At 42.4% G+C, this 71,307-nt stretch overlaps 5 protein-coding genes across 5 annotated transcripts in view; 1 reads left to right on the forward strand and 4 right to left on the reverse strand.

The window, feature by feature from the left end:
* The first annotated feature begins 2,211 nt into the window (after window positions 1-2,211).
* LOC134482172 (small integral membrane protein 14-like) lies at window positions 2,212-2,520 on the forward strand. Its single transcript, XM_063274916.1, has one exon. It carries the CDS (start codon window positions 2,212-2,214, stop codon window positions 2,509-2,511), a length of 300 nt encoding a protein of 99 aa, XP_063130986.1. The 3' UTR covers window positions 2,512-2,520.
* A 12,561-nt stretch (window positions 2,521-15,081) lies between these two features.
* On the reverse strand, window positions 15,082-27,727 carry LOC134481929 (uncharacterized). The gene is made up of 5 exons (XM_063274745.1): window positions 27,383-27,727; window positions 18,166-18,584; window positions 17,256-17,415; window positions 15,751-15,882; window positions 15,082-15,307 (listed from the first exon to the last, which is right to left on the reverse strand). The coding sequence occupies exons 2-5, from the start codon at window positions 18,254-18,256 to the stop codon at window positions 15,088-15,090; spliced, it is 603 nt and encodes a 200-aa protein (XP_063130815.1). The 5' UTR covers window positions 18,257-18,584; window positions 27,383-27,727; the 3' UTR covers window positions 15,082-15,087.
* Window positions 27,728-31,146: 3,419 nt separating this feature from the next.
* LOC134481930 (uncharacterized) lies at window positions 31,147-38,370 on the reverse strand. The gene is made up of 5 exons (XM_063274746.1): window positions 38,172-38,370; window positions 37,269-37,431; window positions 35,980-36,111; window positions 35,346-35,522; window positions 31,147-31,708 (listed from the first exon to the last, which is right to left on the reverse strand). Exons 1-5 carry the CDS (start codon window positions 38,320-38,322, stop codon window positions 31,624-31,626), a joined length of 708 nt encoding a protein of 235 aa, XP_063130816.1. The 5' UTR covers window positions 38,323-38,370; the 3' UTR covers window positions 31,147-31,623.
* A 16,537-nt stretch (window positions 38,371-54,907) lies between these two features.
* Spetex2f (Spetex-2F protein) lies at window positions 54,908-58,056 on the reverse strand. Its single transcript, NM_001009968.1, has 4 exons — window positions 57,966-58,056; window positions 57,056-57,215; window positions 55,553-55,684; window positions 54,908-55,109 (listed from the first exon to the last, which is right to left on the reverse strand). Exons 1-4 carry the CDS (start codon window positions 58,054-58,056, stop codon window positions 54,908-54,910), a joined length of 585 nt encoding a protein of 194 aa, NP_001009968.1.
* A 12,947-nt stretch (window positions 58,057-71,003) lies between these two features.
* LOC134482173 (uncharacterized) overlaps window positions 71,004-71,307 on the reverse strand; it is a 7,200-nt gene continuing 6,896 nt past the window's right edge. Inside the window, exon 5 of the mRNA XM_063274917.1 lies at window positions 71,004-71,307. This exon is cut by the window's right edge and continues 255 nt beyond it. The gene's annotated coding sequence lies outside the window, so the exon portion shown is untranslated.

Consider the following 71,307-nt stretch of genomic DNA (forward strand, 5'->3'; position numbering starts at 1 on the left):
CAGCCACACCTGTGTTTAGGAAACGAGATGTCCGAAGGTGATTTGAGTATGGGTGCTGAGTGGGAGAGAAGAGGTCATGAATCTAGCTGGAAAAGCCCACCCCACTTTTAGATGTGTTTTCTTTCTTTTCTTTCTTTCTTTTTTTTTTTTTTTACTTTTCTTTTTTTCGGAGCTGGGGACCGAACCCAGGGCCTTGCGCTTCCTTGGCAAGCGCTCTACCACTGAGCCAAATCCCCAGCCCCTAGATGTGTTTTCAAAAGGCATGCAATAGAAATTGAACTGCAATAAAAGTGTGTCAGCAAATGTGCTCTAATGATAGGTGATTAGGTTTTGGGGGCCATATTGACACAGAAACTGGATTAGTGGTAATATCTTGGGAAGTAGCTTGTGTTACAAGGAGAACTTCAGTTATCCCTTGCCTAGGCCATCTACTGTCTTCTCTTCTCTTTTTCCTCTTTCACTCTTCTACCTGGGCTGATATAGCAAAAGGCACTTACCAGAGACAAGTCAAAGGAGAATTAAGGTGAAATCTTTAGCCTGTTTTCTTGGAGACACATTGGACTGGAAAGGCTGTGAGGGAACCAGGCGGGAGGAGACTGCAAAGGGCAGAACGAAGCAGTGACTGCACTGGTCGTGTTTCCCATTCTGTCACAGAAGCATTTTAAGAAAGGAGGGTTCCATTGGCTCAGAGTCGGGAAGCACAGACTCCATCCTAGAAGGGGTGAGTGTAGCCGTGAGAGGTGCAGTTGGTAGAAGTGGACTGGCTGGCAGGATGTGAATGAGACTCTTTCCATGTGGATGGAGCAGGGAGCAGAAATAGGGAAATTCTAGCTCTTAGCTTCCTCTCTGTGCCATTTAGTGCAGGCACCTGGCCTGAGAGTTATGGTGTTACCACCATTCAGAGTGAGCTTTATGTCGATTCTCTCCCCAAAACCCCTCAGAGCAACATTCAAAGGCCTGCTTCACTAACACACTAGGCAATTTTTACCTTCCTCAAATTGTCAATGACCAGCAGCAGAGCAAGGCAAGAAGGTTGCACGGCCATTTAGAGGGAGGAATCAAGGAGTGGTATCCGTGCAAGCCAGAAGAGACTTGCAGGAAAGCTGGACATCAAAGAGCCACACACATTCTCTTATGGATTCTCATGGTTTTCCCAGGGTGAGATTCAGATGCATGTGGTAGTTACAGGCATTTCTGACTGAAGCCGGTTTTCCTATGTGACATTAGGAAACAGTTGTAATAAAAGAAAGTTTCAAACACCAACCTGTTCTGACTCTGATGGCCCCAAGTCTGATACTAGGCTGGAATTCTCTTCATAACTTTCGATACTTTTGAAAATAAAGGATAGATAGTATAATGTACTCTAATCCTAAAATACTGTGAAATATGTATTTCATAAATATGCATTACATGATATTCAGTTGAAATTGCTGGGAATTGTACTTTCTTCTATCTATAACTGCTCTGCTCTGGACAGAATTACTAAAGAATATGATGACTTGGGCTGTGTGTGTCTGTGTGTGTCTTTGTGTGTTCTGTGCGTGTGTTTATGTGTGTCTCTGTGTTTCTTTAGGTAGGTATGTGTATTTATGTGTTTATATATTTATGTGAAAATGGAGGCTCTGTCAACTTATGGTATTTTTCACAGTAGCTATTGTCCACCGTGCTTTATGAGATGAAGTGTTCGTTATGGCAGATGGAGTCAGAGAGACTACAGAAAGATCAAAGTATGGGGCTGGGGATTTAGCTCAGTGGAAGAGCGGTTGCCTGGCAACCGCAAAGCCCTGGGTTCGGTCCCCAGCTCCGGGGGTGGGGGGGGGGGAGAAAAAGAAAGATCAAGGTATAGAGGAAGGGGCAGGGAAGATATCACAGCAGTTGAAATCACTTATTGTTCTTCCAGAGGATCTGGAATTGGTCCCTGGTAACCATACAAAGACTAACACCAACCTCGATAGGCAAAGCTGTCTCCCAGATTCTGCCCACACTTGACAACCTCGTGATGCATCCACCCATACAAAAGGCAAAACACAGATCTGGGTCTAGTGGCTAATAGTGACATGGTCTATCTAATCTGGAGGGGAGGAGGGTGGCAGCCAGCAGCAGCAGTGGCAGCGACAGGGGCATCCAGAACACTCCAGGCCACCACCGTCCCCACCACCACTTGTATGGGTGGCTTTAAAGAGTTGAGTAAAAACAAGCTGGTAACCAACCATGGTTGAAGGGGGATTTGATCCCTGTGAATGTATTTGCTCTCATGAACGCGCTATGAGAAAATTCATCAATCTGCTCCGGCAGTCCCAGTCCTATTGCACCAACACAGAATGCCTTCGGGAATTGCCAGGGCCCTCAGGCGACAGTGGCATCAGCATCACTGTGATCTTGATGGCCTGGATGGTGATCGCTGTGCTCCTCTTTCTACTGAGGCCTCCTAACCTGAGAGGCTTCAGCCTTCCTGGAAAGCCCTCCAGTCCTCACAGTGGACAGGTCCCGCCAGCCCCTCCTGTGGGCTAACATCCTGGTGTGGGAAAGAGCGATTGTTTGATGCCCTGCACGACCGAACGACTGAAGAGAACATGGCATTACCTGTCTCTCCTTTTCCGTCTGCAGTGTGGATGGTATTGTTTTCATGAGCTTCTAGAAGTTTCACTTGCCAACTGCCTTTGTTTCCTGTGTTGCCACAGTCCTTGTTTACAGTATACCCCAGTAAATGATTTCTTTGAAAAGTCGAGGGCTGTGTTGGTTGGCCTAAGCTTAAACTTTCCACTCGTTCTCCCTGGAACCCTGACCATAGCGTCTGTGGTGGTTTCTGGCCCAACTGAAGGAAAATTAAGGTTTCTGCATTTAAGTATTTTAAGTGGTTTGGATAGATTTTAATTCTTTTCATAAGGTATATTCTGGTTGTCTGGTATGAGTGACAGAGCCATGCTGTAGTCACTTTACTGTGGCAGTTTACCTATGGGTGGCAGTTTTCTGTAGTCCTTGACACTGATACTTTAGATCATTTTCCTTACAAAGTCCAGCTGGCTTATATGGCTAGAATAGGAAAATTGATTTGGTTGTTTACTGATTTTTTTTAATTACCATTACAAATTTCTGATGGTAATACTTTAAATAAACATGATTGATTAATATTTTTAAAAGAGGTAAAACACTCAGAGACCTAGAAAACCATGGATGGGTTCCTCTTTAGTCAACTGGAGCCACAAAAATGTCAGAATCACACAGCCAATCAGAATTCACCTGAAACCAGACACTACAGAAATGGTCTCATTTACATAGAAAGAAGTGGCTGATGGGAAAGGATAAGCAAAGTTGCTCAGCACGACCATGAAAGGACTCTTCACAACTGGGCATAGTGACTCCAAGTGCCAATTTCAGTGCTTGGGATAAAGAAGTAGGTAGATTCCTGTAGGATCAAGGCCACCCTGTTTCACCCAGCAAGTCCATGATGTTTAGTTCTGCCAGATTATACTGAGAGGTCCCGTTTTTTTCCTTTTTTTTTCATACTTTTTACTTGTGTGAGTATATTGTAGCTATCTTCAAACACACCAGAAGAGGGCGTCAGGTCCCATTGCAGATGGCTGTAGGTAGCCATGTGGTTGTTGAGATTTGAACTCAGGATCTCTGGGAGAGCAGTTGGTACTCTTAATCCCTGAACCATCTCTCCAACCCCTGACAGATCCTGTGACAACATACTGACTAAAACTCTTTATACATTCCTTCAAAGGGTTAATATTTCCAGGCTTGAGTGACAATGGTGCATTATAACTTAGATGAAGTATATCATAAGTGACACTGGTCTCAGATATTGAAGTGGTGAGTAAACGATCAGAAATAGAAAGACGCCGCAGGCCACTGGATATCTATGCAGGATAGCAATAGATGTAGTTGCACTTTTTACATAAAACACACAGAGCTTTCCAAACCTATTTACTTTTATTTTAGTTTGTTTAAGATTTATGACGTATACAGCATTCTGCCTGCATGCATGCTTACAGGCCAGAAGAGGGCGCCCGATCTCACTATAGATGGTTGTGAGCCACTGTGTGGTTACTGGGAATTGAACTCCAGACCTCTGGAACAGTAGCCAGTATTAACTGTGGAACCACCTCTCCGGCACCATTACGTCTATTCTAATCTGCCTGGTGTCTCCAGTAATTTTCTTATGAATGTTCTCTTGGCATGATAAAGTTTGGTCTTACCCTGTGCGCTCAGAAGGGACACACATCTGCAATGACATGTTTATTTGGGGTTTTGTATTTGTAATCCAAGATCTTTTTGTTTGTATTTAGCATGGAACTATCTATGTAAACAAGGATGTTCTACTCCCTGCCTCTGCCCTCCTGCTTGAACTCTTGAAGTAACAGTGGACCACCACCATGAAAGGCACTTTCTTCTTTGTGTCCTAAATCCACAAACAAGCAATTATGTTTGTTACTAGGGCATACTAGGGCATTATGAAATATGCTATCACCTTAGATGGTTCATGACATGGCGTATAGATTAACAACTTGTAGCTGGGTATTTCGAGGCATTGTTCCATTGGACTAGACAGAAGACTCTGGCATGAATTTTCTACACTTGATCTTAGCCAAAAGGCTGAGAAGCGATGAATTTTCTAATGGCGTTACGTGCCCTATCATTTTTCTGAAAGTCCTTTGGACTTATGCCAGAGTGAGGGATGTGCACGAATCTCACTGGAAATTAAGTGTCCGTTTCCTTTAAGGCTGAGGTTGGGTTTCTTTTGAGAGTGGAGTGCTTGTGACTGGGATGATTCAGGAATCCTCCAGCCAAGGCAACTGTGGGAGAAGACATCCCTCAGGTGCACTGAATTCTCACTTCCACAAGGTGGCAGCCCATACCTAGCAATCCATATCCACATTTCTTCAGGACAAACACATAAGGGCCATTTGGCTAGAAGGGGTCAGAACAACACCACTCTTCTGTTCCCCTTTTATTGAGCAGTAAGTGGTGATCGCCCTTAGAGACAGCAGACTGCTGTGGTCAGAATGGAGGAAGGTGATAATTTAAGGCCTGTCACTGTAGGAATGAAAAGTTGACATTTTTATCTGCAGATAGTATAATAACATTTATGAAACATTTATGAAAATCCAAGGATATAATCATTAAGGAAAAATTTCAAGCTGATTGCCCATTAATTATTATATATCAATTGTATAAAAAATCAAAGAAAAGCTATTGCTAAGGAGTACTGATCAAAAAGACTGCATATTTTTATTTTTTCATTTTAATTTGGTTTCAAACAGTGTGTGTGTGTTCCTACATTTTAAACTGATGTGAACAAAGAGCAACTGTCCAGAGGGATAAAAAGAAATGATAGAAGAGGTGAGGAAAGGAAGGACAATGGTATTGAGAGGCAGAGATAGGCACAATATATGGTATATACATATATGAAAATTAGACACACACACACACACACACACACACACGTGCAATAGCAGCAAGGTACTCAGCAGGTAAAGAACTTGCTGCACTAGTGTGATTATCTGAGTTCAATACCTGGGACCCATGGTAGAAACATGAACTGAAAATTGTAGCATGTATGTGCACAGACACACACACATATCCACTGACAAAGAAAGCTTTGAAAATTATAAGCATTTGACTTTAGAGGCAGAAGGATCAGGAGTTGGAAATGAGGTCACCCCAACATTCACTCACCTCAGAAAACCCAAGAACCGAGATTGAGCTAAGCTAATGAGTCCGATTAAAGTGAGGCAAATGTAAGAAAAAAGAATTTTAATGTGCAAGTATGCATGGCATAAACCACAACAAATATTAGGTTAGAAATATCAAATTGCGGGCTGGAGAGATGGCTTAGTGGTTAAGAGCACTGACTGCTCTTCCAGAGGTCCTGAGTTCAAATCCCAGCAACTACATGGTGGCTCACAACCACCTGTAATGAGTTCTGATGCCCTTTCTGGTGTGTCTGCAGACAGCTACAGTGCACTTATAATAAATAAATGTTAAAAAAAATGGCTGGAGAGATGGCTCAGAGGTTAAGAGCACTGTCTGCTCTTCCAGAGGTCCTGAGTTCAATTCCCAGCAACCACATGGTGGCTTTCAACCATCTATAATCAGGTCTGGTGCCCTCTTCTGGCCTGCAGGTGCATACATGCAGGCAGAAAGCTGTATGATATATACATAATAAATAAATAAATAAATAAATAAATAAATAAATAAATAAATGTTAAAAAATATCAAATTGCTCGTCCTTTATATTAGTTGAAAGAAAGAAAGTAACAAAGAAGCAAAAAAAAGAGAGAAAAAAGAAACTAAACGACAAACTTATGAAGGGAGGTAGAAGCCATCAAAATGAGGGCAGGGAGTGAAAGAAAATGGGCGGGGTGCCATGCTTGAAGGAGGAAAAGACTCTCTGGTCTGATGAAGCTGACAAAGGTGGTGCCTGCAGGTCCTTCACAGGCGCTTTGACCCTGCCGGCTCAGCTTAGGCACAGTTGTTTGTCCTCTTGGATCCTGTGCGGATTCCAGGTAAGGCGGGCAGTGGGAGAGCCAGGTCTCCAGCTAACTGGCTAAGCTGCTGTGCTTCAGAGCACAGGGTGCCTTGTTGCAGCTTGAGCAGGAGCTCCTGAGTCTGCACAGCCGCTGCACAATGTTTCCACCACACTCCTGCTTTCCTCCCCTGTGAAATCCCCTCTGGAGTCATGTTTGCTGCTTGCTGTGTACTGAACTGCTGCCAAAGAAAAACAAGCTCGTTCCTGAAGAACTATTGCTGAACAGGTCCTCTTCCCCCATATCCTAATAACTTTTCTCTTCCATTACCTATGATGTGGGCTACTTATTAAAAGTAGTTTGCAAAAAACTTTGCCTCCATCCTGCTGTAGTAGAAATAAGAAAAAAGCAAGCAGGTCCTTTTGTAGAAAATACTTTATCAGAGGTCTTAAGCTCCTCAGGCTTCCTCAAAGAAGCTCGGAAGGCAATTTTAGGAAGTATCTAATAATATTGCATGTGATAAAAGAAGAGAGGCACTTGGGTCAACTAAAATCCAACTTTATTAGTCTGGTCTCTTAGTCTTCAGTGCATCTATCCAGGCTCTTCTGGCTTTTAGAGTCTCTAGCAAGAAGTGATGTGTAATTCTCATGGGAGGACTGACTGTGTATGTTACCAGTACTTTTACCCTTGCAGCTTTTATTACACTTTATTTGTTCTCCATGTTTCCTGTCTTAGGTAATATATGCCCAGGGGAATTTCTTCGCGACTCCAGTCTGTTTCATACTGTGTGCTCCTTTTACTTTGATAAGACTCTTGCTTAAGTTAAGGACATTTTCTTCTATGATTTCGGTTGAGAATGGTTTTTTTTTCTTGTTTTTGGTTTTTATTTTTGTTTTTTTTTGTCTTATTTGCCTTTGACCCAAGTTTATTTTCATCCTTCCTTCAGACACACCAGAAGAGGGCATCAAATCTCTTTACAGATGGTTGTGAGCCACCATGTGGTTGCTGGGAATTGAACTCAGGACCTCCGGAAGAGTAGTCGGGTGCTCTTAACCGCTGAGCCATCTCTCCAGCCCATATTTTCATCCTTCCTATATACTTTATTGTCTTTATCATTTTATTATTATATTTGTTATTTAGCAGAAAAATCCTACTTCTTGCATGTTTTCTCCCAGGATTCTCTTCCTTCCTTCCTTCCTTCCTTCCTTCCTTCCTTCCTTCCTTCCTTCTTTCCTTCCTTCCTTCCTTCCTTTACTTTTCCTTTATTCCTTTCCCCCTCCACTCTTTTCTTCCCTTTGAATTTAATATTTTCCCTCTATCTACGTATCCATTCCTTCTATCATCTCTTCAATGCCTGAGGTTCTCTATTCCATCTGTTGGAGTCTGTTATTAAGGTCTGCCTCTGAGAGACTATTTGAGTTCCTACATTTTACTCATCCACATCTCTCCCTTTATGTTTCCTTCATTCATTTCCTTCCACAGTTAGTGTTTTCACAGATTTCTTTATTTTTCTCTTTAAAGACCTCTATGATATGTGCAAATGCTGTTTTACAATCTTTTTTTATTCTTGTTCTTCAGTCATGTTGACATATTCAGGGCCTTCTGTGATAGTGTTGATGGTTCTAATAAAGATTTTAATGTCATGGCTGTTACTGGTTGTGTTTCTATGCTGGTCTGTAGGTATCTGGGCTTGGGAAGATTGTAATTCTAGGTGCTAGATCTGGTTTTGTGTGGTAGAAAGTATTTGATCTCAACCATGGATTTCTGCCCATACTTTGTCCATTTAGTTTCTGGATAAAAGGTGCACACAAGCTTTATGTTTATGATAATCCTTAATCAGCACAAGAACTGAGCAGATAGCTATCCTCTGTACTATTATGCATATTTCTCCAAAAGTTCCATTGTGTAATTTGCCATGGTTTTGTCTGAGCTGCTTTTCACTCCAATTAGCCCACTCACAAGGTTAATTATTTACAGACTCTTACCTCCTGGTGGCTTCTCCTCTATTTACGTTCTTCTTTCTACCCCTGTCTGTCATGGTCTCCCCCCACCCCCAAGCTGGAATCACCAGGGAACACCTGTCTTAATTCTGCACAGCTTTTGACTATAGGCATTTTTATTTACAATTCAGAAATAACTTGTTGGCAAGGCCACATAAGAGTATGCATTGGTGTTTTCTTTCTTTCGTTTGTTGTTGTTGCTATTTTTAATTTGTCTTTGTCTGTTTGGTTGGTTGGTTGGTTTTTTTTTTTTAAGATTTATTTATTTATTTATTTATTTTTATTTAGAGAATACTTTATTAGTTTTTGTAATCAAACCCACGTATATAAGACCTTACATATTTAATACAGTGTGTTACCCCTGTACAAATGGAAAAAACTTAAGTTCAACATTTCTAGACCAATATGGCTGTTAATTTCTGTACAGTGCCAACTCAACACAGTAAACGGGGATACTTTTTTCGAAAGTTGACAGCACAGGTAAAGTTTCAAAAAATTCAAATTATATATCTGTATATATATATTTATATTTATATAAAAAGACCAATAATAGCAGTGTGTTATGCATCAACAGCAGCAACAGCTTTTCCAGGTTCTGCAGTCATCTGAACAAAACTGTAGAGACATCCAGCACACTCCATTAAAAAAAAAAAAAAGTAAAAAAACAAAACCCGAGAAAACAGCACAGTTCTGTTACTCTTGTGGTACCTGGCACCATTTTTTTTTTAAATTAGCTTCTCAATCATCATCTGGAAAGAAAACATTCTGAACAACATCATTAAAAACAGCTCTGATAAAGCACGGTCACTACTACGTATCATAAAGCAGGTACAAGCTATTTTACATCCACAGAGGTATGATACAGTACTGTCCTACATCTATAATACTAGAGGATACAATTTAAAAGGCATTATTTGAGACTTGATTCTACTTTTCCAGCAGAGGGCCCAAAGGATGGTGTGACACAGCTTTGTAAAGAAACATACTCTAGACAGGATTTCCTTTCACTAGTGGCACACTTCTAAGGATTCATTCTCTCCATGAATGTCAGCTAAAACCGTTATTAAAAAAATGAAATATCCCTAGAACAAAACCGTATAACCACCGGATTCACATGAAGATGACCTAGTGGAGACAAGCTGGACCTCACCTTACCAACAAGCTATCAAATCTGTTATGTTTAAACAGTGAGACCTCCAAGGAAGGAGATGCCAAGTAGTGCTTCAAAGCTTCGGACCACAATCAAACACAGCATCCTTTTCAACAGAAGCAGAAGCTCATCTGAATATGCTCATGGATGCTGACATCAACATTTAATCATCTCCTCACTCATCCAGGAAGAGGGGGAGATCAGTTACTACTGTACTTTAATGTGTTCAACCAAATCACCATATTACAAAAATAGCAAGCTGCCATAATAAAAAATAAGGCTCCTCTATCCAGCACCAGATAGCATCATTTTACTTTCAAGCCTAGAAATTGCACACTTGTATATAAACCAACCGAAGATGAGGATTGAGAGTTCATCTTGGTGGATTTTTCCTTTGATGAATATGAAGTGTCCTTCCTTATCTTTTTTGATGACTTTTAATTGAAAATTGATTTTATTTGATATTAGAATGGCTACTCCAGCTTGCTTCTTCTGACCATTTGCTTGGAAAGTTGTTTTCCAGCCTTTCACTCTGAGGTAGTGTCTGTCTTTGTCTCTGAGGTGTGTTTCCTGTAGGCAGCAGAATGCAGGGTCCTCATTGCGTATCCAGTTTGTTAATCTATGTCTTTTTATTGGGGAGTTGAGGCCATTGATATTGAGAGATATTAAGGAATAGTGATTATTGCTTCCTGTTATATTCATATTTGGATGTGAGGTTATGTTTGTGTGCTTTCATTCTCCTTGTTTTGTTGCCAAGACGATTAGTTTCTTGCTTCTTCTAGGGTATAGCTTGCCTCCTTATGTTGGGCTTTACCCTTTATTATCCTTTGTAGTGCTGGATTTGTAGAAAGATATTGTGTAAATTTGGTTTTGTCATGGAATATCTTGGTTTCTCCATCTATGTTAATTGAGAGTTTTGCAGGATACAGTAACCTGGGCTGGCATTTGTGTTCTCTTAGGGTCTGTATGACATCTGTCCAGGATCTTCTGGCCTTCATAGTTTCTGGCGAAAAGTCTGGTGTGATTCTGATAGGTCTGCCTTTATATGTTACTTGACCTTTTTCCCTTACTGCTTTTAATATTCTTTCTTTATTTTGTGCGTTTGGTGTTTTGACAATTATGTGACGGGAGGTGTTTCTTTTCTGGTCCAATCTATTTGGAGTTCTGTAGGCTTCTTGTATGCCTATGGGTATCTCTTTTTTTAGGTTAGGGAAGTTTTCTTCTATGATTTTGTTGAAGATATTTACTGGTCCTTTGAGCTGGGAGTCTTCACTCTCTTCTATACCTATTATCCTTAGGTTTGATCTTCTCATTGAGTCCTGGATTTCCTGTATGTTTTGGACCAGTAGCTTTTTCTGCTTTACATTATCTTTGACAGTTGAGTCAATGATTTCTATGGAATCTTCTGCTCCCGAGATTCTCTCTTCCATCTCTTGTATTCTGTTGGTGAAGCTTGTATCTACAGCTCCTTGTCTTTTCTTTTGATTTTCTATGTCCAGGGTTGTTTCCATGTGTTCTTTCTTGATTGCTTCTATTTCCATTTTTAATTCCTTCAACTGTTTGATTGTGTTTTCCTGGAATTCTTTCAGGGATTTTTGCGATTCCTCTCTGTAGGCTTCTACTTGTTCTCTAAGGGAGTTCTTTATGTCTTTCTTGAAGTCCTCCAGCATCATGATCAAATATGATTTTGAAACTAGATCTTGCTTTTCTGGTGTGTTTGGATATTCAGTGTTTGCTTTGGTGGGAGAATTGGGCTCCGATGATGCCATGTCGTCTTGGTTTCTGTTGCTTGGGTTCCTGCGCTTGCCTCTCGCCATCAGATTATCTCTAGTGTTACTTTGTTCTGCTATTTCTGACCGTGGCTAGACTGTCCTATAAGCCTGTGTGTCAGGAGTGCTGTAGACCTGTTTTCCTGTTTTCTTTCAGCCAGTTATGGGGACAGAGTGTTCTGCTTTCGGGCGTGTAGTTTTTCCTCTCTACAGGTCTTCAGCTGTTCCTGTGGGCCTGTGTCTTGAGTTCACCAGTCAGGTTTCTTGCAGGGGAAAAGTTGGTCCTACCTGTGGTTCCAAGGCTCAAGTTTGCTCGTGGGGTACTGCCTAAGTCCTCTCCGCGGCGGCAGCAACCGGGAAGATCTGCGCCGCTCTTTCTGGGAGCCTCCGTGCACCAGGGTTCCAGATGGCGTTTGGTGTTTTCCTCTGGCGTCTGGATGTGCACAGAGTGCAGTCTCTTCTGGTTTCCCAGGCGTGTCCGCCTCTCTGAAGGTTTAGCTCTCCCTCCCACGGGGTTTGGGTGCAGAGAACTGTTTATCCGGTCTGTTTCCTTCAGGTTCTGGCGGTGTCTCAGGCGCAGGGATCCTGCCGCTCCTGGGCCCTCCCCTACGGGAACCCAGAGGCCTTATACAGTTGCCTCTTGGGCCAGGGATGTGGGCAGGGGTGGGCAGTGTTGGTGGTCTCCTCCGCTCTGCAGCCTCAGGAGTGCCCACCTGATCAGGCGGTGAGGTCTCTCTCCCACGGGGTTTGGGAGCAGAGAGCTGCTGCGGGCCGGGATCCGCGGGTGTGGGACTTCCAGGTTGGTTGGTTTTTGAGACAGTGTTTCACTACTGTATTAGCATTTTCAAAAGCCAGTTGCTTGATTAAGATATCTGGGGTCAGAGAAAGGCCTGAATGTTAGTATTCTGCTAGCAGCCTTCTGATGAAGATGTAGAACTCACAACTCCCACTACACCACACCTGCTTAGAGGGTGACATGCCCCCACCTTAAAGATATTGGACTAAACATCTTAACCTGTAAGCCAGCTGCAATTAAATGTTGTCCTTTATAAGACTTTCACTGGTCATGCTATATGTTCACAGCAGTAAAACCCTAACTTCACCGACCTCTGAAGGATCATTTCCCCAATGTAGGGGACTGCCAGGGTGTTGAGACAGGCATGAAGATCTGAGTTCAAGGTCAATCTACACAGGAAGATCCAGGACAGGCAAGCTGAGGCAGGGAAGGAGTGGAAAACAGGAAGCTAGTGATAATGGAATAAAGTGAGGTGAGCAATTCCAGCACCTCCGAGCAGCAGAAGTCAGCAGCTTTGCCCACAAAGCCCTGATGTAGTGTACAGAATAGAAGGGACTACTGGACAATTGGTGCTGGTTCACTGGAACTAAGAAATTAGTGGTGATTAAAATGAGACCAGGATCAAAGTGGTAAAATCTTACGGGGAGTGCTTTTTGAGAGCACAAAGAAGCTGTGTTATAGAAAGAGCCAAGGCTGAAGCTGGTGCTACAGCTCTCCTTGGTAAAGTCTAACAGTCACTCAGTTGGTACTGGTTTTGAAGACATGAAATGGTCATGAAGAGGAGGTGAGGCTTGACACTGTGAGATGCCATGGAAGGCCATTAGTGAAGGTGATGACTCCATTTTTCTTGATGGCCCAGGACTTCAGAGGTCATGCAAAGAATCTGGGACTGGGCACCACGAAAAGAGCCTATGTAAGGCTCTGGTGAAGCTTAGTTGCAGTGAAAGACCCCAGTACATTGGGAATTCCAGTGCCACTGGATGATCACCAAGAACAGAAGCATCAGTGGTATGGATCAACCAGAGGTTAGAGTGCTACAGAGGGCAGAGCTGGAGACGTGACCCCAACTCTTCGGAGGAGCCCAGATCATGTGTGGGTCCCAGATATTGAGGGAAGAAGCTGGAACATTGAAGTCGCCTTGGAGACATACAGATGTTTGAGATGCCAGAGCCATGGACTCTCTACTGAGGAAAGCTGCTAACAGGGAGTGCAAACAGCACAGCAGGAAACTTTTCTTGCAACCAACAAAGATCAAAAGGGAGTTGGAGATCTGAAGACCACATTGACATCAGACATGGAGATGCAGAGTTTAAAGTTTACGCAGCTGGGTTCCTGTCTAGTGTGGGTGTTACAGCTAAGTGCTTGGATCAATCTCAGATGAGACGTTCAACTTTACACTGAACATTTTTAAAACTGCTATGAAGTATGGGAATTCTGGAAGTTGACCTAATGGATTTTGCATTGTGCTATGTTTAGATGTGGCCCCCATAGTCTCATAGGTTTGAAGAAGCCTCTGGAAGCCTCAGAGTGGAATGTGAAGGTTTGTATATGCTTGGCCCAGGGAGCGGTACTATTATACAGTATGGCTCCTTTGGAGTAGGTATTTCCTTGTTGGGTCAGGTGTTTCGCTGTGGTTCTGGGCTTTAAGACCCTCATCCTAGCTGCCTGAAACTGAGTATTCTGCTAGGAAACATCACATGAAGATGTAGAACTCTCAGCTCCTACGGCACCATATCTGCTTAGATGCTGCCAGGCTCCCACCTTGATGATAAAGAACTGAAGATCTGAACCTTTAAGCCAGCTCCAATTAAATGCTGTCCTTTATAACATTTGTCTTAGTCATGGTATCTGTTCTCGGCAGTGAAACCCTAACTTAAAAACTTCACATAGACGCCTGGAAGTCTAGATTATTAGCATGCAGACCCCATAAATGTGTCCCTACATATCTCAAGAAACACTTTGTTCAGGTATGATCCATTGCCACAAATAAGGAACACAATGAAGGACAAACGTCCACGGTAGGGGCTGGAGAGATGGCTCATCATTTGAGAATTTGTTTCTCAAAAGACCTGCAGGGCACCTAACAATCCTCTGTCACTTAAGTTCCAGGTGAAACCCAATGACCTCTTCTGGCCTTTGGGGAACAGCATGCAGAGACCTACAGAAGGCAAAACACTCATGACTATAAAATAAATCAACGACAACAACAAACAAAAACAAAAGCACCCAAAGGAGGAAAAACAAAGGAGAAAACTCATAGGGCACCTTTGCCTGGATATTTTGTCCAGCTTTTAAAGAAATCTAGAAACTGAATTGTAAACTATGTGATCTGCTTGAGTTGAAATCCCAAATGGAACATAGTACATTGTCAAGAACAAAAGTCATCATCCTAATCAAGAACAAGAAAACAACCAACCATAAAAACCCTATCCCCTGAAAGGTCTTGCAATTTATTATCTCTTCTGTGCAGTTACAATTGATATCATGTTTGAAGGAAACCAAAAGCAAGCAATTCTGTTTCATGACTGCTTCTATACTCCCTATAATATGGTTTTATTTCCTGGGAGATACTAGAGAAAGCCTGATGAATATTCCATTAATATGTTCAACACTCTCATCCACAAAAGAGTATATTTTAGCGGTCGCTAAATATTTGATAAGGATACAGCGTTGATAATTTTTTCATCATGAAGTTGGTATTCAGAGTTGGACACACAATCTACACTGAAAGTACAATTTTCTTTGTATCTCAGTCTGACTGGGAAGTCATTATGATGCCCAATCCCTGTGAGAATGCAGAGATCCATCTCTGCCTGAGAGCTGTGGGATTTCAGATGGTTACATCACACTTCAATAAAGAAGGTTCTTAAGAGTGACGAGTTCGAGATCACTGTTTGATTCACAAGGATACATTCGATTTACTCAAAAGTACAGGACACAAGGATTCAATATCTGTGGTGTAGATGGTCTTGCTGGCCTCCTCACAGAACCTCTTTCCCTCCTCACAGGATGCTTGCAGTTCAGTCTGCTCCACCAGCAGTTTTCTGTTCTCATTCATCAAAATCCTTACATTCTTCTTCAATTCATTGCATTCATTCAGGAGGTGGAAGTTTCTGATGCTGAATCAAAAACAAATAATGGTAAATCCCAGGCAGTTTCTATTTGCCTGCCACTCCTGCAAGTACAATCATCCCTTCAAGGGCCCCATCCCCAGGCATCTCCAGACTAGAGCCACAGTTTGCATGTTAGCACCAATTAGAGGCAGGTCAAATCCCGAGTCCGCATTCCACGGGATTCAAAGTACTTCAGAAAATCCTGACACTAGAGGGTATATATACCTCAAAGCAGAGGAAATGTTGCATACGGGTGCTTATGTGTTCATGGTATTCTAAAGTCATTGGCAGGTAGAGGGCCAATCCCCTCTGAGGGCTGATAGAAGACCCAGCAGCTATACAATCTTCCCACGTGTTTCTCATGGACCACAGATCTTTTTTTCAAAGTCATAGCTGGACAGAAATATTCCCCACCTAGTGCTGGGGTCTCCTTTCTGTCAGTGACTCACCGGTAGGAATTGTTCTCTTGTGTGAGCTCCTTGTACTTCTCCATGGCATCACTTATCCAGTTGGTCATCTTATGCATATCCATCGTTCTCATCTCATGTTGGGATTTAAGCATTGGCAATTCAATGTTCAGCCTGTGTTAGAACATGGCCCAAGGAACAAATAACTGTCTGAACTCATGATTTCACAATTAGATGAAGTGTAAATAAAAAATTTTCAATAAAAATTCAAATTCAAGGAATGGGGGCTAGGGAAGAAAGTGGAAAACTCAAAGACCACAGCAAAAACACAACAGTGAGACTCAAACCATCACTCTTCCATAGAAAATATTTCTCTGCAAGTCAGCACACATTTGTTTTGAAATAAGTAATCCTTAAAAGGCTGGTGAAGTATGGTCCTATAAAGACCCTCTGTATAGGAGGGGGGAAATTCTGAGAGCTGCATGTTTGGGAATAACAAGTGCCAAGAATTTATTCCCACAGTGACCTTTTCTAGGTCACAGTAAACCATCCTTGGATAATTAAAAAAAGAAAATAAAGTTCAAAGCAGGAAAATAAATAAATAAATAAATAAATAAATAAATAAATAAATAAATAAATGAAATCAGACTGTTCTCTGGCCTACCTAAGCCCAGTATATAACACAAACTTGCTCCTTCCTATTGGTGCTGGTTAAACTCATTATCCTGGGCATTGGACGGCAGAGCCAGGGGACCAAATGGAGGGAACAGACCTTCAAGATCTGGCCAGGTAAGCATGAAGGAATTGAACAGTTGTGTACGAAGTATAATATGTTTCCTCCAGTCTGTGCCATAGCCTTGGGTCCAACAGAAAGATGTGATGACATTTCTCTTGTTTTGAAAGCAGGGATTCTCAATCCTTGTTACATGACTCGCAGAGGCCGTAACTACTTTTTACAGGGAAGAGGATTCATAACACCTCCTCCCCTCAGGAGAGCCCTATGTGCCAGCACGGTAAACAGAAGGAGCAAAGTGCTCTGTTGATCAATGACGGCCTCCACGCACTCATCACTATCATGACCTGCAAACTGTTCATCAAACAAATCCTCAGACCCAATCAAAGGTCCCAGACTCCCTGATCCTGAGCAAAACACACACAAATACTTTCACATCCATACGTACATACCAACCCATATACAAACATAATTAGAATGCCAACTTTATCGTGGAGGTGCCATAGAATCAGTGTATAACGACCAAAATCAGAGTAAGAGTGAGGACATTCAGGCATTTCATTCACACACTTAGATGCAGCAAGTGTGACCAGGTCCTTCCAGCTGCTGAAAAAATCCAATCCAACTCCAAGGAGCTCAGGGTCAAGTACAAGAGAGGTTGACCCTAAACACACAGCACCTAGCTTCTCTCACAGGCCAGCACCTGCCAAGGCTCCTTAAAGTCCAGGATGAGAGGTGAAACACTTTCTGGATGTCTCTTGGCTTAGCAGAGAGAGCACAAGACAGTCAATAGGTTTCAGGGCATAATGACTACCTGTAGTTCAAACCATCATTGACATAAAGGTCCAGGATTCGAGAAAGTTCATCCCGCTCGAATTTACACTTCTGGATTTCAGATTTTAGTTCCTCCAAATTCTTTATACGCTTTTCATGGTTACTGATGAAATTTTCTGATGATGCCTTCCGAATAAACCCTGTAGATAGATAAACACAAATGAATGTACATATTGGATAGCCCATGGGTAGAAAAGACCATTCTGAGTCTCAAAATGGAGGTTGAGGAAGAGGAAAGGCTGGAGACTTGTTGAATCCCTGAAAGAGAAGAAAAGCTATCTCTAATGTGGACTCTTAAGCTATTTCCCTCTTCTCAACCTCCATTGCCATACATAAGCCTCACTCACTATTACATGATCCCTCATACTGAAAGATAGAATCTACCTCAGACATAAAGATTTGGGACATTGTCAGCAGATATCAGACGTGGAGCAGGTCAATCCTGGAGTTCACAGCACCATCAAACCCTAATCGTGTGTTCAAGCTTAAAGTGTCTGCGACCTCAATTCATGACTAGGGGGTGCATCCTTCCTTGTTCTTGTCATCACAGACTTAGTAACCTACAGGAATCTAGAGGATGAAGTGCTTCAGCACCCAACCATGAATGGGCACATTGTTATCCTCATAGGGCTTCCTCCTGGCATTCCTTGGCAGTAGAAATTAAAAAGCTCATAGAAAAGAAGCTGCAGGCCTGCCAATTCCTGGCTCTCTGTCAAATTACTCATCAGGACTCTTGACTCTTGGTCTGCAATTGACAAATTCCAAGGCTCCTGCTTGTAAGGCCGACTCCTGAAAGGCACAGCTCAAACCTACCTCCTGGAGGAAGTTCCCCGACTCTACCCAGTACTCACTGTGCCTTCCCCAGAATGATTTCATTCTTCTGTACTTACAAGACAGGAGGCCAGCTTTCTTCTGCCTCGGTCTGGTCTCTCCTTGATCTCCCCTCTCCTTCTGAACTAGCTTGAGCAGCTGGTGAAACATGCCTGTTTGTGAACCCAAAAGGCACCGAGGGAATCCCACAGGCAGTTTGTGTCACCACAACACTGGTGACGTCACAGAAGATTCTAGTGCTCTCTTAGATACAAGAGATTGTCCAAGGAAGACATTACTGATGATGTCACTGGGAAGTTCTATGGCCTACCTGCTACCCAGCTCTCCCAAAAGCAACCAATTTCTATGGGGCCCTTTTCTGCAGCCTCTCCTGTGACCCAGGGAATATCCTTTGGCAACTTCTCCTCCAGAGTTAGATATTTCTCTCTGCTTCATCAGATGTCATCAATGCTCTTGATGGGGAGAGTTGATTACAACCCTGAATTGGAGAAGAGATTTTTGTTGGTATCTAAATCTCTAGGGACCACAAATGAGGACGATTTCTATCAATAATAAATCTACACCTGAGACGATGCACATACATACAGTCCAATTCCCAAAGTTTTCCTGTTTCCTAGAGGCCAATATATTTCTCCTATAATTTTAATTTTATAAAACCTGGATAATATTAGCTTATTGTGCATTCCTTGATAGCCAGTACTATTTCCACATACACGTCCATGTATTTCACAAAGTCAATGTTAATAATCCTACTTTTTTCAATAAAAACTCCCTTCTCTTTGGAATATAGGGGATCAACTACAGGGTAAATATAAAATCATAAATTTCTATACCTTCTTTTACATATTAAGTAGGTCATCATCCCTTTCTCAAATATCGCCAGACAATTAAATTGGTCATCAGTGAGTAAAGGTCAACCTGGACTGCGTGTTCCTACATTGTAGCCCGACAGCCATCACTTCTCCAATATCTGTCTTCCTTAATTTCCAAGTCCAGGCATGAGGATATTGGGGGTTGCCCCTTGATACTTTACTCCTAGCAAACATAAGAATCAGCAGGATGGGCAGGGAGTCAAAGGGCCTGAGGTCAGGTTAAACCTCAATTTTAGTGGGTCCATAAGTTCAGGGGAAAGTCCATTTGGCATTGTCATCTGTGGCTTCTGTGTTCTTCTCCTAGGTTAGCTCAATCTGTGCTATGACGCCTCCTAACCTCACAGACGTAAGAGTCAAAAACACGTCTGTCTTCTCTGGGAAGGGCTTTGCCTCTGACTCCCACCTGGAGTTGGACAACATGGCTATACAAAGCTCAAAACAGAGGTGTGGAGATGATGGATGCTTCAGAAGTTTAGGGTCATTTCTTCCAAATAAGGCACATATTTTTCCAATGTAATTTTTCCTTTGTTCTTTCACTCTTGGTGGCTGGCTTCTTTCCTGGCCTGAAGTATACTGGAGTCCAATCTTTTGGATGACTGAAGCATCTTTTTTTGAGATGACAGGCCCACCAAGGGGCCTGCTGCATACAGGCTCCTATCACCAAGGAAGTTGTTGCTACAGAATCATAGCATGGTGGTAGCAGCACATGATCTCTCACAGTCTTCTCTGCTGCACTTGCTAAAAGAATAATCGGGTTTTTTTGTTTTTTAATATTTTATTGGAAATACCTACAATGCTGGTCAGAGTTGATACATGCCTTTAATCCCAGCACCCATAAAGTTTTTTTTCTTTTTTCTCTTCTTTCTTTTGCAATTGTTGTTAGAATTCCTGTTGTTTTCTTTGGTAATTCCCTCTATTTGCTCTGTACCTAGAATGTTAAGTCCACACTCTTCATGGCCCTATTCTTCATGGTAAAGATTTTGCTCATACCACCCACACCACACATGATCACATTATTTACTTTCAAAGAAGGAAAACAGGCATGAAGAAGAGAGTTAACGTGTATGGTCTCAGGTAATCAACACATCATGAGTGCAGGATGGCATCCTAGGGTTTTGGATTACCCAAGCTTCTGGTTTTGAGATTGACAGGCCTCTGCAGAAGTCTCCAGTTGAGTAGCAGAGAGTCTGGAAAGGCTGAAATAATGGCTTCCCACGCATGGAAAAGGCTGCCCTTCAGTGCCTCTGCAGCCTGAGCAGAGGTCTACCAAGAGCATAAGGGCACTTGACCAGAGCTGGTAAGGGACTGCCTTTTGGATGATCTGTGAGACCTGGATGAACAGAGGCCTCCAGAGTCCTGATAAAGGGAAGGAGAGTCACATAGATGTGCTGGAAACAATCGATCTTTGGGCTGCAAGTCGTGCATTTATCTTTGCTGTGTAAATAGTATTTGTAAGTGACAGAGGCATCCTACTTTATCATGTCTAGTCACTCTAGTTGTTAAAGTGTTAGCTAGTGTAAACATAGTAGAGTTACTACAACATTACACTGTGTCCCATTTTGTTAAAGAACTTTATTTTATTTTTTATTTATACATATTTTACTTATTCACATTGCAAGCTGCTCACTGCCCCCTGACACCCGGTTACTCTCTCCCACAATCCTTCCCCAACTCTCCTAGTATATTCTTCTCTGGGTGTATGAGGGCCAGCTATCACAGTAGATCCCTTCTTCCACCAAAGCCAATTTACCCTGTCCTGGGGCAGGTGCTGAGGATGCTGGTAATGGATGCCTTGGGCTTTCTTCATGCTCCAATTTGCTGGCTTTGGGAAGTTCATGCAGATCTGTCTGTGAACTTGGTACTTCATATAGACAGCACACAAGAAGCACTGATTTGGATAATGTTCTTGAGAGTATATTTCAATCAAACTTACTCCCACTAATATCCTAAGAATGACAAAGGTAATGGGACACTATACATCTATTCCAGGAGTTTCCATTTCTGAGAGCAGCAGAATAGAAGCCCACAAATTGGCAAAGTTAAGTGAGGTCACACAGGGGACCTAAGAGCACACTGCTGCTTTCCTAGAGTGTATCCTAGAGGCTTATGGTATCTATACACCCACAGATCCATATGCACTGAACACCAGGCTATTCATTGCTTTTGTCACTCAGTTTGCCACAAATATTAGAAATCCCAAAAGTCAGAGAATTTTGGAGGTATGAATAAGTCCCAGGGGCTGGAGTAAGCTCAAAAAGTCTGTGACAACAAAGAACTGAATGAGAATCAGAGAGACAAGATGCTCATCAAGACCATAGTCGTATCCCATTAAGAAAATATGAATAATAAGCCATCAGGTGAAAATATAAAGTAGGAGGTCAGAGCCCTAGGAGGTCTATCCTTTGCCCTCAGGGAAGCAGCCATTCTCTCAGCCATTCCAGGCCCTCGGCCACACAATCAGAGACTTCCCCAACAACTCACTGACCTTTCTCAAAGACCTATCTGGGCTTCTCCCTGAAGAATAGGACATGCAGAGTCCTTGAGGAGCCGCCAAGAGGCCTCCTCCACACAGGCTCTTTGTGGGCAAAGGAAAATGTTCCTGCGAATCTGCCATGGCAGCAGGAGTTTCAACCAGGCTGCTCTTAGTTCCAGCTCACTGGATGCAGGCCTGAGGCCATGGGGTGTCTTGGAAAGGAAGAAGCACACACTACCTCACAGCTCCCTCTGCTGGCGACTGCTAGAACTGTGATAGGACGTGTGTGTTTATTAGAAGCATCCACAAAGCTGATCAAAGTCAGCACACGCATTAATCCCAGGATTCAAAATTTATGTTAATCGTTGATGTTATTGTTTTTTGTTTGGTTTTTGTTTTTAATTCCCCCTCCACAGCTAATTGCTCTATACCTAGAATATTAAGCATATGCTCTGGAGGGACCTATTCATGTTAGGCGATGCTTTTATTCTTACTAACCACTCCACAGATGATCCCATTATTTACTTTCAAATAAGAATACATTCATAGAGAAGGAGTTAACCAGTATGCTCTCACAGAAGAAACACATCACGACTATGGAATGGCACCCCAATCTTTTGCATTTGTTATGCCTTTTAATTTTTTTCATTCTTTATTTGTTTTTAGTTACATTCAGATGTTATAGCCTTTCTCTGTTTCACACCCATATCCCCCTACCCCATCCCCCTCACCCTGTTTCTCTGAGGGTGTTCTCCCCCCCACCCAACACTTCCTGCCACCCTGCCCTGACATTCTCCTATACTGGGGCATAGAGCCTCGCAGGACCAAGGGCTTCTTCTCTCATTGATGCCCAACAAGCCAATCCTTTTCTACACATGCTGCTGGAGCCCTGGGTCTGTCCATGTGTACCATTTGAATGGTGGTTTAGTCTCTTGGAGCTGTAGTTGGTTGGTATTATTGTTGTTATGGGGTTGCAAACCCCTTCAGCTCCTTCAATCCTTTCTCTGCCTTCTCCATTGTTCTCAGTTCAATGGGTGACTTCAAACATCCGCCTCTGTATTTGTCATGCTCTGGCAGTGCCTTTCAGAAGACAGCTATATCAGGCTCCTGTCAGCTCGCACTTCTTGGCATCACCAATATTGTCTGAGGTTTGGTGGATGTATATAGACTGGATCCCCAGTTAGGGCAGTCCCTGGGTAGCCTTTCCTCCAGTCTCTGCTCCAGACTTCATCTCCACACTTCCTCCTGTGAGTATATTTGTTCCCCCTTCTGAGAAGGACTGAAGCTTCCACACTTTGGTCATCCTTCTTGAGCTTCATGTGGTCTGTGGATTGCATCTTGGGTAATCTGAGATTTGCGGCTAATGTCCACTTATCACTGAGTGCATACAATGTGGGTTTTCTTGTCATTAGGTTACCTCATTCAGGATCATATTTTCTGGTTCCTTCCATTGCTGTAAGATTTTCATGAAGTCATTGTTCCTAATAGCTGAGTACTACTCCACTGTGTAGATGTACCCCATTTTCTGTATCCATTCCTCTGTTGAAGGGCATCTGGGTTTTTCCCAGCTTCTGGCTGTTATGAATACGGCTGCTATGAACATAGTGGAGCATGTGTTTTTGCTGTATGTTGGAGCATCTTTTGGGTATTGCCCAGGAGAGGTATAGCTGGGTGCTCAGGCAGTGCAATGTTCAATTTTTGAAGAAACTCCAGACTGACTTCCAGAGAGGTTGTCCAGTTTGCAATCCTACCAACAGTGGAGGAGTGTTCCTCTTTCTCTGCATTCTCGCCAGCATCTGCTGACACCTGAGTTTTTGGTCTTAGCCTTTCTTACTGGTGTGAGGTAGATACTCAGGGTTGTTTTGATTTGCATTTCCCTGATGACTGAGGATTTTGAACATAACAGAAAGCATTTTAAGAAATGATGCTACCCTAACTGGTGGTCTGCATGTAGTTGAGTGCCAATTGATCCATTTCTATCTCTTTCTACACAGTTCAAGTCCAAGTGAATCAAGGAAATCCACATAAAACCAAACATGCAGAAGCTAATAGAAGGGAAAGTGTCACAAAGGGCCTAGAACACATTTGCACAGGATAAAGTTTTCAGAACACAATACCAAAGGGTCAGGCTCTAAGATCAACAGTAAATGTATGAAATCTCAACATTCTGAAAACTTTCTTTAAAGCAAAGGACACTGCCAATAGGTAAAACAGCAAGCTACAGATTCGGAGAAGAGTTTTACCAACCCTACATGTGAGAGTGTGCCAAAATTAAAAATAAACAAAATACTCAAAAAGGTAAACTCCCAGACAAACAAATAACCCGACTTTTAAACTGGGATAGAGAGCTAAACCAAGAATTCTCAACTGAGGTATCTCAATGCCTGAGAAACTCATCAAGAAATGTTCAACATCCTTAGTTATCAGAAAAAGGTAAATCAAACGAACCTGAGATTCTTCATTACACCAATCAGAATGGCTAAGATAGAAAACTGAGGCAGCAGCAGAGTGGGCTAGGATGTAGAGAAACTGGAACACTCCTCCATAGCTGGTGCGATTACTGGCTGTATATCAATATCAACTCTGGATATCAATGTGGAGGATCAGGAAACATTGCAAATAGCTTTACCTGAAGACCCAGCTTTACCACCCACTTCAGCGCATATACTCAAACATGATCCACAAATGACAAGGATGTGTGGATGAATATGTTCATAGCAGCCTTACTCATATTAGTCAAATGCTGGAAACAACCACGATAGACCTCAACTCAACTGAGGAATGAATATAGAAAGTGCGCTCTATTCAAACAGAGGAACAGTACTCGGGTATCAAAGATGAATACACCAGGAACTTTATAGGCAAAAGGATGGAACTGGAAAATAGTGAAGTAACAGAGATCGAAAAAGACATAACATGGGATGTATTTAGTGACAAATGGATGTTAGCCCAAAAGTACAGAAGACCCACTATACAATTCATTGATCACACGAAGGGTAACATGTCAGAAGGCCAAATTGTGGATGCTTGAACCCACTTAGAAGGGGAAGAACATAATCATGGGAGGCAGAAGGATGGAAGGACCTAGGTAGAGGCAGGGAAGGATGGACAAGGGGTGGGGGGAGTAGCAACAATGAAAAGAGACAAGAGAGAAACCCAGAGGAAAAGTGGGATAAATAACAATAAGCATCAGTGGTGGGTGGTGAACTTGGGTAACCCAAATGAAAAATGAAGAAGTCAAAATCTTTTCATTTGCAGATGACGTGATACTATTTTTAAAACTAAAAATGTATCACCATCTCTCTTTTTTTTTCCTTTTCTTTTTTTTCGGAGCTGGGGACCGAACCCAGGGCCTTGGGCTTGCTAGGCAAGCGCTCTACCGCGGAGCTAAATCCCCAACCCCAATATCACCATCTCTTAAGACTGATAAATACATTCATAAAAGCACAATACAATGGGAACACACAAAATTTCTTAGCCTTCCTTTATGCCAATCCAAATCATACCATGAGAAAATCTGGGAAAAATTCCCCTCATAATCATCTGAAAATATAAAATGAAATAATGTGGATTGAAATACTTAAAATGCAAAGACAAATATGAATTAGTTAGAGGTGATCCTAAATAGAGACAACTTGTCTCTAAAAAATTAAGTTTCTTAAAGCTGAAAATACATTCATTAAAGTAGTAGAATGCAAAATAACACACAAAACTCATTACCTTTCCTGTATACCAAAAACCAACTATGGGAAAGAAATCAGGGAAATATTCTACTCAAAATAGTCTTAAAATATATAACAAAACACCCTGGATAAGCACACTTATAAAGCATACTATTAGTAAGAAGACATATAAAGTGCCTTGTCCATATGAAGCCAGACAAGAATTTGTGGATCTAGAAGACAAGGTATGAAGGACTGCGTGTAAATCCCAGTGACTGAGAAAGCAGCCTGGAGCCAGTTGTGTTACTGAGACTTCAGACAGCTTGGCCTTTACACATGTGAGACAGCAGACTCCCATGAGCAAATCCTTAGCCTGGAAGATGTAGTTATGGTAGCCAAGAAAACACACAACTGTCCCCTCTGTCTGCCTCTTACTACTCTGATGTCCCACATCACAGGAGGGTGAATGGTCTTCCGCATACCCTGGGATGCAGCTCACAAGGGACAGCACCTGTCTTCAACAGAGCTTCATCTGAGCCTGCCCTTGGCCTGTGGTGGATGTGCAGGAAGTGAGCTGACAGGTGAAACGTAGCCTGGCTGGGTCTCAAAGTGCAGCTTGAGACTCACCCACTGTGATTGTCAACACTTCCATGTCTCCATTGGGAGGGCAGTGTCACAATGTCCTCCTACTGTCTTCTCACTCCATTCACATGCTTCGTGTGACACAAGCTCATTCACAGTTCACAGGAGGCAGCATAGCTTCAGAGCCCTCATGTCTGGCCACAGAAGCCAAGAGAGCAATGTCACAGTTCACAGTGACAATGTAGATAAGCCAGGGCATTTCCTCCAAGTTTTACTTTCAAGTGTATCCTTTTATTGCAGTTTATGCTACTCTTTCTAGAAGGCCATGTTTCGGGAGAGCATTTGGATTTTGCCCCATCCACAGTTTACAGATTACTTACATAGACTCCTAGAGGATTTCAGTGGCAAGGTTTCCCTAAAGTTGTATGCAAACTAACTGTATACACACACACACACACACACACACACACACACACACACACACGGTGCAAGGATAATAGAGACGCGCATGTTGAAGTAAAGTTAGGACAGTGGATCTAGAAGGTAAGATGTGAAGTGTTGTGCTAAAATCTAAGACCCTAGGACGGAGGATAGGAAACAATTGTGAGTGGTGCTTTCCCACAACTTGGCCACATGAACAATGAAGTATGAGACAACAGACCTGCATGGTCAAAGCCAAACCCCAGGAATGCACACAGTCTATTGAATGAGATTGCAGCTCATCTCTCTGATCTGTAAACACCTGTTCAGGTGTTTCCCACACACACTGCTATATAGCACCTGAGGGCAAGCACCTCTCCTGCATACTACTTCATTATAGTCCACCCCTAGCACCCTGAAGGGTATTTAAGAACGGACCTGATAGGTGATCTTTTGACCTAGCTGAATATGTAGCTGAAGCTGAGGATGTCAACATTCCCAGAGCTCTGTTGAGCAGTGGGTGCTGATTTACTCTGGCTCCCTTAGTAATACTTCAGAAAACCAAGGAGACAGCCTCCTCAGGCCTATTCACAGCTGCACAGGATGGAACTTGGCTTCAGAACACCCTAGTCTGAGGTATAGAAGCCAGGATGAAAACTCCATCAGCACTCAGTTGCTATGGAGATGCCCAGAATCATGGATAGATCTCTCTAGATCCCAGGACTGTAGATATAGATGCCTTGTATTGGTAGAACATGATCGTTTAGTACACCCACTTACTGCTCAGGACACCTAGAGAAGTCAGGAAGGAGCCAGTCCCGGTTCTGGTTCACTGACTAACAGTTCTTCACTGCACTAGAAAACTGCATGACACTCACACGTGTTGACTCAGAAATCTAAGGGGACCACTATCAGGGAATGGTAGTCAGAATAACTCTAGTGGAAAGCCTGAGATGATGAGGTCTCATCTAGAAGTTCTTCTCTCTCCCAGATATTAGTGTCAGACACAAACTGAACCAATCCAAAGGGGGAAGAGTCAGCTCTGAGCCGAGGATACCACACTAGTCTCTCCCTTCTTCCTAAGGACCTTTGTCTTCTAGATAAAAGGAGTAAAAGCCATGAGCTCTCAGGAAAACAGTGGTGCCCTTCCCAACTACTGGCTTCTGAAATAGAGAAATTAATGATGTAAAGGCTCTGAGTTCCAGGAACCATAACAAGCAGGAAGTCCAGCTGCTTCTTATAAGCTCCCGGCTCCAGATTTCCATACCTGGAAGCCTCAGCTCAAGGCTCTCTCCTCAAGGAACCTCCTCACCCATTGCCCAGAGCTCACTGAGCTTTCCCAAGGACCATTTATTTCTTCCTTTTTTACAACAAGACAGGAGGGCAGCTTCCTTCTCCCCAACTCTCATCTCTTCATGCTCTTTGTTCTTTCTCACAAACGGCTGCTTAGCCTGGACAACAGGTCAATTAGTGAACCATAGAGACACCGAAGGAACATCCCACAGGCAGTTGGTGCCACCACAACACTTGTGGCATCACAGAAGATGCTAGGGCTCTCCTGGATACAAGAGATTGTTCAGGGAAGGGTCTACTGACGACGTCACTGGGAACTGCCAGGGCCTCCTGCTAACCAGCTTTCCTTATGGTGACCAGATTCTGAGGTGCCATCTCCAGGAGGCTCTCCAGTGACACAATGGAACCCTTTCCATGTCTCCTCCCTCTAAAGCTAGAGATTTCTCTTTGCTCCATTAGTAGTTACATGCTCTGAAAGGGCAGATTGCGTCAGGGGCCTGGCATGGGGAGAAAGATCAAGGGACATGGGGTGGAAGATTCTTCTGGATAATAATTTTATTCCCAGATCCAGTTCTGTGACATACATTCCAATTTCCTAGGTTTTCCTGTTTCCCAAAAGTCAGTATTTCCCTCCAGACCTTTAATTTATTGGATATTGGATTTCATTTTCTTATTGTGCATTCCTTCCAAGGTGTCTTTCTTTTTATATATTCATGGATGTGTACTCACAAAGTCTCTGTTTTGCATCCCTCTGTTGCAATGATCTTGGTAACATAGTTAATCCAGTTACACAGTGAATATACACCTTTAAATGTTGTGCACCTACTTCAGATGATAAACTTCCGGATCCTTTCTCCAAAAAATAACCAGATATCAGTGAGCAAAGGACAACGTGGACGGAGATTGGTCCTCTGCAGTTCCATTAGACGTCACTTCTCTAGTGTCCACCTTCCTGAGTTCCCAGGGCCAGGCCTGAGGGTGTTAGAGTTTGGACCATGATCCTGTATTCATGCCAAACGTAAGATCCAGGAGGTTGGGCAGGGAGTGGAAGGGCTTGAGGTCAGGTGAAAGCTAAACTTTAATAGGTCCAGAAGTTCTGGAGGGAGTCTATTTGGCATTGTCATCTGTGGCTTCTACATTCTTGACCTAGTTGTGAGGAATCCATGTTAAAATTCCACCTAACCTCATAGCTGTAAGAGTGTAAAACATCGCCACGTAGGTCCTTTGCAAATTGCTTTGTCCTTTTCGATGCCCAGTTGGCTCATGCAGTTTCACTACCACTAGGTCCAAATTAGGGGATATTGTTGATGGATTTGGAGGTTCACTGGGTCTCTCTGATAGTCAAAGTCATAGACTTTATGGAGAACTGGAAGGACAGGATTTCAAGAATAAAATAGTTGAAGAATTCTGCCAAGTGCTGACCTCTAAGACTTAGAAGCAATGGGGGGGTGTATTCTAAACATATTATTATATGGCTCAATCCCTCCTTGTATGGAGTACAGCAGGCCCAAAATAAGAAAAGAGCCTTTCCACCCTTCCTGGACTCTAATGAGAGTTTTCATAGTCTTTCCTTTAATGTCTTGTTCATTATTTCCACCTGCCCAGAATTCTGCACAACAGAGACTCCAAACTGTGCATACATCTTTGATGGTTATTCAGAGGCTTTGGCTGTGAGAGCTGGGCTATTATATGGCAGCATTTCTAGTAAGTGGCAAAATTAGGGGGAAAGTTCCTAGCAGAGCTTTCTAGTTGCTCTATGATCAGTTTCAGTCCGATGTAGTGAGCTTCTACTCACCCAGAAAAGGTATCAATAAAAACAAGCAGGTACTTTTATCTTACTCTGAGGCCATGTGTCAGTTAATTCAGGTTCTCATAATTTATCATAGCGTTGGCTACCTGTATGCAATCCTTTCTGGGTAAATGATCTCTGTTTTTTATTTACATAGGTGTAAATGTGAAATCTGGCTTTGATATCTCCTTCTACACTGTCCAGTGTATGTGGGTATAACATACCTTTGTGTTGGCAACTCAGAGAGTTCTGTGGACCCAAGACAAGTAGTCTGGTAAAGCTGAGTTACCAGAACCTGCCAATTGTTTCTGGAAGAATGATCTTTCCCTCTGGTGTTCACCACCAACCTCTGGCGTCAAGCTATATATTTGATTCTTTTGCATCCTCGCCTCTTAGTTATACTCGAAATACACAAGATCTAAGGCACAGACCACATGAAAATCAGGAAGGATGAGCAAAAGGGGATGCTTCACTCCTTCTTTAAAGGGGGAACAAAAATATCCATAGGAGGGGATAGGGAGGCAAATTTTAGAGCAGAGAATGAAGGAACAGCCATTCAGAACCTGCCCCACATGTGGTCTACACACACACACATATATATATATAGATATAGATATATATAGATATAGAGATATAGAGAGAGATTGATATAGATATAGATAGATAGATATAGATAGATAGATAGGTATAGATATATAGATATACATAGATATATAGGTAGATATAGATATAGATATAGATATAGATATAGATATAGATATAGATATAGATATAGATATAGATATCCACCAAAACTAGATAAGAGGGATGAAGCTAAGAAATGCAGCCTGACATGAACCAGATATAGATCTCTCCTGAAAGACACAGCCAGAACATGTCAAATACAGAGTCAAATGCCAGAAGCGAACCACTGAACTGAGAACGGGACACCCATTGGAGGAATTAGGGAAAGGACTGAAGGAGCTGAAGGGGCTTGCAACCCCATAAAAACCAACCAGAGCTTCCAGGGACCAAACCACTGCCCAAAGACTACACATGGACTGACCCTGCGTAGGTAACAGTAAATAGCATTGTTGGGGCAACAGTGGAAGGGGAAGCCTTTGGTACTTTCAAGGTTGAACCCCCAGTGTTGGGAATGTTGAAGAGGACAGTAATGGGGGTTGGACGGGGAGGGGACACCCATTTAGAACGGGAAGGGGAAGGGTTAGGGGGCTGATGGACAGGAAACCGGGAAAAGGAATAACATTTGAAATGTAAATAAGAAATGCCCAATTTAATAAAAATGGGAGAAAAAGAATAACAACAAAAAAACCAACAAAAACAATAAAGAAAATGTTCCAGGGGCAGTGCAGGGGAATAGTGGTGAACAATAAGGGGGATGTATAGGGGATACACATATGGGGAAGGGAGAGGGAAGGGAATGGGGGCTTAAGGAAGGAAACAAGGAAGGGGAATAAAGTTTGAAATGTAAGTAAAGAAATATATCTAATAAAAATTTTAAAAATATCGTTCCTCCAAAATTGGTGGAATTCAATAAATCTGCAGTAATAACCGATGCTATATTACAAGGAATGCAGAGGCATACAGCTCCGTGTGTCCTGATCGCTTTTTATATTCCCCTACTGAATGGTTTTATTTCCTCTAATGTATTAGAGAAATACTTCTGTGTCTCCTTTGTTTGTCATTATAAAGGAAGCTAAATTTGTGAGCACAAGGATAAAGCAAGGATATTTTTCATCATGAAGGTGGGTTCCACAGAGCATGACAAACTGTCTACATCAAGAGCACAGTTTCCTGTGCAGCTCTGGCTGGCTGTGAACTGATGGTGAAGCCTAAGCCGCATGAGACTTGCAGAAAACCACTGTTGCCTTACACTTGTGCTGTTACAGGAGGAAGAACCACACACGACTCAGGACAGTCTTGTGAGTGAAGGGTTAAAGGTCACATTGTTATTTTTAGGCAAACATTAATTTATTCAAGAACATTTTAAAGTGGGGAGTCAATGAGCTCAATGTATATAGCATTAGGAATATAGCATATTAATTAAAAAACTAAAGTTAACAAATAAATAACAAAACTTCAAACGTAAACAAATAAAACCAAATGCATAAAACCAAACTTCAAACTAAAAACAAATATAACAAGTAAATTAGTCAGCATTCAATTCCTGCTGTTTCTTCAACATATAACTCCAGCCTGTTGCTGGCCTTGCAAACACAGCAGAACGGCAGGTAAGATGGTAAAAATCTCCTCAAGAGGAATGTAGACCTGCCTCACTCGGAGTGGTTGGTTGTTGATGGACAAGTCGTCAAAAGGTTAAACGTGAGGCATGTTCCAGGCCACATCTCAAGGTCTTTCAAATTTAGCCCAAGATTGGTATGGTTACAAGGACTGAGATGTGGGAGGTGGTGTCAATCTTTGCACCCTCAGTGCTCCTGGTGGACAGTTCTGTCTCTGAGAGTTGTAATCCTGCTCTGTGCCCTGGGAAAGCTTCTGCTGCAGTGTTCAGACCTAGGGGTGGAAAAGGCCTGGTGAGAACCTGCCATGTCACTTATCCCCTACACAGCAGCACAATTCAGCAGGATAATCCAGGATGATCTTTCATCTGAGGTCATTCTCTCATGCCCAAGAGAGAAGGGTAAGAGATCCCACAGGCCTGCATATTTTCCCAGCTTTTAAAACTGCTAAAAATTAAACAGTGAACAGCAGATAATTCCAATCATACATATACATTATATTTTAATATCATGTAGCAATGTCTCAATGTCAGATGAGGAGAGATATGAACAAACTAGAAAACAATAGGAAGGCCTTGGAAGTCTGGCCATCACTGAAATGAAGACTATTATTATTCCTCCAAGCAGGAATATGCCTGGGGTCCACATGACAACCTCAAAATCTGCAAAGACCCCGAGAAACAATATCTCAAGAAGTACATGCACACCGAAGTGATATTATACTTGGCAAGAATATGCTGCATGGAAATCTTGCCGAGGGTAGGCATTGAAGTCCAAAGGAGATACTCATGCAGAAAATAAACTATACCACTCCTTTGTTTATGTGTATCGTAAAACTATTTGTGGGGAGACCTAAAGGCACTGGGCTCAGATAATACAAGAGAGCTCAGACTGGAGGGATCAGTACACAATAGCCAGAATCTCTATGGATCACATACACTTCATGGACGGAATTTCTTTTAAAATGGACAAGAAAAATATTCTGAGCTGCTCCCAGGTGACAGGTGCTGAGAACTATGGAGAAAGTCACACACCCAATAAGACAGTTTATAAGTACAGGGAATCTACTTGGGTCCTCTCATCCTGTGCTTTCAAATCCTCTCAGTGACACCGAAATGATGCTGCATCTTCTCAGACAAGGCCCTTTGCTCAGTGACCAGTTTTTGCTGATTCAGGGGGTCCTGCAGACTTTCCTCCATTCTCTCCTCATCCTGGTCATTAGAAGATTATATTGTCCATGGAGACATACATGTATACAGACACAGACAGACAGACACCCAGACATACACACTTTTGAACTCACCCAAATATATTTGTTCACATATACAAGCAGAGTATTTTGCAGAATGTGGTTAGTTTCCCAGTTAATGGTAATAGAAGGGATCACCCAGTCTACTATTGTGGCATAAGAAAAAAAAAACCTGGAGTGGGGTAAGTACACAGTGAGCATAGCCTAAAGACAGCTCAGCCAATAAAGTGTATTCCCCTGAAAATCAGAAATTAGAAATGTGACATCTAGGCCTGTTAGCCAAGCCTGCTTAGCAAGGTCACAAGGCCGTGCACAGGAGGCTGATTTCAGGAAACAGAGCACTGGGGGGGTGGGGGGGGGAGCAGGTGAGCCTCTTCAGTCCTCTGCTCACTGTTTCCCAGTGCATGCAAAGTGAGCTGCATTTTTCAATATGAGGTCCCTTTACCATACAGTACCTGACAGGGGAAACAAACTACTAGAACAAACAGCTAGGAAATCTCCATAACCACAATCCAAGGTAAAACTTGTACTGGGATGCTATCAGATATAATTCGAGTAAGAGAAGGCTAATTCAAAGCCAAATGCTGGCAGGTATAATCAAACTCAGCCACAGTCCATGGAAGGGCTGGACAACATTGTACCTTTTCACTTTCTGACTGGTGGACATCTGGATAATTTTGCTTCATGGCTGTTCTGAGGTGAACCACTAAACACTAATGTGCCACAGTTTCTCTGCTCACACCTACTTCTTCTTCTGGAATCGCTGTGTCAAAAGGTTGAACTTTCACAAGAGTTGTACACAGCTTCTCACAGGGCTACCCATTTGACACCTCCAGCAATGTCTGAGGGTCATCACTGTTCTAAACCCTCCTTACAGATGATTTTCACTCAGATCAAATGATTTTGAATAACAATGGTTAAGAGTGCCACAACACAACACAGGGTGAGTGCTTTGGACGATTTTGAGCCTAAGTTTCTGTCTGAGGCAAAGATGTGATTCCACCTCAGCATAACTCCTCGACATCTTCTGCTTGCAGATTCAACTCTAAGCAAATTAATCTTTCAATTAACAAATTCCAGGCCAAACTCCAAAGCCAAGGTATATTCAACCAAGTTTAGGCCAATCTGGAAAGAAAGTGGTGGCAGGTAACGATTAACATAACCAGGATGCTGAGAAGACACAACAAGCCACATGACCTTCCAGTGTTACTATACACCGAGAGCAAAGAAGGCAGAAGAGCTCTGAGTCATCAGTTTCTATACTGAGGTATATAGATTTCACACAGCAGCCTCTCCTCACATCCCTGTACCCTATTCAAGTTTTCTCCAAGTAATATCAATGTTTATGAATAGTTTTCCCAGTGTAAATAGTTTGAATAGTGATCAAGACCCCATTAAGAACAGTTTAAAATGTAATTGGAAAGATTATGTTTTCTCTTCTTCTTTCTCTCTCAGAGTGTTTGTGGTGTGTGTGTGTGTGTGTGTGTGTGTGTGTGTGTGTGTGTATACTTTTACATGTTTCTAAATATGCACATATAGACTTATACAATATATATAAATATATATATATGTCTGTGTTCAGAAACTTGATGACTTCACACACACATGTGAAAAAGCACACATATACACACACTTATATATATAAGACCCCCATATCACAAACAATTAAAACAAACAACTTCCAAAGTACAATATGCACCATAGTCATAAACATGATCACACATATATGTGCCCACAGACACACAAAAAACACCCCCCCACACACACAGAGTCAGAGAGAGATGGAGAGAGGGAGAGAGGGAGAGAGGGGGAGAGGGGGAGAGAGAGAGAGAGAGAGAGAGAGAGAGAGAGAGAGAGAGAGAGAGAACAGATATCATAAGTGAGAAGCAGAAAAGAATGGGGAGGCCATCATGCTGGAAGAACAGTTGTTGAATAGAGATGAGGCAAAGGAAATGTGTCAAGTGAGAGCTTAGACACTGCTATCCATCCCTTATAGAGTAAACCTGTGTAGGGAATGCACTTCTTGGGCACACTAGGATGAGAGAGCTGGACAAAAGTATCCCTCTAATCCTCACATATCTCACACAAACCCTCACCCTGAGAGAAGTCTTTCCTACATCCCTGTTCATCCAGTCAGCTCCAGGACATAAGCCACAGGAAAGAACACTAAAACACTGACATAAAACAGGACGGACAAACTGCTTCTCAAGCTCTGTCACTGTAAACCACGATTTGGACAGGCAAAAGGGACCATTTTCAATGTACAGGGAAAAGGAGAGAAAGTCCACAAGCCCCATCATGATTGACAATGAGAACCATTCTTTTGGCAATTGAACTAAACTCTAATCAGTTCTGTGCACTACAAAGACGGCTACCACATGGCATCCCTCTAGCATAATGGCATGTAAGTGTGCAGTGTGTGATCAACAGATCCCCCTTAAGGAAATGCATTTTCTAGTTGAGCAGGAGGATTTGGTTGTCAATCCTCCAGTTTCTTGCATGAAGCTAACATCACAGAAAGTTTTGTAAATGGTCAAAGAGATGAACAACTGGATGAGACCTAGGAGAGCGTCTGGATAAGTGGGAGAAAGTTTAAACTGGCTTGACTTGGTTTATGGTTAGATATCAGGAAAACCTGCCCTTGATGCATAATTCATCCTACCTGAGGCTGCTTGTTACGTGGATTTTCATACTGGCTTCCCCACAGAACCTTGTTGTTTCCTTAATGGACTCTTCCAGTGCAATCTGTTCCCATAGAAGCTCCCTGTTCTCATGCCGTGCTCTCTGGGCATTGTTCTTCAGCTCAAACAACTCAGTTAGGAGGGGGCAGAAGCTGCGGCTGACACACAAAGAAAAAATGGTGACTCCCAGCCAGTCTCCAACTTCCTCCCACATCTCCATGTCCATTACTCCTTCTAGGGTCCTGATCCAAAGAGAGCCCAGATTATAGTCCAAGTCCACAGTAGCCATGGAGCATGACCTAGAGACAGGTCAAATGGAGAAAAGAGCCACATTCCAGAAGACTCAGGGCACTTCTCAAAAACCTGACACCATTGATTCAAGTTTTTCCCAGAAGAGGACATAATCCCTATGTGTGCTTATTTGTCCATTTTATTAGAATGTCGCTTGGAGGCCAATCTTTCTGTGTCCTGTGTGTCCTAGAGCCTTCCTTAGAGACAGGCTTCCTGGTCTGCTTCAAACACTATAAAGCCTGATCCTCACTTTACTTCAAACATAAGAATGGGCTGACACATGCTGTGCCCTGTGCTGGGGTCACAGCCTTGTAAGTTACTCACCAGTACCAGTCATTTTCCAGTGTGAGGTGTGTACATTTGACCAAAGCTCTATTGACCTGCTCGCTCATTTTCTTCATGTCAGTCATCACTTCCTCGTGCTGCATCGTGAGCATCTCGGACTCAAAGTTGTTCCTGTGGTAGGGCATGGTCCAAGGATGAAATAACATATGAATGAAGGATGCAAGAATTACATGAATTCAGACTGAATCCTGAAGTACCCCAGCCTAGGACATGCCACACCCTTGATCCTTGGTACTGGGTCCATTTGGTATTTACTAAGTTTATTATTATGGACACAGGGACAGCAGTGCCAGCAAACAAAAGGAGGGAGCTGATTTGCTTGAGCTCCCTGAGGGTGTTTGAAGGAATAGACTAGCTTGCCAAGAAATTTGGAGGACCCTGTGCCACGATCCAGGCTCCAACTGAAACCCATGAAGACTATTGTCCTGTTCTTAGGTAACAATTCTCAATCATAGAATCTATTGCTACATGAAAACCCAAAGGAACATGAACAGTATTTACAGGGAAAAGAATTTATAACACACACCAGGAGATTCCCATGTGCGTCCACCTGAGCAGATGTGAAATGTTCTACTGCTCACTGTGAGGCTCTCACCCTCATCATTATCATGCCATGAAAATTGACACAGGATAATTCTCAGGCCAAATCAGAACATAGAATACCCAGATCTTAAGTTATACACACAAACGCACTCATATACAGACACACACACAAACTTACACAAAACTCTCTCTCTCTCTCTCTCTCTCTCTCTCTCTCTCTCTCTCTCTCTCAAATACAATTAGAATGCCAATTAAATATAAGGATGTGGCATTATCTCCAAATACAATGAATAAAATCAGAGAAAACCAGTGATCGCCTGTTGTCAGTCCAGTCACACACTGTGAGGCAGCAAGTGGGATTGGGTCCCTCCAGCTCTTCACAGGACCTATTGAACCCAAAGCACCTCCACGTCAATACAACAATGATTGGTCATAATCAGAGCACCTAGAAATTCCCACAAGCCAACACCTGTCCAGTCTCCTTAAACCACACAATGAGAGCTCACACACTACTACCCTCACTCCCAGACTGTGATTCAATCAGGACACAGGCTATGATTTACGTTTGTAGGAATTAAAATAGCCTGTTCCACCATCCCATTCCCATCTGAACTTCACATTCTGATGCAATCAGGAAAGTGCTTTTGACCATGAGGACACCCTGGAGTTGTAGCCTACTGTGATGTGAGGAAATGTGGATTTAACAGAACTTGCATTGTGACTACCTGTCATTTAAATTCTTTCCCGGGTAATCGGCCAGGATACTCCTGAGTTCATCTCTCTCCTTCTGCATCTTCTGGAGAGCAATTTTGATGTTCTCCAAACGCTTCATTCTCTCCTCTTCAACAGGTGTCGTGGAGGGTTGGGACGATGCCTTCTGATCAAACTCTGTAGGTAGATAAATACCAGTAAACAGGCATATATGTGGACACAGTGTCAAGAAAAACTATGCTTACTCTAAACAGAAGTCTGAGGATGAACAGTTCTACAGATACAGTGAATCCCTGACAGAGCAAGAAAGCTATCTTTAAGCTGAACTCAGCTAGTTCCCTGTTCCCACCATCATAGCCATATGATGACATATGCCATCATAGATATAGACCACACCTCCTAAATCCATTCCTCTGTCACTGAAATTCTAAAGCTGGCCTAAACAAGAAGAATTGGAGGACCTTCTCAGCTAATGTCTGATGTGAGGCAGGTAAGTCCTTGAGTTCAAACTGCTTAACATCTTGAATCCCTAATCATGTGTGTTCAAGGACAAAGTAACTGAGACCTTGATATATGACCAGGAGAGTATCCCTCTTGGCATCAATTACCCAAGTAATCTACAGGACACTGCTGAGAATGAAGTGTTTCAACAGCCGATCCTGGAAGAGACACTTTTTTATTCTTATAAAGGCTCATCCTGGTATTCTTTGACACTGCCCAGGACACTAAAGAGATCCAAGGAAAGCCCCTTGACATATAACAGTTCTTGGTTTTCTGTCAAACTAATGATCAGAAATTATTGTGTCTGGGTCAGCCATTAGGAAGACTGAGGCTCTAAATCATACATCCTACTCCTGGAAGGACCAACACAAGCCAACCTCCTCTAGGGAGCTCCCCTTGCGCTGCCCAGTACTCACTTGACCTCCTTAAGGACCTTTCCATTCGTCTTCTTCTCCAACATGATAGAAGGCTGGCCTCCCTCTGCCTTGGTCTGGTGCCTGCATGGATATGATTGTCCCTCCGAAAGAGACTGAGGATCCTGGAGAACATGCCTCCTCGGGAACCCATTAGGAAATGAAGGGAAATCGCTCAGGCAGTTGGTGTCACCACAACACTGCTGACATCACAGAACATTCTAGTGTCTCCTGGATACAAGAGAATTTCCAGGGAAGACACTACCGGTGATGTCAGTGGGAAATGCCATAGCTTACTTGCTAACTACCTCCACCCAGACTGACCAGTTTCTGCAGTGGCTTTTCCAGAGACTCACTTTTGAGCCAGGAACACCCATTCGCTCACTCTCCTTCCAGAGCTTCAGAGTTCTCACTCCTTCATTACAACTCAGTTGCTGAGGAGAGGGAGAGTTGTATCAGACCTTGAAATGGATAGAACATCTTTGTTAACAGCCAAAGGTCTAAAGACCGTGGATGAGGGATATTCTTCTTCCTGAAATGTATAAACCCAGTGTCCATGCATGTGACATATAGTCCAATTTCTACAGTTGTTACTGTTCCCCAGAGGCGAATATTTTTTTCCTTCACCTTTAAATGTATGCAAGTTGGAGTATGTTGTTTCATGGAGTGTGCCTTGAGAGGGGTCATGGTTTCAATATATTCACCCATGTTTTTTCCTGAAATCTCTGTCTTACCATCCCATTTTGTGCAATGGAAACTCCCTTTTCCTGGCAAAAAAGCTTCTCAGGTATAGAGCAAACATCAAATTGTAAACTTTCTGTCCATTCTTAAAGTTAAAATCCCCAAAAGTGAGGGAGGAACTGAGACCCAAGCGAGAGCCATGGAGGGGCAGAATGCAGAGGTGCTGCTGGCCAAGGAAGAGCAGGAGGAAGCAGAGAAGCTGTAGCACATCATGGTGCACTGGGAGCTAGAATTGGAGTTCGACCTGGGCAACCTGCTGGCTTCACTCTGAGGACCTACAGGGTGCTTAACCATCATTTATAACTCAGTATCTGGTGTCTCTCTGGCCACCGTTGGAACTGCATTCAGAGGAACCACAGACAAAAGTCATCCAAAGAACAATTCACCAAAATAAATAAAAATTAGTACATTTTTCTTTCAAAAAGGCATACAAATGTATAATCAAGTTAAACAAAACCCAAGGAAACACAAGAAATGAAATATTTCACAACAACCCAAGAGTGCAAGAAACAGTATTAAAACAATCTCTTAGGGGTTGGGAATTTAGCTCAGTGGTAGAGCAAGGCCCCGGGTCGGTCCCCAGCACCAAAAAAAAAAAAAAAAAAAAAAAAAAAAAAAAAAAAAAAGAAAAGAAAAGAAAAAAAAGACCAATCTTTTAAATCTATAATAATTCTATATGTATTTCTTGAAATAGCAGTTGGAGGAAGCAGGCTGTCATGCTCTTATAAGTTCCATAGCCTCATCAACCCTTGTGACAATCTCCACCTGTTTGATTTTTTCTTAAGCACAGATATGTGTGAGTTAGAATCCCGAGGTCTGTCTGGGATCAGACTGTAAACTGTAGTCAATGTAACACTGGCAATCATTAACCACAATCTTTAAGTTTCCCTCCTAACCCCAGAGCACAGCCATATCTTTGGAAAGCAAAACTCACCCTCCACCAAACTATCCTCCAAAATCCAGTCTCTCCAAAACACCAAGTCCATTCCTCATGCTATAAAGTATGACGGCCAAGCCTTGCATATGAAGGATCGATATTGCAGGCTCTAATACCTCACCAAAGAGACATTGCCCTAAATTCTTTTACAAGTCCGGTTTCCATGATAAGAGTTATATTAAAATATTATCCCAATCTAGACCTGTTTCCCTGGGTTGGCACATGCCACGTGTTTTCTCGAATGACTCCTTTTTTAAGCCAACATTCTATTACAAATATTACAAATTTTCAACCATACCCAATAACTTAAAAGCCAGTCACCTATAGCCAAGACATGTAAAGCTTATTATACATTTAAAACCAAACAGAAAAAAATGAAGTGACTACACATATCTTTAGTACTTAGATCAAACACCATTTTTACTTCTTTAGCTGTCATTTTAAAAGAAGCACCTTGTTACCTGTTGATTCCAAATATCACAGTCAAAGATTTCTCTAAGAGAAACAGCTAACAGCTCCATTACCATAGAAGCTTTGAAGCTGCTGGCACCTTTAAGGCCAGCTAGTGTAGACATTGAGCCAGCCCCCTGGGGAGCTTCCCCAGTGGACAGACCTAGGCTCCTAGCTACATTCCTCCATTGAGGCAGGATTCAGTCAGAGACACACATGACAGTTAACACCAGAGATAACCAGTTATCTAGGATGCTGGGCTCCAAAGGTCAATTGAAACTGTTTTATTTATTTGTTCCTTTCTTGAAAGGACTTAAAACTAAATCAAGGGGGAATCAACCAGCATTTAAAGTTTTCACCATTTTTTCTTTTAAACATGAAACACAAAACATTCAAGCAACAAGAAGCACAACCCAGACATACATTGACATCCATGGACAGCTTGGTGCAACAAGGACAGACAATAGACATAGAGGGAAGGAGCTAGATGGTGTCCCACCAAAGGGACCCAGATATCCTACCTAAAGGACCCAGAACCAGAAATAAGCACTTCTCCAATAGGAGCCAGCAAGGAGGCAGGATGTCCCTAGGAGAGCTCTTAAAAAGCTTAATCTCACTTTCCTTCTTTTGCCAAAGCATCTGTGGAGAGTCTGGGAGGAATGTTTTTCTCAAACCATTTTCTCTCTTGTCTAGGGTGTAAACTGTCTCTAATCAGGGTCCAAAGACTAAAAGCATCTATGAGAATTAACTTTGCTTCTCTAGATTTTAGCATAACTCTAAAAGAACACGTACACAAAAACATTTGACCATTATTACCTTGTCCCTTTTTACAAGGTTTACTCACCACTAACCCAAATCTTTATTTTTCTTTGCACGTGCTTTCAATGCCCACGGTGCTTCTGTATCCTGCTTACTGGGACCTTTCCTGGCCCATTTTCCCCAATACATCCCTCCTTCACTGGCCGGCTTCCTGGGACCATCTCGTCAGGTTGTCCTCTCTTTTCCAATCTTGGTGGGACCTCCATTTGATGATGCCTGTGTCATCAGGACACTCAGAACCGGGCATAGGCCTATAAGAGTTAAGAAGAAACACACACTCGGGTCATTCGTGTTAAAAGAAGGCTGTCCACGCTTTACTGAGATCTCCTTATATACCAGAGGCAAAAGCCGTGGAAAAACAATAAAGCAGGTGAAAACCCCAACCAGGAAAATAGGAAAACAGGAAAAATCTGCATCGTGGCAAGTCCCGGCCCCAACACAGGGGCGTAAACAACTTCTTAACAATAATAAGCTGAAAGGCTCAGCAAGAGGAATGGGTGCCATGGAAGGTCCTGGCCCCAAATCAGGGGCAGAGAGAAGCTGCCAAGGGTGTAAACAACTTCTGGCCATAGTAGGCTGAAAGGCACAGCGAGGAGGAAGGGAAACACCCCAAGGTAGGGCCCAACAGGCTAATATAAATATATATTGGAAAAACTAAAACACTGTATATGAAGAAAAATAATTAAAAAGTGCTACATATCTAAGCATAACATTCATAATAAAAGAAACTCAAATGACAGAAATTCATAAGAAATATTCATCATCCTTCTACATCACGCAAATGCAAATCAAAATTACTCTGAGATCACTTTTCACACTTGTCAGTATGACTAAGGTTAATAACACATGTGACAACTCAAACTGACTGGGTTATGGAGCAAGGGGAACATTCATACTCTCCTGGTGGAAAGGCAAACTTCTACAGCAACTTCGGAGATCAGTATGATGGTTCTTCAGGAAGGTGAAAATTGTTGTACCTTAAGATACAACTCCAGGTCTCATGTCCAGATGTTGATTCATCGTAGAATACAGACCCTTGCTCAACCATGTTCAGTGAAGCTCATTTATAATGCTTAGAATTTGGAAATATTTAAGTTGTCCCTTAACGGATGAATGCATAAAGAAAACGTGGTGCATTTACACACTGCATTGCTGCTTAACAATTACAAAAGGCAAAAAGGAAGCATGCACTATGCAGGACAATGAATGGATCTAGTAAAAGTCATTCTGGATGAGGCAATCCAGACTGAAAGAGACAAATGGGATACATATTCACTGAAATGTGGGTGTGGGTGTTAGCTGTTGATTCTTCAATCTGTGTGACTGTATGATCAGTTTAGTGTGAGGGTCTAGGGACGTGGGCCAGACTGTCCTCATTTAGGGAAGTACAAGTTCACTCATGGATGGCTGAGGGACACTGTCAGGGATAGGAATGTGAAATGTGAAGAGACAGGGAGAGGGCAGCAATGGAGGGAACATAGAGAGGGAGAGTAAAATGAGGCGCTGTATCGAAGCCTAAGAGAGTAGAAACCCTAATTGCTTTTTAAATTGTTTTATAAAGGTAACTAATGATTTATTATGGGTGCAAGGAGAGAAGTTAAAATGTTGATTGTGTTCATCTATGTGAAATTTCAATAATAAGTAAGTCACAACAGTTATGGATTTTGACTTTCAATGAACCTGTTACAGATAATGAATATCTAGTCCTTATGGAGACATCTGTCACCATCTATTATACACTAGTCATTTTATTTGTTTACATTTCAAATGTCATCCCCATCATTGGTCTCTCCACTTTGAACCCCCATACCCTCCCAATCCTCTTTGTTTCTAAGAGGGCACTCCTCCATCTACCCACCCACTTCCACTTCACCCCTCTAGCATCCCCCTTCTCTGGGACATCAAGTTTCTACAGGGCCAGTTGCCACCCATCCCAGAGATGTCAGATGAGCCAGTTGTTGCTACACATGCTCTACACTATATGTATCAGGAGCCATAGCCCGGACCATATATCCTCTTTAGTTGGTAGTTTAGTCCCGAGGAACTCTGAAGGCTCCAGTTAATTGATATTGTTGTTCTTCATATTGGGTTCCAATCCCCTTCATCTCCTTCAGGCTTTTCCCTAACTCTTTCATTGTGGTCCCCAGGCTTAGTCCAATGGTTGGCTGTGAATATCTGCATCTATGTCTTGAACAGAGGCACATGCGAGGCTAGAAGGAAGCCTCAGACTCCAAAGTAAGGTAATAGGATGTAATTCTGTATTTGCCCAGAAGATGGCGCATAGGATCGTATTCACACACACTTGTTTCTCACTAACCTCTTAGTTCTGTCCAGCATGTCAGGAAAGTTCTGCAATGTGCTCTGTGACTGAAGAACCTTCTGCTTGCTGGAACTCGATCCGCTGCGTGGAATACTCTCGATCGGCGATGGGCGTCTGGGTCGGTGGACGCAATGACTCCAGGAACTGTGAATGAATGGACTGAGTTGAGCAGACATTGAATTCATCTGAGGGGTTGGCATCTCCAGAACCTGCAGCTTAGCATCCATGGATCCAGGAGAGCACAGTGTGCAGGGCTGAAATCAGATTCTGTAATGGAGAGGCGGAAGAAACTATGGTTTTGAAGTATTTGTTCTTTTTGAAAGCACAAAGTGGGAGATCAGTCAGTTATCCTCTTTTTGCAACATCTTACTCTGAGCTGCAGGACATATCCTGGGGTATATTGCTTTCCATATTCAATGGGCTTTTCAGAAATTCCAGTTTCCTGAAACGGCATGGCCCTACTTTGGTGGACTGACTGGTAGGAAGTGGAAAGGTTCTCTGAGGGGCAGATGAGGAAAGGCCAAAAGAAGAGGAAAGAGACAGCTATGAAAGGGCTGCTGGTGGGTACAAGGAAACAACAAGCACATTTCTCAAAGCCCTATTTTACTATAGCACTGTGGGAAGCATAACCACAAGCTGACAGAAACAAATAGTTAAAATAAACAATGCATTCGTTCCCATCCCCCAAACTACTCCGTTTTTAACCACCAAGGTCAATAGAAATTTAAACCTCAAGTACACCTTCTCTTAAGGTTCCATACCTCAGCAGGCTGAAAAATCTGCCAACAGGCCTTGACCTACCTTGACTATGCCTAGCAGGCAGACCTTCTCTCTCTTTCTTTTCCTCTGTTTGAGAGCAGGAGCAAATGACTTTATACTGTGGGAGGATTTCCATTTTCAACAAACATAAATTTTTCGAAGTCATTAAAGCTAGAAGGCCAATCATTGATGGGCAGGTGTGGTCAGGTCACTCTACCTAAACTATCCCATGGAGAAAAGTAAAAGTGACAGCCATACCTGTGTTTAGGAAACAAGATGTCACAGGTGATTTGAGTATGGGTGCTGTGTGGGAGAGAGGAGGTCATGAATCTAGCTGGAAAAGCCCACTCCACTTTTAGATGTGTTTTGAAAGACATATAATAGAAATTTAACTGCAACAAAATTTTGTCAGCAAATGTGCTCTAATGATAGGTGGTTAGGTTTTGGGGGTCATATTGACACAGAAACTGGATTAGTGGTAATATCTTGGGAAGTAGCTTGTGTTACAAGGAGAACTTCAGTTATCCCTTGCCTAGGCCATCTACTGTCTTCTCTTCTCTTTTTCCTCTTTCACTCTTCTATCTGGGCTGATGTAGCAAAAGGCTCTTCCCAGAGACAAGTCAAAGGAGAATTAAGGTGACATCTTTAGCCTGTTTTTTTATAGACACATTGGACTGCGAAGGCTGTGAGGGAACCAGGCGGGAGGAGACTGCAAAAGGCAGAAGGAAGCAGTGACTGCACTGTTCGTGTTTCCCATTCTGTCACAGAAGCATTTTAAGAAAGGAGGGTTCCATTGGCTCAGAGTCGGGAAGCACAGACTCCGTCCTAGAAGGGGTGAGTGTAGCCGTGAGAGGTGCAGTTGGTAGAAGTGGACTGGCTGGCAGTGAATGAGACTCTTACCATGTGGGTGGAGCAGGGAGCAGAAATAGGGAAATTCTAGCTCTTAGCTTCCTCTCTGTGCCATTCAGTGCAGGCACCTGGCCTGAGAGTTATGGTGTTACCACCATTCAGAGTGAGCTTTACGTCGATTCTCTCCCCAAAACCCCTCAGAGCGACATTCAAAGGCCTGCTTCACTAACACACTAGGCAATTTTTACCTTCCTCAAGTTGTCAGTGACCAGCAGCAGAGCATGGCAAGAAGGTTGCACGGCCATTTAGAGGGAGGAATCAAGGAGTGGTATCCGTGCAAGCCAGAAGAGACCTACAGGAAAGCTGGACATCAAAGAGCCACACACATTCTCTTATGGATTCTCATGGTTTTCCCAGGGTGAGATTCAGATGCATGTGGTAGCTAAAGGCATTTCTGGCTGAAGCCGGTTTTCCTATGTGACATTAGGAAACAGTTGTAATAAAAGAAAGTTTCAAACAGCAAACTGTTCTGATTCTGATGGACACAAGTCTGATACTAGGCTGGAATTCTCTTCATAACTTTCGATACTTTTGAAAATAAAGGATAGATAGTATAATGTACTCGAATCCTAAAATACTGTGAAGTATGCATTTCATAAATATGCATTACATGATATTCAGTTGAAATTGCTGGGAATTGTACTTTCTTCTATCCCTATAACCACTTGGCTCTGGACAGAATTACTAAAGAATATGATGACTTGGGCTGTGTGTGTCTCTGTGTGTCTTGTGTGTTCTGTGCGTGTGTTTATGTGTGTCTCTGTGTTTCTTTATATTTATGTGTTTATATATTTATGTGAAAATGGAGGCTCTGTCAATTTATGGTATTTTTCACAGTAGCTATTGTCCACAGTGTTTTATGAGATGAAGTCTTCATTATGGCAGATGTAGTCAGAGAGACTACAGAAAGATCAAAGTATGGGGTTGGGGATTTAGCTTAGTTGTAGACGCTTGCCTAGAAACCGCCAGGCCCTGGATTCGGGTCCCCAGCTCCGGAAAAGAAAAAAAAAAAAGAAAGATCAAAGTATAGAGAAAGGGGCAGGGAAGATATCACAGCAGTTGAAATCACTTACTGTTCTTCCAGAGGATCTGGAATTGGTTCCTGGTAACCATACAAAGACTAACACCAACCTCGATAGGCAAAGCTGTCTCCCAGATTCTGCCCACACTTGACAACCTCGTGATCCACCCACCCATACAAAAGGCAAAACACAGATCCGGGTCTAGTGGCTAAGAGTGACATGGTCTATCTAATCCGGAGGGGAGGAGGGTGGCGGCCAGCAGCAGGGCAGCGACAGGGGCGTCCAGAATACTCCAGGTCACGACCCTCCCCACCCACCACTTGTTTGGGTGGCTTTAAAGAGTTGAGTAAAATCAAGCTGGTAACCAACCATGACTGAAGGTGGATTTGACCCTGTGAATGTATTTGCTCTCATGAACGCACTATGAGAAGACTCATCAATCTGCTCCGGCAGTCCCGGGCCTATTGTACCAACACAGAATGCCTTCGGGAATTGCCAGGGCCCTCCGGTGACAGTGGCATCAGCATCACTGTGATCTTGATGGCTGGATGGTGATCGCTGTGCTCCTCTTTCTACTGAGGCCTCCTAACCTGAGAGGCTTCAGCCTTCCTGGAAAGCCCTCCAGTCCTCACAGTGGACAGGTCCCGCCAGCCCCTCCTGTGGGCTAACATCCTGGTGTGGGAAACAGCGATTGTTTGATGCCCTGCACGACCGAACGACTGAAGAGAACATGGCATTACCTGTCTCTCCTTTTCCATCTGCAGTGTGGATGGTATTGTTTTCATGAGCTTCTAGAAGTTTCACTTGCCAACTGCCTTTGTTTCCTGTGTTGCCACAGTCCTTGTTTACAGTATACCCCAGTAAATGATTTCTTTGAAAAATCAGGGCTGTGTTGGTTGGCCTAAGCTTAAACTTTCCACTCGTTCTCCCTGGAACCCTGACCATAGCGTCTGTGGTGGTTTCTGGCCCAACTGAAGGAAAATTAAGGTTTCTGCATTTAAGTATTTTAAGTGGTTTGGATAGATTTTAATTCTTTTCATAAGGTATATTCTGGTTGTCTGGTATGAGTGACAGAGCCATGCCGTAGTCACTTTACTGTGGCAGTTTACCTATGGGTGGCAGTTTTCTGTAGTCCTTGACACTGATACTTTAGATCATTTTCCTTACAAAGTCCAGCTGGCTTATATGGCTAGAATAGGAAAATCGATTTGGTTGTTTACTGATTTTTTTTTAATTACCATTAAAAATTTCTGATGGTAATACTTTAAATAAACATGATTGATTAATATTTTTAAAAGAGGTAAAACACTCAGAGACCTAGAAAACCATGGATGGGTTCCTCTTTAGTGAACTGGAGTCACAAAAATGTCAGAATCACACAGTCAATCAGGATTCACCTGAAACCAGACACTACAGACATGGTCTCATTTACATAGAAAGAAGTGGCTGTTGGGAAATGATAAGCAAAGTTGCTCAGCACGACCATGAAAGGACTCTTCACAACTGGGCATAGTGACTCAAAGTGCCAATTTCAGTGCTTGGGATAAAGAAGTAGGTAGATTCCTGTAGGATCAAGGCCACCCTGTTTCACCCAGCAAGTCCATGATGTTTAGTTCTGCCAGATTATACTGAGAGGTCCCGTTTTTTCCCTTTTTTTTTTCATACTTTTTACTTGTGTGAGTATATTGTAGCTATCTTCAAACACACCAGAAGAGGGCGTCAGGTCCCATTGCAGATGGCTGTAGGTAGCCATGTGGTTGTTGAGATTTGAACTCAGGATCTCTGGGAGAGCAGTTGGTACTCTTAATCCCTGAACCATCTCTCCAACCCCTGACAGATCCTGTGACAACATACTGACTAAAACGCTTTATACATTCCTTCAAAGGGTTAATATTTCCAGGCTTGAATGACAATGGTGCATTATAACTTAGATGAAGTATTTCATAAGTGATACTGGTCTCAGATATTGAAGTGGTGAGTAAACGATCAGAAATAGAGGACGCCGCAGGCCACTGGATATCTATGCAGGATAGCAGTAGATGTAGTTGCACTTTTTACATAAAACACACAGAGCTTTCCAAACCTATTTATTTTTATTTTAGTTTGTTTAAGATTTATGACGTATACAGCATTCTGCCTGCATGCATGCTTACAGGCCAGAAGAGGGCGCCAGATCTCACTATAGATGGTTGTGAGCCACTGTGTGGTTACTGGGAATTGAACTCCGGACCTCTGGAACAGTAGCCAGTATTAACTGTGGAACCACCTCTCTGGCACCATTACTTCTATTCTAATCTGCCTGATGTCTCCAGTAATTTTCTTATGAATGTTCTCTTGGCATGATAAAGTTTGGTCTTACCCTGTGCGCTCAGAAGGGACACACATCTGCAATGACATGTTTATTTGGGGTTTTGTATTTGTAATCCAAGATCTTTTTGTTTGTATTTAGCATGGAACTATCTATGTAAACAAGGATGTTCTCCTCCCTGCCTCTGCCCTCCTGCTTGAACTCTTGAACTAACAGTGGACCACCACCATGAAAGGCACTTTCTTCTTTGTGTCCTATATCCACAAACAAGCAATTATGTTTGTTACTAGGGCATACTAGGGCATTATGAAATATGCTATCACCTTAGATGGTTCATGACATGGCGTATAGATTAACAACTTGTAGCTGGGTATTTCGAGGCATTGTTCCATTGGACTAGACAGAAGACTCTGGCATGAATTTTCTACACTTGATCTTAGCCAAAAGGCTGAGAAGCGATGAATTTTCTAATGGCGTTACGTGCCCTATCATTTTTCTGAAAGTCCTTTGGACTTATGCCAGAGTGAGGGATGTGCACGAATCTCACTGGAAATTAAGTGTCCGTTTCCTTTAAGGCTGAGGTTGGGTTTCTTTTGAGAGTGGAGTGCTTGTGACTGGGATGATTCAGGTCTCCTCCAGCCAAGGCAACTGTGGGAGAAGACATCCCTCAGGTGCACTGAATTCTCACTTCCACAAGGTGGCAGCCCATACCTAGCAATCCATATCCACATTTCTTCAGGACAAACACATAAGGGCCATTTGGCTAGAAGGGGTCAGAACAACACCACTCTTCTGTTCCCCTTTTATTGAGCAGTAAGTGGTGATCGCCCTTAGAGACAGCAGACTGCTGTGGTCAGAATGGAGGAAGGTGATAATTTAAGGCCTGTCACTGTAGGAATGAAAAGTTGACATTTTTATCTGCAGATAGTATAATAACATTTATGAAACATTTATGAAAATCCAAGGATATAATCATTAAGGAAAAATTTCAAGCTGATTGCCCATTAATTATTATATATCAATTGTATAAAAAATCAAAGAAAAGCTATTGCTAAGGAGTACTGATCAAAAAGACTGCATATTTTTATTTTTTCATTTTAATTTGGTTTCAAACAGTGTGTGTGTGTTCCTACATTTTAAACTGATGTGAACAAAGAGCAACTGTCCAGAGGGATAAAAAGAAATGATAGAAGAGGTGAGGAAAGGTAGGACAATGGTATTGAGAGGCAGAGATAGGCACAATATATGGTATATACATATATGAAAATTAGACACACACACACACACACACACACACACACGTGCAATAGCAGCAAGGTACTCAGCAGGTAAAGAACTTGCTGCACTAGTGTGATTATCTGAGTTCAATACCTGGGACCCATGGTAGAAACATGAACTGAAAATTGTAGCACGTATGTGCACAGACACACACACATATCCACTGACTAAGAAAACTTTGAAAATTATAAGCATTTGACTTTAGAGGCCGAAGGATCAGGAGTTGGAAATGAGGTCACCCCAACATTCACTCACCTCAGAAAACCCAAGAACCGAGATTGAGCTAAGCTAATGAGTCCGATTAAAGTGAGGCAAATGTAAGAAAAAAGAATTTTAATGTGCAAGTATGCATGGCATAAACCACAACAAATATTAGGTTAGAAATATCAAATTGCGGGCTGGAGAGATGGCTTAGTGGTTAAGAGCACTGACTGCTCTTCCAGAGGTCCTGAGTTCAAATCCCAGCAACTACATGGTGGCTCACAACCACCTGTAATGAGATCTGATGCCCTTTCTGGTGTGTCTGCAGACAGCTACAGTGCACTTATAATAAATAAATCTTAAAAAAAAATGGCTGGAGAGATGGCTCAGAGGTTAAGAGCACTGTCTGCTCTTCCAGAGGTCCTGAGTTCAATTCCCAGCAACCACATGGTGGCTTTCAACCATCTATAATCAGGTCTGGTGCCCTCTTCTGGTCTGCAGGTGCATACATGCAGGCAGAAAGCTGTATGATATATACATAATAAATAAATAAATAAATAAATAAATAAATAAATAAATAAATAAATAAATGTTAAAAAATATCAAATTGCTGGTCCTTTATATTAGTTGAAAGAAAGAAAGTAACAAATAAGCAAAAAAAAAGAGAGAAAAAAGAAACTAAACGACAAACTTATGAAGGGAAGTAGAAGCCATCAAAATGAGGGCAGGGAGTGAAAGAAAATGGGCGGGGTGCCATGCTTGAAGGAGGAAAAGACTCTCTGCTCTGATGAAGCTGACAAAGGTGGTGCCTGCAGGTCCTTCACAGGCGCTTTTAACCTGCCGGCTCAGCTTAGGCACAGTTGTTTGTCCTCTTGGATCCTGTGCGGATTCCAGGTAAGGCGGGCAGTGGGAGAGCCAGGTCTCCAGCTAACTGGCTAAGCTGCTGTTCTTCAGAGCACAGGGTGCTTTGTTGCAGCTTGAGCAGGAGCTCCTGAGTCTGCACAGCCGCTGCCACAATGTTTCCACCACACTCCTGCTTTCCTCCCCTGTGAAATCCCCTCCTGAGTCATGTTTGCTGCTTGCCGTGTACTGAACTGCTGCCAAAGGAAAACAAGCTCGTTCCTGAAGAACTATTGCTGAACAGGTCCTCTTCCCCATATCATAATAACTTTTCTCTTCCATTACCTATGATGTGGGCTACTTATTAAAAGTAGTTTGCAAAAAACTTTGCCTCCATCCTGCTGTAGTAGAAATAAGAAAAAAGCAAGCAGGTCCTTTTGTAGAAAATACTTTATCAGAGGTCTTAAGCTCCTCAGGCTTCCTCAAAGAAGCTCTGAAGGCAATTTTAGGAAGTATCTAATTATATTGTATGTGATAAAAGAAGAGAGGCACTTGGGTCAACTAAAATCCAACTTTATCAGTCTGCTCTCTTAGTCTTCAGTGCATCTATCCAGGCTCTTCTGGCTTTTAGAGTCTCTAGCGAGAAGTAATGTGTGATTCTCATGGGAGGACTGACTGTGTATGTGAACAGTCCTTTTTCCCTTACAGCTTTTATTACACTTTATTTGTTCTCCATGTTTCCTGTCTTAGGTAATATACGCACAGGGGAATTTCTTCTCGACTCCAGTCTGTTTCATACTGTGTGCTCCTTTTACTTTGATAAGTCTCTTGCTTAAGTTAAGGACATTTTCTTCTATGATTTCGGTTGAGAATGGTTTTTTTTTCTTGTTTTTGATTTTTATTTTTGTTTTTTTGTCTTATTTGCCTTTGACCCAAGTTTATTTTCATCCTTCCTATATACTTTATTGTCTTTATCATTTTATTATTATATTTGTTATTTAGCAGAAAAATCCTACTTCTTGCATGTTTTCTCCCAGGATTCTCTTACTTACTTACTTACTTACTTACTTCCTTCCTTCCTTTCTTCCTTTACTTTTCCTTTATTCCTTTCCCCCTCCACTCTTTTCTTCCCTTTGAATTTAACATTTTCCCTCTATCTACGTATCCATTCCTTCTATCATCTCTTCAATGCCTGAGGTTCTCTATTCCATCTGTTGGAGTCTGTTATTAAGGTCTGCCTCTGAGAGACTATTTGAGTTCCTACATTTTACTCATCCACATCTCTCTGTTTATGTTTCCTTCATTCATTTCCTTCCACAGTTAGTGTTTTCACAGATTTCTTTATTTTTCTCTTTAAAGACCTCTATGATATGTGCAAATGCTGTTTTACAATCTTTTTTTTATTCTTGTCCTTCAGTCATGTTGACATATTCAGGGCCTTCTGTCATAGTGTTGATGGGCTCTAATAGAGATTTGAATGTCATGGCTGTTACTGGTTGTGTTTGTATGCTGGTCTGTAGTTATCTGGGGTTGGGAAGATTGTAATTCTAGGGGCTGGATCTGGTTTTGTGTGGTAGAAAGTATTTGATCTCAACCATGGATTTCTGCCCATACTTTGTCCATTTAGTTTCTGGATAAAAGGTGCACACAAGCTTTATGTTTATGATAATCCTTAATCAGCACAAGAACTGAGCAGATAGCTATCCTCTGTACTATTATGCATATTTCTCCAAAAGTTCCATTGTGTAATTTGCCATGGTTTTGTCTGAGCTGCTTTTCACTCCAATTAGCCCACTCACACGGCCATTATTTAAAGATTCTTACCTCCTGGTGGCTTCTCCTCTATTTATGTTCTTCTTTCTACCCCTGTCTGTCATGGTCTCCTCCCACCCCCAAGCTGGAACCACCAGGGAACACCTGTCTTAATTCTGCACAGCTTTTGACTATAGGCGTTTTAATTTACAATTCAGAAATAAGTTGGTGGTAAGGTCACATAAGAGTATGCATTGGTGTTTTCTTTCTTTCGTTTGTTGTTGTTGCTATTTTTAATTTGTCTTTGCTTGTTTGGTTGGTTGGTTGGTTTTTGAGACAGTGTTTCACTACTGTATTAGCATTTTCAAAAGCCAGTTGCTTGATTAAGATATCTGGGGTCAGAGAAAGGCCTGAATGTTAGTATTCTGCTAGCAGCCTTCTGATGAAGATGTAGAACTCACAACACCCACTGCACCACACCTGCTTAGAGGGTGACACGCCCCCACCTTAAAGATATTGGACTAAACATCTTAACCTGTAAGCCACTGCAATTAAATGCTGTCCTTTATAAGACTTTCAATGGTCATGCTATATGTTCACAGCAGTAAAACCCTAACTTCACCGTCCTCTGAAGGATCATTTACCCAATGTAGGGGACTGCCAGGGCGTTGAGACAGGCATGAAGATCTGAGTTCAAGGTCAATCTACACAGGAAGATCCAGGACAGGCAAGCTGAGGCAGGGAAGGAGTGGAAAACAGGAAGCTAGTGATAATGGAATAGAATGAGGTGAGCAATTCCAGCACCTCCGAGCAGCAGAAGTCAGCAGCTTTGCCCACAAAGCCCTGACTTTAGTGTATCAATCTCAGATGAAACATTCAACTTTACACTGAACATTTTTAAGACTGCTATGAACTATGGGAATTCTGGAAGTTGACCTAATGGATTTTGCATTGTGCTATGTCTAGATGTGGCCCCCATAGTCTCATAGGTTTGAAGAAGCCTCTGGAAGCCTCAGAGTGGAATGTGAAGGTTTGTATATGCTTGGCCCAGGGAGCGGTACTATTATACAGTATGGCTCCTTTGGAGTAGGTATTTCCTTGTTGGGTCAGGTGTTTCGCTGTGGGTCTGGCCTTTAAGACCCTCATCCTAGCTGCCTCAAACTGAGTATTCTGCTCGCAAACATCACATGAAGATGTAGAACTCTCAGCTCCTACAGCACCATATCTGCTTAGATGCTGCCAGGCTCCCACCTTGATGATAAAGAACTGAAGATCTGAACCTTTAAGTAGCTCCAATTAAATGCTGCCCTTTATAACATTTGTCTTAGTCATGGTATCTGTTCACAGCAGTGAAACCCTACCTAAAAACTTCACATAGATGCCTGGAAGTTGAGATAATTAGCATGCAGACCCCATAAATGTGTCCCTACATATCTGAAGAAACACTTTGTTCAGGTATGATCCATTGCCACAAATAAGGAACACAATGAAGGACAAATGTCCATGGTAGGGGCTGGAGAGATGGCTCATCATTTGAGAATTTGTTTCTCAAAAGACCTGCAGGGCACCTAACAATCCTCTGTCACTTAAGTTCCAGGTGAAACACAGTGACCTCTTCTGGCCTTTGGGGAATAGCATGCACAGACCTACAGAAGGCAAAACACTCATAAATATAAAATAAATCAACAACAAAAATAAACAAAAACAAAAGCACCCAAAAGAGGGAAAAACAAAGGAGAAAACTCATAGGGCACCTTTGCCTGGATATTTTGTTCAGCTTTTAAAGAAATCTAGAAACTGAATTGTAAACTATGTGGTCTGCTTGAGTTGAAATCCCAAATGGAACATAGTACATTGTCAAGAACAAAAGTCACCATCCTAATCAAGAAGAACAAGAAAACAACCAACCATAAAAACCCTATCCCCTGAAAGGGCTTTATTATCTCTTCTGTGCAGTTACAATTGATATCATGTTTGAAGGAAACCAAAAGCAAGCAATTCTGTTTCATGACTGCTTCTATACTCCCTATAATATTGTTTTATTTCCTGGGAGATACTACAGAAAGCCTGATGGATATTCCATTAATATGTTCAACACTCTCATCTACAAAAGAGTATATTTTAGCGGTCGCTAAATATTTGATAAGGATACAGCATTGATAATTTTTTCATCATGAAGTTGGTATTCAGAGTTGGACACACAATCTACACTGAAAGTACAATTGTCTTTGTATCTCAGTCTGACTGGGAAGTAATTATGATGCCCAATCCCTGTGAGAATGCAGAATCCATCCCTGCCTGAGAGCTGTGGGATTTCAGATGGTTATATCACACTTCAATAAAGAAGGTTCTTAAGAGTGACGAGTTCGAGATCTCTGTTTGATTCACAAGGATACATTCGATTTACTCAAAAGTAACAGGACACAAGGATTCAATATCTGCGGTGTAGATGGTCTTGCTGGCCTCCTCACAGAACCTCTTTCCCTCCTCAAAGGATGCTTGCAGTTCAGTCTGCTCCACCAGCAGTTTTCTGTTCTCATTCATCAGAATCCTTACATTCTTCTTCAATTCATTGCATTCATTCAGGAGTTGGAAGTTTCTGATGCTGAATCAAAAACAAATAATGGTAAATCCCAGGCAGTTTCTATTTGCCGGCCACTCCTGCAAGTACAATCATCCCTTCAAGGGCCCCATCCACAGGCATCTCCAGACTAGAGCCACAGTTTGCATGTTAGCACCAATTAGAGGCAGGTCAAATCCCGAGTCCGCACTCCATGGGAATCAAAGTACTTCAGAAAATCCTGACACTAAGAGGGTATGTGCACATCAAAGAAGAGGAAATGGTGCATATGGGTGCTTATGTGTTCATGGTATTCTAAAACCATTGGCAGGTAGAGGGCCAATCCCCTCTGAGGGATGATAGAAGACCCAGCAGCTATAGAATGTTCCCATGTGTTTCTCATGGACCACAGATCTTTTTTCAAAGTCATAGCTGGACAGAAGTATTCCCCACCTAGTGCTGTGGTCTCCTTTCTGTCAGTGACTCACCGGTAGGAATTGTTCTCTTGCGTGAGCTCCTTGTACTTCTCCATGGCATCACTTATCCAGTTGGTCATCTTATGCATATCCATCATTCTCATCTCATGTTGGGATTTAAGCATTGGCAATTCAACACTCAGCCTGTGTTAGAACATGACCCAAGGAACAAATAACTGTCTGAACTCATGATTTCACAATTAGATGAAGTGTAAATAAAAAATACCCAATAAAGAATTCAAATTCAAGGAATGTGGGCTAGGGAAGAAAGTGGAAAACTCAAAGACCACAGCAAAAACACAACAGTGAGACTCAAACCATCACTCTCCTATAGAAAATATTTCTCTGCAAATCAGCATGCATTTGTTTTGAAATAAGGGCTCCTTAAAAGGCTGGTGAGATACGGTCCTATAAAGACCCTCTGTATAGGAGGGGGAAAGCCTAAGAGCTGCATGTTTGGGAATAACAAGTGCCAAGAATTTATTTCCACAGTGACCTTTTCTAGGTCACAATAAAACATCCTTGGATAGTTAAAAAAAGAAAAGAAAGTTCAAAGCAGGAAAATTAAATAAATAAATAAATAAATAAATAAATAAATAAATAAGTGAAATCAGAGTGTTCTCTGGACTACCCAAGTCCATTTATATAACACAAACTTGCTCCTTCCAATGGTGCTGGTTAAACTAATTATCCTGGGCATTGGACGGCAGAGCCAGGGGACCAAATGGAGGGAGCTGACCTTCAAGATCTGGCCAGGGAAGCATGAAGGAATTGAATAGTTGTGTAAGAAGTATAAGATGTTTCCTCCAGTCTGTGCCATAGCCTTGGGTCCAACAGAAAGATGTGATGACATTTCTCTTGTTTTGAAAGCAGGGATTCTCAATCCTTGTTACAAGACTCCCAGAGGCCGTAACTACTTTTTATAGGGAAGAGGATTCATAACACCTCCTCCCCTCAGGAGAGTCCTATGTGCCAGCACGGTAAACAGAAGGAGCAAAGTGCTCTGTTGATCAATGACAGCCTCCACGGACTCATCACTATCATGACCTGCAAACTGTTCATCAAACAAATCCTCAGACCCAATCAAAGGTCCCAGACTCCCTGATCCTGAGCAAAACACACACAAATACTTTCACATCCATATGTACATACCAACCCATATACAAACATAATTAGAATGCCAACTTTTTCGTGGAGGTGCCATAGAATCAGTGTATAATGACCTAAATCAGAGTAAGAGTGATGACATTCAGGCATTTCATTCACACACTTAGATGCAGCAAGTGTGACCAGGTCCTTCCAGCTGTTGAAAAAAATCCAATCCAACTCCAAGGAGCTCAGGGTCAAGTACAAGAGAGGTTGACCCTAAACACACAGCACCTAGCTTCTCTCACAGGCCAGCACCCGCCAAGGCTCCTTAAAGTCCAGGATGAGAGATGAAACACTTTCTTGATGTCTCTTGGCTTAGCAGAGAGAGCACAAGACAGTCAATAGGTTACAGGGCATAATGACTACCTGTAGTTCAAACCATCATTGACATAAAGGTCCAGGATTCGAGAAAGTTCATCCCGCTCGATTTTACACTTCTGGATTTCAAGTTTTAGTTCCTCCAATTTCTTTATATGCTTTTCATGGTTACTGATGAAATTTTCTGATGATGCCTTCCGAATAAACCCTGTAGATAGATAAACACAAGTGAATGTACATATTTGATAGCCCATGGGTAGAAAAGACCATTCTGAGTCTCAAAAAGGAGGTTGAGGAAGAGGAAAGGCTGGAGACTTGTTGAATCCCTGAAAGAGAAGAAAAGCTATCTTTAATGTGGACTCTTAAACTATTTCCCTCTTCCCAACCTCCATTGCCATACATAAGCCTCACTCACTATTACATGATCCCTCATACTGAAAGATAGAATCTACCTCAGACATAAAGATTTGGGACATTGTCAGCAGATAACAGACGTGGAGCAGGTAAATCCTGGAGTTCACAGCACCATCAAACCCTAATCGTGTGTTCAAGCTTAAAGAGACTGCGACCTCAATTCATGACTAGGGGGTGCATCCTTCCTTGTTGTTGTCACCACAGACTTAGTAACCTACAGTAATCTAGAGGATGAAGTGCTTCAGCACCCAACCATGAATGGGCACATTGTTATCCTCATAGGGCTTCCTCCTGGCATTCCTTGGCAGTAGAAATTAAAAAGCTCATAGAAAAGAAGCTGCAGGCCAGCCAATTCCTGGCTCTCTGTCAAATGAATCATCAGGACTCTTGACTCTTGGTCTGCAATTGACAAATTCCAAGGCTCCTGCTTGTAAGGCCAACTCCTGAAAGGCACAGCTCAAACCTCCCTCCTGGAGGAAGTTCCCCGACTCTACCCAGTACTCACTGTGCCTTCCCCAGAATGATTTCATTCTTCCGTACTTACAAGACAGAAGGCCAGTTTTCTTCTGCCTCAGTCTGGTCTCTCCTTGGTCTCCCCTCTCCTTCTGAACTAGCTTGAGCAGCTGGTGAAACATGCCTGTTTGTGAACCCAAAAGGCACTGAGGGAATCCCACAGGCAGTTGGTGTCACCACAACACTGGTGACATCACAGAAGATTCTAGTGCTCTCTTAGATACAAGAGATTGTCCAAGGAAGAGATTACTGATGACGTCACTGGGAAGTTCTATGGCCTACCTGCTACCCAGCTCTCCCAAAAGCAACCAATTTCTATGGGGCCCTTTTCTGCAGCCTCTCCTGTGACCCAGGGAATATCCTTTGGCAACTTCTCCTCCAGAGTTAGATATTTCTCTCTGCTTCATCGGATGTCATCAATGCTTTTGATGGGGAGAGTTGGTTACAACCCTGAATTGGATAAGAGACTTTTGTTAGCACCCAAATCCCTAGGGACCATAAATGAGGAAGATTTCTATCAATAATAAATCTACACCTGAGACGATGCACATACATACAGTCCAATTCCCAAAGTTTCCCTGTTTCCTAGAGGCCAATATATTTCTCCTGTAATTTTAATTTTATAAAACCTGAATAGTATTTGCTTATTGTGCATTCCTTGATAGCCAGGACTATTTCCACATACACATCCATGTATTTCACAAAGTCAATTTTAATAATCCTACTTCTTGCAATAAAAACTCCCTTTTCTTGGGAATATAGAGGATCAACTACAGGGCAAATATAAAATCATAAATTTCTGTCCCTTCTTTTACATATTAAGTAGGACATCATTCCTTCTCAAATATAGCCAATTAAATTGGTCATCAGTGAGTAAAGGTCAACCTGGACTGCGTGTTCCTACATTGTAGCCCGACAGCCATCACTTCTCCAATATCTGTCTTCCTTCATTTCCAAGTCCAGGCATGAGGATATTGGGGGTTGCCCCTTGATACTTTATTCCTAACAAACATAAGAATCAGCAGGATGGGCAGGGAGTCGAATGGCCTGAGGTCAGGTTAAACCTCAATTTTAGTGGGTCCATAAGTTCAGGGGAAAGTCCATTTGGCATTGTCATCTGTGGCTTCTGTGTTCTTCTCCTAGGTGTGCTCAATCTGTGCTATGATGCCTCCTAACCTCACAGACGTAAGAGTCTAAAACACGTATGTCTTTTCTGGGAAGGGCTCTGCCTCTGACTCCCACCTGGAGTTGGACAACATTGCTATACAAAGCTCAAAACAGAGGAGTGGAGATAATGGATGCTTCAGAAGTTTAGGGTCATTTCTTCCAAATAAGGCACATATTTTTCCAATGTAATTTTTCCTTTGTTCTTTCACTCATGGTGGCTGGCTTCTTTCCTGGCCTGAAGTATACTGGAGTCCAATCTTTTGGATGACTGAAGCATCTTTTTTTGAGATGACAGGCCCACCAAGGGGCCTGCTGCATACAGGCTCCTATCACCAAGGAAGTTGTTGCTACAGAATCATAGCATGGTGGTAGCAGCACATGATCTCTCACAGTCTTCTCTGCTGCAATTGCTAAAAGAATAATAGGGTTGTTTGTTTTTTAATATTTTATTGGAAATACCTACAATGCTGGTCAGAGTTGATACATGCCTTTAATCCCAGCACCCATAAAGTTTTTTTTCTTTTTTCTCTTCTTTTTTTTGCAATTGTTGTTAGAATTCCTGTTGTTTTCTTTGGTAATTCCCTCTATTTGCTCTGTACCTAGAATGTTAAGTCCACACTCTTCATGGCCCTATTCTTCATGGTAAAGATTTTGCTCATACCACCCACACCACACATGATCACATTATTTACTTTCAAAGAAGGAAAACAGGCATGAAGAAGAGAGTTAACGTGTATGGTCTCAGGTAATCAACACATCATGAGTGCAGGATGGCATCCTAGGGTTTTGGATTACCCAAGCTTCTGGTTTTGAGATTGACAGGCCTCTGCAGAAGTCTCCAGTTGGGTAGCAGAGAGTCTGGAAAGGCTGAAATAATGGCTTCCCACGCATGGAAAAGGCTGCCCTTCAGTGCCTCTGCAGCCTGAGCAGAGGTCTACCAAGAGCACAAGGGCACTTGACCAGAGCTGGTAAGGGACTGCCTTTTGGATGATCCGTGAGACCTGGATGAACAGAGGCCTCCAGAGTCCTGATAAAGGGAAGGAGAGTCACATAGATGTGCTGGAAACAATCGATCTTTGGGCTGCAAGTCGTGCATTTATCTTTGCTGTGTAAATAGTATTTGTAAGTGACAGAGGCATCCTACTTTATCATGTCTAGTCACTCTAGTTGTTAAAGTGTTTGCTAGTGTAAACATAGTAGAGTTAGTACAACAATACACTGTGTCCCGTTTTGTTAAAGAACTTTATTTTATTTTTTTATTTATACATATTTTACTTATTCACATTGCATGCTGCTCACTGCCCCCTGACACCCGGTTTCTCTCTCCCACAATCCTTCCCCAAGTCTCCTAGTATATTCTTCTCTGGGTGTATGAGGGCCAGCTATCACAGTAGATCCCTTCTTCCACCAAATCCAATTTACCCATCCTGGGGCAGGTGCTGAGGATGCTGGTAATGGACGCCTTGGGCTTTCTTCATGCTCCAATTTGCTGGCTTTGGGAATTTCATGCAGATCTGTCTGTGAACTTGGTACTTCATATAGACAGCACACAAGAAGCACTGATTTGGATAATGTTCTTGAGAGTATATTTCAACAAACTTACCCCCACTAATATTCTAACAATGACAAAGGTAATGGGACACTATACATCTATTCCAGGAGTTTCCATTTCTGAGAGCAGCAGAATAGAAGCCCACAAATTGGCAAAGTTAAGTGAGGTCACACAGGGGACCTAAGAGCACACTGCTGCTTTCCTAGAGTGTATCCTAGAGGCTTATGATATCTATACACCCTCAGATCCATATGCACTGGGCACCAGGCTAATTCATTGCTTTTGTCACTCAGTTTGCCACTAATATTAGGAATCCCAAAAGTCAGAGAAATTTGGAGGTATGAATAAGTCCCAGGGGCTGGAGTAAGCTCAAAAAGTTGTGACAACAAAGCACTGATTAAGAATCAGAGAAACAAGATGCTCACCAAGACCATAGTTGTATCCCATTAAGAAAATATGAATAATAAGCCACCAGGTGAAAATATAAAGTAGGAGGTGAGAGCCCTAGAAGGTCTATCCTTTGCCCTCAGGGAAGCAACCATTCTTTCAGCCATTCCCGGCCCTCTGCCACACAATCAGAGACTTCCCCCAATAACTCACTGACCTTTCTCAAAGACCTATCTGGGCTTCTCCCTGTAGAATAGGACATGCAGAGTCCTTGAGGACCCGCCAAGAGGTCTCCTCCACACAGGCTCCTTGTGGGCAAAGGAAAATGTTCCTGCAGAATCTGCCATGGCAGCAGGAGTTTCAACCAGACTGCTCTTCCTTCCAGCACACTGGATGCAGGCCTGAGGCCTTGGATATCTTGGAAAAGAAGAAGCACACACTACCTCACAGCTCCCTCTGCTGGCGACTGCTAGAGCTGTGATAGGACGTGTGTGTGTGTGTTTATTAGAAGCATCTACAAAGCTGATGAAAGTTGGCACACGCCTTAATCCCAGCATACAAAATTTATTTTAATCGTTGATGTTCTTTTTTTGTTTGTTTATTGTTTTTAATCCCCCCAGCTAATTGCTCTATACCTAGAATATTAAGCTCACGCTCTGGAGGGACCTATTCATGTTAGGCGATGCTTTTATTCTTACTAACCACTCCACAGATGATCCCATTATTTACTTTCAAATAAGAAGACAGTCATAGAGAAGTGACAACCAGTATGCTCTCACAGAAGAAACACATCACAACTATGGAATGGCAACCCAACCTTTTGCATTTGTTATGCCTTTTTAAATTTTTTTATTCTTTATTTGTTTTTAGTTACATTCAAATGTTATAGCCTTTCTCTGTTTCACACCCATATCCCCCTACCCCATCCCCCTCACCCTGTTTCTCTGAGGGTGTTCTCCCCCCCCACCCAACCCTTCCTGCCACCCTGCCCTGACATTCTCCTACACTGGGGCATAGAGCCTTCGCAGGACCAAGGGCGTCTTCTCTCATTGATGCCCAACAAGCCAATCCTATTCTACACATGCTGCTGGAGCCCTGGGTCTGTCCATGTGTACCATTTGAATGGTGGTTTAGTCTCTTGGAGCTGTAGTTGGTTGGTATTATTGTTGTTATGGGGTTGCAAACCCCTTCAGCTCCTTCAATCCTTCCTCTGCGTCCTCCATTGTTCTCAGTTCAATGGTTGACTCCAAACATCTGCCTCTGTATTTGTCATGCTCTGGCAGTGCCTTTCAGAAGACAGCTATATCAGGCTCCTGTCAGCTCACACTTCTTGGCATCACCAATATTGTCTGAGGTTGGTGGATGTATATAGACTGGATCCCCAGTTAGGGCAGTCCCTGGGTAGCCTTTCCTCCAGTCTCTGCTCCAGACTTCATCTCCACACTTCCTCCTGTGAGTATTTTTGTTCCCCCTTCTGAGAGGGACTGAAGCTTCCACACTTTGGTCATCCTTCTTGAGCTTCATGTGGTCTGTGGATTGCATCTTGGGTAATCTGAGATTTGTGGCTAATGTCCACTTATCAGTGAGTGCATACAATGTGGGTTTTCTTGTCATTAGGTTTCCTCATTCAGGATCATATTTTCTAGTTCCTTCCATTGCCGTAAGATTTTCATGAAGTCATTGTTCCTAAGAGCTGAGTAGTATTCACTGTGTAGATGTACCCCATTTTCTGTATCCATTCCTCTGTTGAAGGGCATCTGGGTTTACCCAGCTTCTGGCTGTTATGAATACGGCTGCTATGAACATAGTGGAGCATGTGTTTTTGCTGTATGTTGGAGCATCTTTTGGGTATATGCCCAGGAGAGGTATAGCTGGGTCCTCAGGCCGTGCAATGTTCAATTTTTGAGGAAACTCCAGACTGATTTCCAGAGAGGTTGCCCGGTTTGCAATCCTACCAACAGTGGAGGAGTGTTCCTCTTTCTCCGCATTCTCGCCAGCATCTGCTAACACCTGAGTTTTTGATCTTAGCCTTTCTGACTGGTGTGAAGCGGAATCTCAGGGTTGTTTTGATTTGCATTTCCCTGATGACTGAGGATTTTGAACATAACAGAAGGCATTTTAAGAAATGATGCTACCCTAACTGGTGGTCTGCATGTAGTTGAGTGCCAATGGATCCATTTCTATCTCTTTCTACAAAGTTCAAGTCCAAGTGAATCAAGGAAATCCACATAAAACCAAACATGCAGAAGCTAATAGAAGGGAAAGTGTCGCAAAGTTCCTAGAACACATTTGCACAGGAGAAAGTTGTCAGAACAGAATACCAAAGAGTCAGGCTCTAAGATCAACAGTAAATGTATGAAATCTCAACAATCTGAAAACTTTCTTTAAAGCAAAGGACACTGCCAATAGGTAAAACAGCAAGCTACAGATTCGGAGAAGAGTTTTACCAACCCTACATCTGAGAGAGTGCCAAAATTCAAAATAAACAAAATACTCAAAAAGGAAAACTCCCAGACAAACAAATAACCCGACTTTTAAACTGGGATAGAGAGCTAAACCAAGAATTCTCAACTGAGGTATCTCAATGCCTGAGAAACTCATCAAGAAATGTTCAACATCCTTAGTTATCAGAAAAAGGTAAATCAAACGAACCTGAGATTCTTCATTACACCAATCAGAATGGCTAAGATAGAAAACTGAGGCAGCAGCAGAGTGGGCTAGGATGTAGAGAAACTGGAACACTCCTCCATAGCTGGTGCGATTACTGGCTGTATATCAATATCAACTCTGGATATCAATGTGGAGGATCAGGAAACATTGCAAATAGCTTTACCTGAAGACCCAGCTTTACCACCCACTTCAGCGCATATACTCAAACATGATCCACAAATGACAAGGATGTGTGGATGAATATGTTCATAGCAGCCTTACTCATATTAGTCAAATGCTGGAAACAACCACGATAGACCTCAACTCAACTGAGGAATGAATATAGAAAGTGCACTCTATTCAAACAGAGGAACAGTACTCGGGTATCAAAGATGAATACACCAGGAACTTTATAGGCAAAAGGATGGAACTGGAAAATAGTGAAGTAACAGAGATCGAAAAAGACATAACATGGGATGTATTTAGTGACAAATGGATGTTAGCCCAAAAGTACAGAAGACCCACTATACAATTCATTGATCACACGAAGGGTAACATGTCAGAAGGCCAAATTGTGGATGCTTGAACCCACTTAGAAGGGGAAGAACATAATCATGGGTGGCAGAAGGATGGAGGGACCTAGGTAGAGGCAGGGAAGGATGGACAAGGAGGGTGGGGGAGTAGCAACAATGAAAAGAGACAAGAGAGAAACCCAGAGGAAAAGTGGGATAAATAACAATAAGCATCAGTGGTGGGTGGTGAACTTGGGTAACCCAAATGAAAAATGAAGAAGTCAAAATCTTTTCATTTGCAGATGACGTGATACTATTTTTAAAACTAAAAATGTATCACCATCTCTCTTTTTTTTTTCCTTTTCTTTTTTTTCGGAGCTGGGGACCGAACCCAGGGCCTTGGGCTCGCTAGGCAAGCGCTCTACCGCGGAGCTAAATCCCAACCCCAATATCACCATCTCTTAAGACTGATAAATACATTCATAAAAGCACAATACAATGGGAACACACAAAATTTCTTAGCCTTCCTTTATGCCAATCCAAATCATACCATGAGAAAATCTGGGAAAAATTCCCCTCATAATCATCTGAAAATATAAAATGAAATAATGTGGATTGAAATACTTAAAATGCAAAGACAAATATGAATTAGTTAGAGGTGATCCTAAATAGAGACAACTTGTCTCTAAAAAATTAAGTTTCTTAAAGCTGAAAATACATTCATTAAAGTAGTAGAATGCAAAATAACACACAAAACTCATTACCTTTCCTGTATACCAAAAACCAACTATGGGAAAGAAATCAGGGAAATATTCTACTCAAAATAGTCTTAAAATATATAACAAAACACCCTGGATAAGCACACTTATAAAGCATACTATTAGTAAGAAGACATATAAAGTGCCTTGTCCATATGAAGCCAGACAAGAATTTGTGGATCTAGAAGACAAGGTATGAAGGACTGCGTGTAAATCCCAGTGACTGAGAAAGCAGCCTGGAGCCAGTTGTGTTACTGAGACTTCAGACAGCTTGGCCTTTACACATGTGACACAGCAGACTTCCATGAGCAAATCCTTAGCCTGGAAGATGTAGTTATGGTAGCCCAGAAAAACAAACACAGAACTGTCCCCTTTGTCTGCCTCTTACTACTCTGCTCTCCCACATCACAGGAGGCTGAATGGTCTTCCGCATACCCTGGGATGCAGCTCACAAGGGACAGCACCTGTCTTCAACAGAGCTTCATCTGAGCCTGCCCTTGGCCTGTGGTGGATGTGCAGGAAGTGAGCTGACAGGTGAAACGTAGCCTGGCTGGGTCTCAAAGTGCAGCTTGAGACTCACCCACTGTGATTGTCAACACTTCCATGTCTCCATTGGGAGGGCAGTGTCACAATGTCCTCCTACTGTCTTCTCACTCCATTCACATGCTTCGTGTGACACAAGCTCATTCACAGTTCACAGGAGGCAGCATAGCTTCAGAGCCCTCATGTCTGGCCACAGAAGCCAAGAGAGCAATGTCACAGTTCACAGTGACAATGTAGATATGCCAGGGCATTTCCTCCAAGTTTTACTTTCAAGTGTATCCTTTTATTGCAGTTTATGCTACTCTTTCTAGAAGGCCATGTTTCGGGAGAGCATTTGGATTTTGCCCCATCCACAGTTTACAGATTACTTACATAGACTCCTAGAGGATTTCAGTGGCAAGGTTTCCCTAAAGTTGTATGCAAACTAACTGTATACACACACACACACACACACACACACACACACACACACACACACACACGGTGCAAGGATAATAGAGACGCGCATGTTGAAGTAAAGTTAGGACAGTGGATCTAGAAGGTAAGATGTGAAGTGTTGTGCTAAAATCTAAGACCCTAGGACGGAGGATAGGAAACAATTGTGAGTGGTGCTTTCCCACAACTTGGCCACATGAACAATGAAGTATGAGACAACAGACCTGCATGGTCAAAGCCAAACCCCAGGAATGCACACAGTCTATTGAATGAGATTGCAGCTCATCTCTCTGATCTGTAAACACCTGTTCAGGTGTTTCCCACACTCACTGATATGTAGCAGCTGAGGGCAAGCACCTCTCCTGCATACTACTTCATTACAGTCCACCCCTAGCACCCTGAAGGGTATTTAAGAACGGACCTGATAGGTGATCTTTTGACCTAGCTGAATATGTAGCTGAAGCTGAGGATGTCAACATCCCCAGAGCTCTGTTGAGCAGTGGGTGCTGATTTACTCTGGCTCCCTTAGTAATACTTCAGAAAACCAAGGAGACAGCCTCCTCAGGCATATTCACAGCTGCACAGGATGGAACTTGGCTTCAGAACACCCTAGTCTGAGGTATAGAAGCCAGGATGAAAACTCCATCAGCACTCAGTTGCTATGGAGATGCCCAGAATCATGGATAGATCTCTCTAGATCCCAGGACTGTAGATATAGATGCCTTGTATTGGTAGAACATGATCGTTTAGTTCCCCCACTTACTGCTCAGGACACCTAGAGAAGTCAGGAAGGAGCCAGTCCCGGTTCTGGTTCACTGACTAACAGTTCTTCACTGCACTAGAAAACTGCATGACACTCACACATGTTGACTCAGAAATCTAAGGGGACCACTATCAGGGAATGGTAGTCAGAATAACTCTAGCGGAAAGCCTGAGATGATGAGGTCTCATCTAGAAGTTCTTCTCTCTCCCAGATATTAGTGTCAGACACAAACTGAACCAATCCAAAGGGGGAAGAGTCAGCTCTGAGCCGAGGATACCACACTAGTCTCGCCCTTCTTCCTAAGGACCTTTGTCTTCTAGATAAAAGGAGTAAAAGCCATGAGCTCTCAGGAAAACAGTGGTGCCCTTCCCAACAACTGGCTTCTGAAATAGAGAAATTAATGATGTAAAGGCTCTGAGTTCCAGGAACCATAACAAGCAGGAAGTCCAGCTGCTTCTTATAAGCTCCCGGCTCCAGATTTCCATACCTGGAAGCCTCAGCTCAAGGCTCTCTCCTCAAGGAACCTCCTCACCCATTGCCCAGAGCTCACTGAGCTTTCCCAAGGACCATTTATTTCTTCCTTTTTTACAACAAGACAGGAGGGCAGCTTCCTTCTCCCCAACTCTCATCTCTTCATGCTCTTTGTTCTTTCTCACAAACGGCTGCTTAGCCTGGACAACAGGTCAATTAGTGAACCATAGAGGCACTGAAGGAACATCCCACAGGCAGTTGGTGCCACCACAACACTTGTGGCATCACAGAAGATGCTAGGGCTCTCCTGGATACAAGAGATTGTTCAGGGAAGGGTCTACTGACGACGTCACTGGGAACTGCCAGGGCCTCCTGCTAACCAGCTTTCCTTATGGTGACCAGATTCTGAGGTGCCATCTCCAGGAGGCTCTCCAGTGACACAATGGAACCCTTTCCATATCTCCTCCCTCTAAAGCTAGAGATTTCTCTTTGCTGCATTAGTAGTTACATGCTCTGAAAGGGCAGATTGCGTCAGGGGCCTGGCATGGGGAGAAAGATCAAGGGACATGGGGTGGAAGATTCTTCTGGATAATAATTTTATTCCCAGATCCATTCCTGTGACATACATTCCAATTTCCTAGGTTTTCCTGTTTCCCAAAAGTCAGTATTTCCCTTCAGACCTTTAATTTATTGGATATTGGATTTCATTTTCTTATTGTGCATTCCTTCCAAGGTGTCTTTCTTTACACATATTCATGGATGTGTACTCACAAAGTCTCTGTTTTGCATCCCTTTGTTGCAATGATCTTGGTAACATAGTGAACCCAGTTACACAGTGAATATACAACTTTAAATGTTGTGCACCTACTTCAAATGATAAACTTCCAAATCCTTTCTCCAAAAAATAACCAGATATCAGTGAGCAAAGGACAACGTGGACGGAGATTGGTCCTCTGCAGTTCCATTAGACGTCACTTCTCTAGTGTCCACCTTCCTGAGTTCCCAGGGACAGGCCTGAGGGTGTTAGAGTTTGGACCATGATCCTGTATTCATGCCAAATGTAAGATCCAGGAGGTTGGGCAGGGAGTGGAAGGGCTTGAGGTCAGGTGAAAGCTCAACGTTAATAGGTCCAGAAGTTCTGGAGGGAGTCTATTTGGCCTTGTCATCTGTGGCTTCTACGTTCTTGACCTAGTTGTGAGGAATCCATGTTAAAATTCCACCTAACCTCATAGCTGTAAGAGTGTAAAACATCGCCACGTAGGTCCTTTGCAAATTGCTTTGTCCTTTTCGATGCCCAGTTGGCTCATGCAGTTTCACTACCACTAGGTCCAAATTAGGGGATATTGTTGATGGATTTGGAGGTTCACTGGGTCTCTCTGATAGTCAAAGTCATAGACTTTATGGAGAACTGGAAGGACAGGATTTCAAGAATAAAATAGTTGAAGAATTCTGCCAAGTGCTGACCTCTAAGACTTAGAAGCAATGGGGGGGGTGTATTCTAAACATATTATTATATGGCTCAATCCCTCCTTGTATGGAGTACAGCAGGCCCAAAATAAGAAAAGAGCCTTTCCACCCTTCATGGACTCTAATGAGAGTTTTCATAGTCTTTCCTTTAATGTCTTGTTCATTATTTCCACCTGCCCAGAATTCTGCACAACAGAGACTCCAAACTGTGCATACATCTTTGACGGTTATTCAGAGGCTTTGGCTGTGAGAGCTGGGCTATTATATGGCAGCATTTCTAGTAAGTGGCAAAATTAGGGGGAAAGTTCCTAGCAGAGCTTTCTAGTTGCTCTATGATCAGTTTCAGTCCGATGTAGTGAGCTTCTACTCACCCAGAAAAGGTATCAATAAAAACAAGCAGGTACTTTTATCTTACTCTAGGAGGCCATGTGTCAGTTAATTCAGGTTCTCATAATTTATCATAGCGTTGGCTACCTGTATGCAATCCTCTCTGGGTAAATGAGCTCTGTTTTTTATTTACATAGGTGTAAATGTGAAATCTGGCTTTGATATCTCCTTCTACACTGTCCAGTGTATGTGGGTATAACATACCTTTGTGTTGGCAACTCAGAGAGTTCTGTGGACCCAAGACAAGTAGTCTGGTAAAGCTGAGTTACCAGAACCTGCCAATTGTTTCTGGAAGAATGATCTTTCCCTCTGGTGTTCACCACCAACCTCTGGCGTCAAGCTATATATTTGATTCTTTTGCATCCTTACCTCTTGGTTATACTCGAAATACACAAGATCTAAGGCACAGACCACATGAAAATCAGGAAGGATGAGCAAAAGGGGATGCTTCACTCCTTCTTTAAAGGGGGAACAAAAATATCCATAGGAGGGGATAGGGAGGCAAATTTTAGAGCAGAGAATGAACGAACAGCCATTCAGAACCTGCCCCACATGTGGTCTACACACACACACACATATATATATCTATCTATATATATATATATATCTATATATATATAGATATATATATATAGATAGATAGATAGATATAGATATATATAGATATAGAGATATAGAGAGAGATTGATATAGATATAGATAGATAGATATAGATAGATAGGTATAGATATATAGATATACATAGATATATAGGTAGATATAGATATAGATATAGATATAGATATAGATATAGATGTAGATATAGATATCCACCAAAACTAGATAAGAGGGATGAAGCTAAGAAATGCAGGCTGACATGAACCGGATATAGATCTCTCCTGAAAGACACAGCCAGAACATGTCAAATACAGAGTCAAATGCCAGAAGCGAACCACTGAACTGAGAACGGGACACCCATTGGAGGAATTAGGGAAAGGACTGAAGGAGCTGAAGGGGCTTGCAACCCCATAAAAACCAACCAGAGCTTCCAGGGACCAAACCACTGCCCAAAGACTACACATGGACTGACCCTGCGTAGGTAACAGTAAATAGCATTGTTGGGGCAACAGTGGAAGGGGAAGCCCTTGGTACTTTCAAGGTTGAACCCCCAGTGTTGGGAATGTTGAAGAGGACAGTAATGGGGGTTGGACGGGGAGGGGACACCCATTTAGAACGGGAAGGGGAAGGGTTAGGGGGCTGATGGACAGGAAACCGGGAAAAGGAATAACATTTAAAATGTAAATAAGAAATGCCCAATTTAATAAAAATGGGAGAAAAAGAATAACAACAAAAAAACCAACAAAAACAATAAAGAAAATGTTCCAGGGGCAGTGCAGGGGAATAGTGGTGAACAATAAGGGGGATGTATAGGGGATACACATATGGGGAAGGGAGAGGGAAGGGAATGGGGGCTTAAGGAAGGAAACAAGGAAGGGGAATAAAGTTTGAAATGTAAGTAAAGAAATATATCTAATAAAAATTTTAAAAATACCGTTCCTCCAAAATTGCTGGATTTCAATAAATCTGCAGACATAAACGATGCTATATTACAAGGAATGCAGAGGCATACAGCTCCGTGTGTCCTGATCGCTTTTTATATTCCCCTACTGAATGGTTTTATTTCCTCTAATGTATTAGAGAAATACTTCTGTGTTTCTCCTTTGTCTGTCATTATAAAGGAAGCTAAATTTGTGAGCACAAGGATGAAGCAAGGATAATTTTCGCCATGAATGTGGGATCCACAGAGCACGACAAACTGTCTACATAAAGAGCACAGTTTCCTGTGCAGCTCTGGCTGGCTGTGAACTGATGGTGAAGCCTAAGCTGCAGGAGACTTGCAGAAAACCACTGTTGCCTTACACTTGTGCTGTTACAGGAGGAAGAACCACACACGACTCAGGACGGTCTTGTGAGTGAAGGGTTAAAGGTCACATTGTTATTTTTAGGCAAACATTAATTTATTCAAGAACATTTTAAAGTGGGGAGTCAATGAGCTCAATGTATATAGCATTAGGAATATAGCATATTAATTAAAAAACTAAAGTTAACAAATAAATAACAAAACTTCAAATGTAAACAAATAAAACCAAATGCATAAAACCAAACTTCAAACTAAAAACAAATATAACAAGTAAATTAGTCAGCATTCAATAACTGCTGTTTCTTCAACATATAACTCCAGCCTGTTGCTGGCCTTGCAAACACAGCGGAACGGCAGGTAAGATGGTAAAAATCTCCTCAAG

Source organism: Rattus norvegicus, chromosome 15 (assembly GCF_036323735.1).
Source record: "Rattus norvegicus strain BN/NHsdMcwi chromosome 15, GRCr8, whole genome shotgun sequence".
Taxonomy (NCBI): domain Eukaryota; kingdom Metazoa; phylum Chordata; class Mammalia; order Rodentia; family Muridae; genus Rattus; species Rattus norvegicus.

What these genes read in the sequence shown, in the direction of transcription:
- LOC134482172 (XM_063274916.1), top strand. Translation starts at nt 2,212, where the DNA reads ATGGTTGAAGGGGGATTTGATCCCTGTGAATGTATTTGCTCTCATGAA.
- LOC134481929 (XM_063274745.1), bottom strand. Translation starts at nt 18,256, where the DNA reads ATGTTTCACCAGCTGCTCAAGCTAGTTCAGAAGGAGAGGGGAGATCAA. An exon ending in GAAAGCTGGCCTCCTGTCTT is followed by an intron (nt 17,416 to 18,165) that starts GTAAGTACAGAA and finishes ATCTATCTACAG; the next exon opens with GGTTTATTCGGAAGGCATCA. An exon ending in CAAGAGAACAATTCCTACCG is followed by an intron (nt 15,308 to 15,750) that starts GTGAGTCACTGA and finishes TTTTTGATTCAG; the next exon opens with CATCAGAAACTTCCACCTCC.
- LOC134481930 (XM_063274746.1), bottom strand. Translation starts at nt 38,322, where the DNA reads ATGGGTTCCCGAGGAGGCATGTTCTCCAGGATCCTCAGTCTCTTTCGG. An exon ending in GGAAAGAATTTAAATGACAG is followed by an intron (nt 36,112 to 37,268) that starts GTAGTCACAATG and finishes GCCCTACCACAG; the next exon opens with GAACAACTTTGAGTCCGAGA. An exon ending in CACGTAACAAGCAGCCTCAG is followed by an intron (nt 31,709 to 35,345) that starts GTAGGATGAATT and finishes TTCCACCCCTAG; the next exon opens with GTCTGAACACTGCAGCAGAA.
- Spetex2f (NM_001009968.1), bottom strand. Translation starts at nt 58,056, where the DNA reads ATGTTTCACCAGCTGCTCAAGCTAGTTCAGAAGGAGAGGGGAGACCAA. An exon ending in AATGATGGTTTGAACTACAG is followed by an intron (nt 55,685 to 57,055) that starts GTAGTCATTATG and finishes GTTCTAACACAG; the next exon opens with GCTGAGTGTTGAATTGCCAA. An exon ending in CAAGAGAACAATTCCTACCG is followed by an intron (nt 55,110 to 55,552) that starts GTGAGTCACTGA and finishes TTTTTGATTCAG; the next exon opens with CATCAGAAACTTCCAACTCC.